The sequence below is a fragment of the Festucalex cinctus genome, chromosome 9, assembly GCF_051991245.1.
Source record: "Festucalex cinctus isolate MCC-2025b chromosome 9, RoL_Fcin_1.0, whole genome shotgun sequence".
Classification (NCBI taxonomy): Eukaryota; Metazoa; Chordata; class Actinopteri; order Syngnathiformes; family Syngnathidae; genus Festucalex; species Festucalex cinctus.
Genome location: NC_135419.1, coordinates 7,203,843 through 7,267,826, shown reverse-complemented (window position 1 = coordinate 7,267,826; position 63,984 = coordinate 7,203,843). Strand labels below are relative to the sequence as shown.

Sequence of the window (63,984 nt, the reverse complement as noted above, 5' to 3'; positions counted from 1 at the left end):
ATGCATGTGTTGTTTGATAGCAAAAGGCTGGCAGATTTTCGCAGGTACTTATTTATTTGGTAGCCAAAATAACCAACTGAGAGAGCACAGCAGTCTGAGTACACGTCACTGAGTCCATGACAACAATTGTAGTAAAAAGGTCAAGGAAGAAGACGTGACCTATTGACATAGCAAATTGGAGAGACGCCACCATGTGGCATGGTACCGTACTACTATAATATGGACTTTTGCAAACAGCTCAGGGAAGTTTTGTTGTGTACTGAAATTAAAATAGGCAGGTTGTGACGGGAAAGGCATCCGGTGGAATAAAATTAGAATTATTTTGAACTACAGCTTTACTCATGACCTAGTTTAGTTTATAGTTTAGTTATTTCTTGGTAGCTTTAATTCATCAGTATGGGTAGCTTTTACTCCTTGTTAAATCAAAATATCGACCCTACCCGGTGGTTCTAATCCTCAACCCAATTTTGCGGTAGATAGGCTATATGCTGTGTTAGTTATTTCACCGAATTTAAGTTACTGTTTTTGCACAGTGGAAACAGGGACAAGATCTGAGATGGACGACTTTTCCGCAGGCGTTGTTATGGAGAATTTGGCATTTATCGACCAGGCTACTGCATTATTACACCACGCACCGTTGATAATCCCATATGCTGGGGCCGTCATAAATCCTGTAAGTGAGTGGAAATGTTCAAATTTTGTGGTTTCATCAGACTGTGATGTTGTCTCTCTCTCTCTCCCTCTCTCTCTGTGTATTTGATTTGACACTTGAGTGCTAATGACACAAAGCCAGGCCTACTCTTCTTCCATGACGCTTCAGACATGAGCGTGGACACAGAAGGGGCCGACCCTGAAAGCCCTGGCGGCCTGTTTCATATTCATTTGCACCTGTTCTGTCACAACAGAAGGGTGAGCAGGCACTCTGCAAGGACACTCACACTTTCCACACAGATATGCATATTGCAGCAAAAAAAATAAAATAAATAAAAACAAAAAAATGCTGATTGTTACAGAATTGAAAGCTGTGATCATTGAGACGAAAAACGTTTTCGACTACAAAAACCCCCCAAACCATTTTCATTTAGTGGCTCACATGAAGTCCACATGCAAATATAAAGCGTAATTACAAAAGGGCAGATTATTATTTTTTTCCTTGATACAATGTGCTTTTCACATGGGAAATTTAATCACAGCCCAAAGCTTTGTTTACACATGTGACGGGTGCAGCAGTAATTGCGGTTTATTACACACATTCCCTGCATGGCTGCAGGCTTGCTACTATCCTCATCATCAGCATCTACTATCCACAAGGCTAATCTAAAAATACATTGAAGAAGCTGGGGGGGGGGGAAGGCTAAACATTAATGAAAATACCCTCAAGTTATCAGTGTTACCAGTATTAGCGAGGACTATTAGCAGGATGAAATCATCTTAATCAGCAGATGTGATCGGGTTGCGAGATGCAAAGACGTTTTCATCGTCCGGCTGGAAGGTATTAAATTCAGTGGCATGTCACATGTCACTTAATGTCACTTTATTTGACAGTGGCGACACTATTGGAACTACACTGACACATAATGGAAGGTGCGCCTAGTGATTTTGTATTAAAAATACCCATACTCCCAATTAGCAAATTTTAAAAATTCCTAGTAGTATCGTGAAATTTAGCATTATTATCTTTTGCATTGGATCTCATGACACTGTGCAGATGCACCTAATTTTGTGGCCAGTGCATGTGTGGCAAATTACGGTAGCTATGAGATTGAGCTCATTAGCCATAAGCGACTAGTATGGAATTTTGATGAAGAAAAGTTTAATTGTGATTCTACAGAGATGTGCAGGCGCCATTAAAAGCCCTAACGAATTAGTGGTTAAAAAAAAATACAAAATACAAATTCAATGACCACGTTCACATAGATTCTCTCTCTCTCTCTCTCTCTCTCTCTCTCTCTCTCTCTCTCTCTCTCTCTCTCTCTCTCTCTCTCTCTCTCTGTTGCTTTTTATGTTTTCCCCATTATCTCCCTTGCGCTTCCCTCTACGCCCATCATTCCCTCTCTTTCTGATTCCTAATCCACTTAATCCATGACCAAAAAAAAATATTCAGGGGGGGAGGACAACTCATCCATGAAGCACACTCCAAGCTTTAAATTGGAGATAAACAAAATAAAGATGAACAAGAACGCTCCAATTATTCTTCTGACTTTAATAACATTGAAGAAAAAAAGAAACAAGTTAACAGAAGGTCCACGGTCCCAAATGCATTCCTTGGAAGTCAGCAAAGATTATGTGTGTGTACTTGCCCACACTACAAACAAACGCTGAGGGAAAATGTGATGCACATTGCACAGCACTGTACTCTATTATGCAAATTTTTTCTCCAATTTAAAACAGTTCGTAGGTGTAAGTTTTCCAAGTTGCTAATGACTTGTTTGACTTTTACAGTTCTCTCTTTTCAGCATTGACTTTTTGGCCGCTGTTTCCATGTCATCCTCTGCAAAGCTCTCCATTTCTGCCATGTTTACAGGGGGGTTCCAAAATGGCTGACCCCATTCTAAATGCCCATATCTCAGAACCTACTTGATGGATCTTAATGAAACTAAATACACCTTATGTTGAAGGTCATAAGTTTTATTGGTTAAATTTACAAAGAAAAGTACAAATATTTGTTGGTTCTATGACAGATTTTCATAAATATTCAACACCAAGTGGCAGGTTATATTTTGGAATTACAGCCCAAGTGCTTTTTAGGATGTTCAGAACTTCCTTTCCTATGTTTTGTGTAAGCTCGATGTTACACACAAAAACTTGAAACGTTTCTACACAAGTTGTGAACATTTGAGGTCATTCCAACGAAAATTGTCAAAATTATTGGCCTATGAAATGGGGTCAAACATTTTGGAACACCCTGTATATCCATGCATGTAAAAATGCTATCGCAAAAGTAGTTGCATTACTACAGTTACAGTTCATAAAATATTAATTTTGTGTTTGCTGTGTATGCCGTTTAAAGTTACTCTTTGTCAGACAAAAACTAATTATTGTTTTATAGTCTCTTGGAGAATACACACACAATGAGCAGCGCACAGAATCCATTCATCGAAATCAGATCAAATGTGTATTGCCTAAGATTCACATCAGTTGCTTTTTCTACACATCATCCCTACGATATCTATGATTCCTACATCCCACTCTGCAGGCGTGACCAATCAACCCACACTTAATTCCGACTGATTGCAAATTGATTTGCCATGCCTGGAAAGTGAGGCGCAGGTATGACCTAATAAAAAGTGGGCTGTTGTGTTATGCTGCTCGTGCAAGATCAATTCAGTAATGCGCTCCAAGACAGTAAGACGAGTTTGAGATTAATTGTCTGACAAGGAGTGAATTTACAGCAGATGGCCAAGACCTCGGATGGAAAATTAGTGTAGAAACCAAATCAAATCAAATCTTATCATCTATAACTAACTCTAATCTGTACAACCAACACAACTCAGTGCAGCTCTGCTTATCATTTGTCTTTGATCAGAACCATCTATATTGGCAAAGTATGTAAAAAACATCAGAATTTTTTTCTACGGTAGTATGAGCTACACTAGTATTGCAGCAACAATCAACTATGCCAATTTATGTAATGCAAGAGTACTATTAGTGCTGCAGTACCATAATAGCACCTGTGCAAATGACAAGATAAAGCGACCAATACAGTATTACAGTTTTACAATGACATATGTGCAGGTGATGCAGATAATCGTTGCATCATATTGTGTTGGCCGCACCAGAGAACCAGAGAATGTCCTTTATATTCTGACTTCTATGTCTAAAACAAAAATTAAATGTACCAAACACAGAATCCCTTCCTTTTATTTTCTCTATATTTGTGTTCAGTTCTTCCATGGAGAAAAACAAAAATCAGCAAGCTTTTAAGATTTTTCCTTCGCCAGTGTAGCAGCCACCCGCGGCGGCGCACCTCACACATGCTACAATTAGTCACTTGATTATCTCACCACAACACCAAATGCTATGCAGACCATTAAAAATAGCGCCACTGTAAAACTAACTGATTAGGAGCTGTCATGCAGGCCTACCCCCTCCCACACACACACACACACACACACATATGATTAGGACCACCACAGAACATGAAATGGAGGCACATTTATAATTATACCTGCACAAGTCATTATGCAGCCAATCAAGAATAGTTGCTACTAAATAGTCTGTAATCTGAATAGAATAACATGAAAGGACAATTAACTTTACAATTAATTAACAATGTCTTTTTATTCATGTTGAGTTAAAAATATGACTAATGACTTATCTAATATAGTGTATTTAGCTGTATAACATTTCACTCATGTCACACAACTGAAGAAAATAGTGAGGTTGTTTCTGCTACCTCAGGGATAGATTTAAGTTTGTGTTGCTCAAAAGGAAAGTTAAAAGAATCGAATGTCATCACTAGGTGACAAAATTAATGGCAATGCAGAGTTTTGGTGTGTGTGTGTGTGTTTTTTTTATTATTATTATTTTTTAGTTTACTGTAGCAAACTATTATTATTATTATTATTATTATTATTATTATTATTATTATTATTATTATTATTATTATTCATTTATTTATTTTTTACACTTTTGTAAATGGCAAACTAAATAATTTCCTAAATTAAGGGGCATGCAGAATGCTAACTGATTCCGAAGTATTTTTCAGTGTTCATCCTTGATCCACTACAGCTAACAATGAATGGCCTTGGCAGATGGAATTGTCTCAAAATGACAACGAAAAGAATTCGCTCCTGCTATGGTTTTCCTTTTCTTCTTCTATTAATCTTCATTTGCATTGTTCCGCAGTCTCTATGCCCTGTGGTACCACGTCGCCTCTCACAGGTCAGCCTTGGGACTACGACAGAAATCTGGTTTTGGGGAGGAGATGGAGAGGTATCCTTGAGGAGAATCACGATTGCCATTTGTAATTTAGTTAAGTGTGTGGTGTGCTGTGTTGGTCATTTTGACTTCACCACACACTCTGGGAGTAAACACATTCGTGTCATTTCTTTTCCTCATCATGTGGGGCTCTCTGTTATGAATGAGCATGATGATGAATACTGAAACTAAAGCAGAGTGCCACATAGGAGCGAACACGCAAAGCAGCGCGGCAACATGATCATAACAAACACAAACGGAAAACTCTGCCAACACAACGTTGACGCAGAAAATACATAGATAATAAGGAAGAATAATTAAAGTGGATGGGCAGACCCACAACAGGAGCTAGACATGAGAATAAATATACGACAAGGAAAGAATGATAAATGAAAGCACAACACAAAAACAGTAACAGAGGAAAGCAGCCACACAGGAGCTAACTTTTCACAACAAAATACCAAAACTAAGATAGCACAAAGAAAGCAACATCTAAATTACACACGTTTTGAGGAAAGTACAAAACTAACTGAAACTGAGAAGAGAGGAAATGATGGTACATGAGCTTATTGCTCTGTAACAAGGTGTAAAATAGCAAATCTCACAACAGTAAAAAAAAAAAAAAGGATATCCACTTCTATGCCATTTCTGTGACTCTTCCAGTCTCTTATCTCTGTTTTAACCTTCCGATGCCAATCTATCAAACACTAAGCTCTTGGCTTAGGCCACTTCTCTCTGAGAACATCCTGTTGAAACCATCTCAGGGGCGTCCATTTTGCCTCTTGCTGTCGACTGAAAAAGTCATCACAGTTGCTCAGGGCTCAGGTAACGTATGACCAATCACGACTTGGCTGTTTTCTGAGTTCAGTCATGTGACATTTTCCAGCTGAGCCGTAATTTGTCATTACCTGAGCCCGGAGCAACTGTGATGACATTTTTTGGTCGACAGCAAGTGACAAAATGGCTGCCCCCTTTATGGTGCTGAGGGGTTGGTTCCCTTTAAAGCTTCGCAAAGGTGCGGTACTGTTGCTCAGTTATTAAGTGTTGTCTTGGTCTCATGATGTCAAAATGGGAACTGTGGACTAAAAACTAATTCTAACTGAACCAGGAACTTCATTGGCATATTTAGGATCAAACACACCTATTGCATATTTTGCTATTCAGTTCCTTGTTAGAGAACAAGTGGTGCAAATGAGCCTAAATACCTACTCATTAAAAGCATCAATATGTTGATGGTGAGGAAACAAACAGCAATTGATAGGGGACGGGATAATCACCAATCAAATAGATGCACTAATGTAAGCTAAAATCAATTGATGGTGTGCATAGCCTACTAATTGCCCACAAGATTTAGTACACAATCTAATAAGAATCAATACAAGTACAAAGTACAAATACAAAATCCAGTGTTACCATTTCAACAATTGTGTATACGAAATAGGTACGGCCCAACTTCCCTTGACTCAAATGAAGCTCCATTAACCACCTTCTGCAGCCACAACCTCACTTAGTACTTATGCCGTACTGTACATAAAATGAAGCCCTATGAACAAGTGGCCAATCTGACGCTTTGAAACAAAGCAATTCTACTCTGTAACTGTGTTTCTGTGTCTATTGTTAACATTTTCAGTTGTATTTTCCTTTATGGCTCCCATATGATTTACGTTATTTCTAACATAATTGCAATTCTAATCGAAATTGCTATTTAAAAACAAAAGCAGACAGGAAGGCAGACTCCTGCATTTTGTTGTTTGCTACCCTATAATGTATTTCTTCCACATAAAACACCACTGTTATAGACCTAAATAAATGTTACAAAAGCTCAACAGAAAACAGTCACTGAGTGAGTAAAGGAGGATGAAGAAAGACACAGAAGCAACACAAAACAGAACAAAGCGGCGAGCGAGGCAAAGTGAATCTGAAGATGAATGGTGTTATAAGCAGCCCATAAAAGGCAAAGTATGTTGTAGCAACATAAATAAAGTGAAGCACATTGTTGCTGTACATTACGAGCAGCAGCTCTCCTATTGCAATAAACACAACTTCCTTTTGGTTTCCCAATCATTGTACATGCAGGCACTCAGAAAAGGTGGGTAGTGTTTGATAATACAAATTTTTTTTCCAGTAGTTTGCGTCATCAGTCACTATTATTGGCACTGTGGTACTATTACAGAATAATTCCAGCCCATCCCAAACACTGGGCGAGAGGTGAGGTACACCCTGGACAGGTCGCCAGCTAATCTCAAGACACATATAGGCAAACAAACGTTTGCGCTAACATTGACACCAATGGAAAATTCAGAGTCTTCAATTCACTTACATGCTTTTGGAATGTGGGAGGAAATCAGAGTACCTACCAGGAGAAAACCCACACAAAAATGAGGGGAACATTCAAACAACACACAAGAGGGCTTGAGCCAGGATTCGGATTCCACACAGAACTTCTCAATTGTGTGGCAGACGAGTTATCTGTTACCTTCAGATATCAAACTAAGCAAGAAAAAACATTGACAGAGGCTAGCAACTTTAGCTAGCCAGCCACACGTACATTTTTTGCACATGCACTGAGCTCAGTCAGGGAAGTACAGAGCCCCTAAAGTGATATGTGAAAAAAATAAATAAAAATAAATGTTTCTCGTCCGGACAAGAAACATATTTTATTTTATTTTATTTCTCCCATGTCACTTTAGGGGCTCCGTAGGGAAGTGCTTCAGTGATGACTGATATATTTTTTTTATTATGCAAATGATATTGTAGAAACATGATCAATATGCACTTTTCAATTAAAAAAAAATAATGTGTACTAATAAACACCCGTGCAAATTGATAATGGAAAAGATTATAAGATCAATTCTAACTTTGTCAAGTGTTATTTGAAACAAAACTGTGACCATGCCATACCAAAGTACTTACACAATTCTGACATTGTTCAATAAGCTGTGCAGTGTTGTATTCAATGTTGTTCCTCATATGTGTAGGAATTATATCTTCACATTTGTGAAAGTATTGGCAGAAGTCCTCTTATTCTGTACTACATATCCTGTGTGTACGTGAGTGGCCGTAAACATCTCGGCACTCGTCACACGCCTTGAGGACGGAGGAGGTTGCCTGGAGGGCATTGTGTGTCAGTCAGTGCCCACATCCATCTCGAAGGTATGCGTTCATTCCAGCAAAATTGGTAGAACACTTGACAGCTCTTTTATTTTTCGTCCGACAGCACCCTGGCAGAACCTTCTTAACCAACTTCATCGATGATGGGCCTGCTCCACAAATGAGATTTTGACATTTCACCAATCATTTCAACTCATAGAATAGTCTCACTGTTATATATTGTGTTATCATTTTTGTAATACTGTACGTACATGCTCTGACTGCTTACAACGACATCAAATAAATACAAAAATAAAGGGCACACTTTGACTTTGAATGTAAGTCAGTAAAAGCTATATGAGAATTTCATTTTGTTCTGATAGGGTTTAGTCTCCGGGGTGTTTTTCTCTAATGAGACTCTGTGATGAGAAACTGATGGCTTAAAGGAGTGATTGATGCGCTTATTAAATATACGGAAACATGTTGCTCGACTGTTTTAATGGCACTTTTGAAGTGCTGACAAGGATGCCAAGAATAGTCGGGTGAATATCAACAATCAGAGACACACTCATTATTGTAACTGACAATAAGCCACAAAACCAGTGGTATCATCTACTACACAAAGAGACATTGCCAATTAGAGGCAGTTAAATAGAAAATGTTCTATTGCCCATTAAAGGGGCATCAGCTCAGGCCTGTAATGCATTTGAGGACCCACTAACAAGCAGCGAAAAAAGTTGCTGCAAGTGAAGACTTGGCAAAAACATCTCCAGGGAGGAGAAACACTCATTTTACAATGGCCTCCAGACTTCAAGCACTCATTTACTGCAACTATTTTCATCCAATTTTGTCAAAATATGCTCCTCTTTACAATCATATGACTATTTTTTCCTGAGTCCCACGTCACTCGGCAGGCTTAGAAAGCCACACACATTCAAAGTCATAGATACAGCTGTGCAGAACAATGAGGTGGTGACCCCAAGTTGATTTATATATATATATATATATATATATATATATATATATATATATATATATATATATATATATATATATATATATATATATATATATATATATATATATATATATATATATATTTATATATCTATATGTTGACCCTGTTGATATATACAGCAGCAGCTTCCCCTTCCGAGGCAGGCTGAGGACAACAGAGGAAGCCTCCAAATCCTTGGAATCCTCGTCTCGTCGGAGGCAGGACCGGAGTTCACGTTCTTTGAGATAGAAGGCAGATGGAGTTGTTGAGATGAACGGAGAAGAGAAAGAGAGTGAGGATAAAGAGTCGAGAGAGGCGGTGGAGGGAGGCCTAGTTGAGGGTGGGAGGGGGTGGGGGGTAGCAAAGATCTCGCCTTGGGCCTCTGGGACAAATTACACCAGTGAGGAGGATGTCAGTTAGACTGTATTGTTTGAACACACACACATGCACACGCACACAGCTTGAGCTAATAAAGTGAACTGCTGCTGTGACGGAATCAAACACACATCCACATTGACAGAGTGTGTTATTAAGTAAGGCCCTTAAGGCTGACACTCGTATCCAAAGTCTGACAAGAGAACGCAGACGGAATCAGATAATAGAATATCCTATCAACTTCCAAGCGCACAGCATTCTTGGACCGATTGCGTTGAAGAGCCAGTCATTCCTTTTGTTTTTGTTTGTTGTGTGCTTAATTACAGCAATTTGTGTGCACAATTAAAAGATAGTGCTGTGCTTTTTTTCTTTTCTTTTTTTAGGTCTGTACAGCACCAATCTTCAGTTAACTAGTAAAGCACGGAAAATAAACACAAGTCCAGGATGGTAATGATTCAAATCGAGTGTCCATTCATTTATTCAACTTAACAGCTTTAGCTTCTGACATTGATGCAATGATGTTTGATAAGCTGTCAACGTGGGGTTATTATCAAGCAACACATTGCTAAATAAACTGACAAGTGTCATTTGGTGGCTTGGTGATGAAATGCATCAGAGTGGTAATGCAATGGGAAGTGTGTGTTTGTGGTCGATACAGTATGTTTAAATTAGCCGGTGGTGGCGTTACTTGCAATTATGAATAATATATAGCTATATTTTATACATCTACAACTATGATCAGCAGGTAACATTGTTTATTGCTTTAACAGGGTAGGGTACCCCCTTGAGATGCATCATCTCATTTTCGAGGGGGGTCCTTGCAGGTTTACAGGCATTGCATGATTAAGCACGCCACTTTTCTTGACTTTTACTTAGAACATGAAAAAGAGAAAATTTATCTCCCCTTCAAATGGCATCAAACAAATGACAAGGCTGGTGCAATGAATTCAAGATGAAGGAAGTGACTAACCAAGCAGTTTAGAGCTAATACTATTTATTTCAAGGAACAAAAAAAATACAATGTACTGTAAGATTTAATTTCAATATATATTAAAAAATACAGTATTTTAGGTCAATATCTTCCTAGTTATGGCAATGAATGGCTATGTAAAATCAAAGCCTGAATGTAAATAACTTTTGTTTTGAAACTCTCTACACACCACCTTTTGCATATAGCCTCTTCATCAGCTCACTTATTAATATATGATGAATGTAATGTATAATAACAAAACACTCTACAGTGCATGGAACATTAAATGTAGAGCAAGACTACAGTAGTTCTAACACAGTGGTTCTTAACCTTGTTGAAGGTACTGAACCCTACCAGATTCCTATGATAAAATGTGATCAACAACCAAATTCATGCCAAGTCATTAGCTATGCTGCTACCACGACTGAGCGTCATAGTTTAACAATGGCAGGCCTCTTAATGAATATCAGACTATACCCCCCATCTCTCCAATAACAAACATCTGCTGGGCCTGACGCAATCAGGGAAGGAAAAAAAAAAAGTTTTGCAGCCCCATGTGATCCTCATAAGCATCTTCAGCCTTTAAAAACAATAAACATAAACAACAGAAGGACAAATTAAGTCACACATGGCTTATTGGTTACCAAGATGTAATATTCACATGTTTAATGGCTCCGGCAAATATTGTGGGAGCAGTTGGAATTTTAAAATTAAGTCCTAAAATATAATAAATGTCATGTGTACAGCTGAGGCTTTATCGATTCCAAAATATTCTTTTTAGCGGTTCGGCTGTTTACTTCACTTCTTTAATATAAATGAGCAACTGCTTACATATACAAAACGTGCCTTGAGATAATATTTGCCGTGTAACATTTGGCACTATAGAAATGGAATTTTACATGCGGGCAGCACAGTGGTCGTGTGGTTAGCACAACAAAAAGGTCTCGTGTTCATTTTTTGTTGCTTCTGAGTGGAGTTTGCTTGTTATCCGTGTGCTTGGATGGGTTCCTTCCCACAATTCAAAAACATAAACTCGTAGCATGGACCCTCGGAACTAACACTTTAATTTTCAAAAGCTGGGATTTTTTGGGGGGTTGAAACTGTTTATTATTATTTTTTTTATTTTTATTTTTTTATTTATTTATTTTTTTAATATATAAGGCATTTGCTTTTGTATAATTACCTTGATCAACGATGGTGAAAATTAACAATTAATCTATTAATTCTTCTTGGGTTTTATTTTAATGGGATGATCTCATTCCGAATGTTCCCGTTTCCGCACCAGTTGTTATAATGCTGCCACGGTTGAAGTCTGCACGGATGTAATTTAACCTCTCATAAGATTCAGTGTTGTGTTTGGCAGCCATCTTAGTTTTGATCTTAGATTTTGTCTTTTGGATGAAAATGCTGTAGTCTCATTTTAGTAGTTATAAGCAACAAAAATTCAAAAAAGTTTTAATCTAATTTTAGTAAAAATAAAATAAAATAGTATTAGTAATGACAAGTAGATCATTAAGTTTCAAGTTTAACTCTACACTTTTATTTGTTTCATTATTTAAGGTGAGACCTCTGAAACAGATCAATTCAAATTATTGTCAGATGGCGGAAACCATTCAAAAGTGCAATGGAATCGAAGGTCAATCAATCGAAGGATAGCACAGATTGTGTTCCGAGGGTCTGCTGAACATAGCCTACAGTAGTTTCCTTAGATGCAGTTTTAGCATTGGCCGATCCGACTCAATCTATTAGACCGAGTTAAAAATGTATTGTTGCATACACTTAGTGGCACATGAGGTAAAAGGCTGCATGGAGTGACAACAAGATCTGATTTATGAACAATGTAAAGCGGGGTACACACATACCGATAAGCGGGCCAAATTGTAGCATTTTTTTCCTCTCTTTCAAAGTCATCCAAGTCCAAATTTTTAAGGACTATCCGGAGAGATTACTTTTTGGTGTGGTGGTCTGCAAATAGGCCTCTTTGTAAATATGCGTGACTTCACTTTACTAGAGAAGCTAACAATTAGCTGAGCTTCTACTCTTCTTTTTTGACTTTCCATCAGTTTGCATGTCCTCTATGGCACCATACTGCCTCTCACAGGTCAGTCTCGGTATTACAAAAAAAAAGAAGCTTTTGTGTCATGTGGAGTACACCACACCGTGTAAGAACAGTAAGAACCTACTTGCCATTTTTTCCCCCAAAAATTGGTTAAGATATTTAAAGTTGGCTTGTGTGTACCCTGCTTATTTTAACCTTAGCTTTATTATTATTATTTTTTAGCCACTTCACGTTAAGCTGTGTGTTGAAACAGCACATTGTGTTTGAAGCGGAAGGTCGTCTTTCTCATTGAAATGTTTTCAACTGAGCAAATCAATCAAATATATTTCCTAGATAATCAGTTTTCCCCTAGTTGTACAATAGGGAAGAGGATGAATTAATTAGACTGCCTGGTGTATAAAGGGCTGTGTAGTCTCTTGACACGCCTGCCATGAGAAAACAAGCCTGTGCAGCGTGAATAAAGATTTCTTTCCTCTTCTTCTTTCTCCGGTTTTCCATCTTCTCCCGGTTGGACTTGCGCTCACATCCCTTGGCAGTGCACGCTTCTTCTTCATCTTGTCTCATCATTTGCTTCTATTCATCTACCAACCAGGCTTCAGCTGAGTTTGCTTGGCCCTGAAAGTGCAAACATTTTCTTTTACTTTTTTTCCTGAAGACAGGAAATGTTCCTAAAACTCAAATTTGTTTTCTCAATGCTTTGCTTGCACTTTTGTCCTCCCGTCTTTCATAAACATCCTGCTTCCCGTCCTCCACTTGTTTTTCTCCGTCTCTCTTTTTTACACAATCAGGACCCAGATTTTCTGACCGTCCTTCCAGTCCCGTCAGTGCCTCATGGTGTTCTTGCCAAATTTCTCGCCGAGTTGCTGAATAAGCAGAGACAGCTCCCCGGCAGCCTCCGACTTCTCCTCCAGCAGCTCATAACGGAGGCTGGAAATGTCTTGCTTGATTTCCTTCAGCTCACCTGTGCAAACATGACGATTGCAACATGTGAGAACAGGAAAACTGTGGGGAAAAAAAATGTACATGCAGTATTTGCACATACACAACATTTTGGCAGCATGATCTATATGGTAAATATATCTTTTAACTCTGTCAATTATTTTTGTCTGACCAATTGAATAACTAAACAATAATTTTGTACCGTATTTTCCGCACTATAAGGCGCAACTAAAAACCTTCAATTTTTTCAAAAGCTGACCCTGCGCCTTATAATCCAGTGCGCCTTATATATGGATCACTATTGAGCCGCAACAGTTCTCGCTGTCAAGACGCTATCGGTGACCCTGCACGATCGGTGACGCGCATGCGCAGAAGATCCCGCCATCTTGGATCACTAGCTAATATTAATACTTTACCTCAGAGAAAAAAAAACAAAAAACAGCTGTTTATTCATTTTGGGAGTGAATGGAGTTGTCAGAAAGCTGGTTTGTAATCTATTAATAAAGTTTGACTGACCTATCTGAGTGTTTTGTTGACATTCCCTTTAGCGCAGCACCATCTAATGGATGCATAACGTAACCCCAGCCTCTACTGTAGCGCCTTAAATATGGAAAAAGTTTTAAAATGTTATTCATTGAAGGTGCGCCTTATAGTGCGGAAAATACGGTAATTGCCCCATCAAATAGTGTGAAAATCACAGCTTGAAAGTTTTTTTTTCTCCCTTTTTTCTCAGTGGTTAAAACTATTAAGACGTGTTGGTAACTCTATGAAAACATGTCAAGGGCAAACTATTAGAAACAGTAATAAAATGTAGATGCAATACAATAGTAATCAACGGATTATTAAATATCTAACAGTTTTAATCAAAACTGCATACAGCCGTTGGTTGTACTGGTAAGGTGTGCAGGGAGACCCAATTAAGTGGGTGCTGAGTAAACATATTTATTTATGATTCTTTGCCACGAGGTATTATGCGTGTTCTTTTGCATCAAATATTAAGTTGAAAGGTTCGTTAAATAGTACATCCAGTTCAGGACCTGCTCAACATAAGAAAATAAAGACAAAAAGCGTCTGTTACCTTCGTTGACTTCATCACTCTCTCTATCCACTTGGGCCTTGAGCACATAACGCTTAATGAGTCGCTTCATGATCTTCTGCAGGGGAAATAGCGAGGACAACAAAATGAGAAGGTGGCGAGGTGATACGGCAACACTTGTATATCTAGACAGCAAACAAGTACCTCATTAAACTTTTAACATGCGCACAACAAGCTCCGGTACAAATAGAGGTGTTGACTATTGATCTCCGAGCCGCCCGCAGCAAGCCTTCGCTGCTTAATATTTAATCCCCGTTTTTTGGCGACTGTATCGTAAACTGCTGGACTTGAAAATAACTTGAGTGGGCCAGCGAGTGGAATTTGTCTTTTTCACATATCTCAGGATGGAGATGATGTGGAGACAAACGAGGAGAGGATCTGCTCCCTCTTGAGTGCTCATTTGCCAAGTGCCAGCATTGTGTCCACCTCAGTGAGCTCATTTGGGTCATTTCATCCTCATTATCTTGCTCGCTTTCTTTCTTGCCACTTCACCTCTCACGTCTTATTCACAGTTCTGGTCTGTCACTGCCTTTCATTATAGCCTCTTAAAATGCTTTATTTCCACTCATGTTAGTATCTCTTTCCCACCGCCACATCTATTCTTTTGTTCCCTGCTCTCCCTTGTTTGCATTTTATTCTTTTCTCTATTACACATTTTCACTGATTGATGACTGATTCAGTTTTTATACATCTGGATTCCTTTTTTTTTTTTTTTTGGATGAGTAGGCAATCTTCCAAGAATGATCCTATTATTCTTTGGTGAAAATTCATACAATATACATATAACATGTTGGAATTGGACACTTTTATTTGGGAAAGAGGCGGGGCACAACCTGGACTGGTTACCAACAAATCTCAGGGCACATACATTATAAAGCAATAATGCTATTAAAAAAAAAAAAAAAAAAAAAAAAAAAAAAAAAAGTCTACATACGCTCTGTTCATTTTTTTTTCTCCCACCAATAATGTGACTTCTCAACTGTAGAACTCAATTGAAATAACAAGAAAACAAGTGAAATAATGTGGTTGCATAAGTGCACACACCCTCATGTAAAAGGATGAAGGCTGTGTTCAGAATTAACCCAAAACATTCACATTAAAATTTACACTTGGAAAAAACATTCACATTAAAATTTACACTTGGAGGTAAATTTTACTTAAAATATATATTTTTTTAGTGTGAACGAGAGAATTTGCCTATCATCCATCCATCCAAAAAAAAAAAAACTATTAACGATTTTTCACTCAGAAATTGTAAGTAAATATATTTTTACTAAATTTTACTAGTTTATATACACTATTAAAAAAAAACAAAAATGTACACAAGGGTTGAGGAACAAACTCATGACCTAAAGCTTGGGAGATTGCCACTCTACCACCTAAGCTATGCCACTCCTACTTTTTTACTTTTTAATATTACTCTATTTAAAGTGGGCACAAATAGACTCACTACAGAGTAAAATTTACTCTATAGAATTTACTGTTTAATGGCTGGTATATGGTTAAATCTGTCAAATATCCTCATATATGAGTTTCCAGTTTATTGTGCTGATGTAGGCTCCTACAACATTTTCTACTTTTTTTGCTCAATCCATTAAACTCACCTCATATCTGGTTGGATGCTTTCTGGAATTTCTAGACAAATTCTGGAACTCCTCTCCCGGAGGCGGGTAAGACCTGAAATGTTCACCCTGGTGCAGGTGCAAACAATAGCGGAATATTAACATTAAAGAAAAGGTGTGACCTTCCATAATAGGATCACATGAAATTGCCTTGACCGAAATGAAGCTCTATTAACCATCTTCTATTTGAGCCGGGACCTTACACCTTTGAACAAATTTGTCATTTTAACACTGCAGCACTAAAAGTAGCTGTGGTCACACTACATTGAGCTGATATCCTACTCAATAAGCGGTGAGTTGTTCTGAACTTCTAAATTGCTCTTCACGTCACAGCGGACTGTGATTACATTTTATGCAGTACTGACAGCTCTATAAATGCGACTAATCAAGATGGTGGGATTTAGTTGGACCGGTCCCTATTGATGATCAAGGTACTACAAAATACATCCCATCACTGATGTATTCACATATAAAAATGTCGTGTGTATTAGCACTGTATATGATCTTGGGTATTTTACAATCATTTGATTTCCTTTCAAGGGTAATTTAGCAGCACATCTGTTCTATTTGACATAATTGGATAAAGTTCCATTTGAGGAAGTCCAAATGTGTGAGAGGAAAAAAAATTGGAGAACCGCAGTGTGAGCAGATGTATTGATTGCTTGCTGCACCTGCTTGACTTTGGTCTTAAAGTGTCTGTACTGCAGAGAATTGGAGAGCCCGGCGAGGCAGCAGGGTGGAACACATCTTGTCTCGATCCAAAAGCTGACAATGCCTTCAAGCACACAAGGGGCAGGTCTAACAACCTCGCTAATAGCTTAGCCGAGGCGCTGGGCTGACACGTTTGCGTCGACAAATCAAAAGGAGGAAACGCGGCAGACACAACCAATTGATTCTGTGTTCAACGGTCTGTTATGTTAAATCAGTGGGATTTTATTACAGTGGCTCCTCCCTGCCAGTGAGAAATGTGGCAGATGAATAAAAGTGAATGTGTCGTAACACATCAACCCTACAGACCTGTTGGGTGGAGGCATTGTTTCATCAATTTGCATTAGTTCCTGTTGCTAGAGGCCCAATCATTCCGTCCATATATTCTGTTCTGCATGCACTCGGTGTAGAAGTGGGCGGTAAATGCAACAAACATTTGATTCAGACTTTGACATTTGAGAAAATTAGAGTGGCATTCAACAAATGTTTTAGAAAACTTGCATTTGCTGAGCTATTGTAGCGCCAGCCGGATGTTTGTATTCTGTGATGTTTCTGTGCTAAGCCTGTCATAAATTGTTGTATAGTCATCGAGAAGATATTTTGCATCTTTGATGAACCTTGAGTTTGAAACAAACAACGGAATTGAATTGATTGTGTTTCTCTTAACATTAATTTGCATTTCCAACTGATTATAATTATACTAAAGTTACAAATGGATGTGTGTTTTATGTATATAAACAAAGGCAATTGCTGCAGCTGAGCTAAACCCATAACCATCTCGTGTTATTGCTATTGGATATCTTCTGACAACGATGAGTGAATGCAATAGCCTAAACAAAGCACCAGACAGGAAATAAAAAGGTAATTACTTCATGGCCACAATTAATCCATTAAAAACGTTTGATGAAATATTTTTTGTATTTAATTCCCATCAATGCACTTATTGTGTTCTACAGTGATAGTTACCTTGCCCTGAGAGTTGAGCATACCAAGCTCCAACTCGTTGCTGTGCTGATGTTTGCCCACCTTGCAGATTCCTAACAGGCCTGACTTGATACGCAGGACCAAATAGTAGAAGGACTTCGGGCTGGGGACCAGGTTAAAGGGGGCGGGCAAAGTGCGGCCCTCGTCGAAGTACGAGAGCCACAGCTTGGCACGAGCGAACTTCCATTCCACGTCGGCGTCCTCCTGCGGAAACAAAGTGTTAGAAATGACAGTTGGGTTAAAGGTGAAGGCTAAAAAAAAATGTTGCTGTTCCAGAAAGAGGTTCTGAATGTAACCAAGGGTACCAAGGCATGTTAAACAGGTTCAAAGTTGCTTGTGATTAACAAGGCACTGAGATTTCAAAGACCTTTCAACACCCACCCAATTTCTATTTTCTCTCCATTACCCCATCCATTTTCTGCTGTGTTTGCAATCGAGCACTACAACCCTGGTGACCCTCTCCGCAGCAGGGCACTTCTTTTATTTCCAATAGATTATCCCAGGTCTACTCTTCGGTCTCGTTCCACTTGAACATGAACAGAAGTCATTCCAAAGGAAGAACCTTATAAATCTAATCAGGTGCTTGAAGCTGCTCATGCAAATAAGCAGAGGCTCCATTCTAATGAGTTGTCATCAAACGACATCTGCCAGTGTTGGACACGCTATCTCATAAAACTAAAATCTGTCTAGACAAGGTTATTTTAGTTAAGGAAAACGAATGAAAAGACAAACTAAAATGCAAAAAAACAATTTAGTTAATGAAATAAAATAAAAACAAAAATGCTTATTAAAGAAAGAAAACTATCTGAATCTACATTTTATGTTTACAAAACGACTTATAATTATAGCGAAAATGTCCTTTGTTTTAGTCTTTGGTAATTAATTTAATGCATGAGCCTTTGGGGATGATTTTAACCGGAATAAGGATGAAAGTGTCATCTAGCAGCAGCCAATAGAAAAGCACCTTCAGATGACGTCGTTCCTAGGTGACAATTCACACTTGACTTTTGGCTCCAATGGCTCGACTCGCCTGATTTTTCATTTAACTCAGCCGAAATGCAACGCTTGGTAAGAAATGCATTACTTTTTTCATTTTATCATGGTGTTTATTACATATTGCGCACAATAATACAAAAATCAAAACGAAAACTAATACTAATACTGAAACTAACTAAAACTAAAATAAAGCGTTTGTTAGATAACTAAAACTACCCGGTAACAAAAACAGAACCACCTTGAAAACTAATTAAAACTGACTAAATTTAGAAAAACAAAACTCAAAACGAAATAAAAAAACAAACTATAATGAAAATTCCAAAACTATAATAACCCTGGTTTCAAAGACTCAGGTAAAAAGTGAAATTGTAAAGAAGCTTCTCAGAGTTAAAAGGTAAAAAAAAAGTTACTGTCAACAATAATAAAGGGCAGTAGGAACTCATCTGTAAGAGCTTCGGCTTTGGAAATAGAGGGTCAAGGTTGGAGTCCCGTAGCGCATAAAGGTAATTGCAAACAGTTTCTGTAGTCACCGTTTGCACGTCTCATCCTTGGGACATTTTCTCCTTACACACCTGCATGTGTGTGGTCTGTTTCTCTGTGTGGTGTGCAACAAAAATATACAGCAGTCCCTTGACAGATAAAATAATGAAAGGTTTTATTAAAATCAACAACAACAAAACGAATTTTCTTTGGATAAAGTTACAGGGCTGCAAATTAATGTACATTGACATTAGTAGATGGCTCACGTCACAAATGTGATGACAAATTATCTGACTATTAGCGCTATGCTATCACTCCCCCTGAATTGCTGTATACATAACATAACTATGCATTTCAAACCCATACTAACACACTTAGACAAAAGCTGGTTCAGCCGAAAGACAAAATCCAGAGAAGCAAACTCAGCAATGTTGTTTACTCAGTGCAGTTACTAAGAAGCGCAATGACTTCTACACTGGAGAGACAAGCGCATGCTGGGACAACATCGGCAAGCAGCTTCAGCAGTTCTTTTACGGCTCAAAAAAAAGAAAAAAAAAAGAAAAGAAGAGACAACCCTGTGAGAACGATGGATTGGGAGGAGTGATGGTTTGAAAGAGGTGTAAGTGAAAAGAAAGTCCATGTCAAGTCATTTCTAAATCGTAATTAATCGTAGTACGACCTCAAGAGTTAACTCACGATTTATCAGTATTCATGTTCTAAATGCACAAATAAAATGTACAATAAAATATTTTTTCTAAGTTTTCATACTCTTGTTCACATAAACGTGGAAATAAATGTTAAGCTTGTAGAAATATGGCTTTATCATTGATATAGTAATTTCATTATAATTCATCAAATTTAACTAAAATTAAAAAGATATAAAAAAAAAAAAAAAACTAGTGTGATATTGATTTGCTGAGGTCATTTTTCTGCCACTAGATGGCACAATTGCATTTGTAAGACAGTGACAGCTCAGTGCATTTTTCTTTGCATTTTTAAGAGCTATCTAACCTTTAACATAAAGTAAATTGTGAAATTCTGCACATTTTTAAAATTGTAAAATACAACTTGACACCAGTCTCCACAAATATATGCAATATTATTACATTTATTACTGCTAAATTTTGACATGGATGTGTCTGCTGTGTTGTCATTAATCACCTTAAAAATATTAATGACTTTAAAGAAACTTTAAACTTTAATTTTGACACCCCTAAATTTTAAACCTTGGTGGAACCCAAACATTAGCACCAAAAGAACCCATTGAGGAGAAGGATGTGTTCCATTCCGGCACTGACATCATCTTGGCTCTGTTACTAATTGTGCCGGCGGAATATATAAAACAGTCTAAACTCAAACTCAACTCACATGAATCTTAACATTTACCTCGATCTCCTGGTACGAGCTGTTTATCATGGCAATCAGCATGTTGAGTAGGACAACCACCATGGTGACGTTGTAGACCCCGTACAGCACGTAACCAATGTTCTCGATGAACTTATGGTCATACTTCAGCACCACCGAGATCACTTCTGACAGCCCGAAAATGGACCAGAAAAGAGTCTTGAAACTCTCCTCCACTCTGTCAACATAGAAATGGAAGTGGTAAGAAAAAGGGGGATGTGACACATAGAAAACAAGCAACATTTACTTTTAGTTGTGTTTTTCCCCCCAAGCGAAAAACTTTATTTGTCGTTAAAGAAAGGTTATTCTCAACAACAACAAACCCGCTTGGGTGGATAGTAGAGTTATTCATCTAATTGAATTTCTCCTCTCACACATCTTTTCTCACACTAATGGCCGATGAGAAGCACCGAGGATACTTGGGATTCAACACTGAACCTCATTTATCCATGCAAGACTTGGACGGCTACAGTTTAAAGTTCTCCATCATCTTGTGCCAAAATTTTATTCAATCAATGTATTGAAAACTCCCACTCTCCCGCGGGTGTTTTAGATTCTTCGTAATCAATCTGAGATGAGCAGTCCTGAAGGGGCTAACCTTTGAAAACATAAAAATCTAGCCTCGACATCATAAACAATGTTCAAGTGATAAATGAGGCACGACGCGTAATGGAGTTGTGGTACGAAAGAAATAAACCAACTTACAGGATGTTAGGATCAATATAACTGTTATTATGGTCAATTTTCAAGGTATTGCCCCTCACTGACATTGACCTTATGTGCGTCTGTTGGTCCAAAAGGGCAAAAAAGGAGATGCAGTAATTGTGACATTCACATTCAGCTAGGTTGTCTTTATATGTTTTGGCGAGTACTGTATGAACTGGAAAACAAGAGAGGGTTGCTCGGTAGGGAAGAGGGCGCTGTCTTGGTTGGATAGCTGCAGGCAGGTAGCGGTAAAGGCCGGAGGATCTGTCAGCTCCTCCGTAAGGCTCTGTGGGTGCCTTCCAAATCGACTCGGTTCGAAGAGGCAGTTTTAATGGCACACAGAGAGCCAGATGAAGGCATTTGATGGGGTGGGTTGTGGGGGGGGGGGTCTCTTCAAGTTGGACAGAAGCAAGACACACTTTTCTTTTCCACTGCATTCTTACAAAGACCCTCTGCTGACTACTTCAACTTTCGGGGAGGAAGTAAATCAAACTTGTTACACTTCCATGCACTCATCATTTTTTTTCCTGCAATATACTGAGAGATCATCAGAGATAAGTTCATAGAGCATAACAAAAAAAATAAATCCCCAAATTGCATTGGTTGGCGTACGATAGATGGATGCCATTATCAAAAACAAAAGTTTTTATGCTTTTTGAAACTATTTTTAGGTTGCCAGTGTACACAGGATCATACTGAGTGGCTCACTGGGGAAAAACAAAACAAAAAACCCTACCACCTAAAATTTAAATTTCTTTAGGAAAACAAAAAAACAGCTAATGTCATGCCACTGGGTTTCCACTCAGTTAAAAAAAAAAAATAATTCACAAGTTACATGGTCCAGACGAAGTTGAACCATGCAGATACTCTGCAGCCCATGGGAAGGCTGTAGAAATGAAACAGATTTTGGCAAGAAAACGTATTGTTGGAAATAACATCTAATATTCTCATGTTCATAGATTAATAAATGTTTTAAAAATCTCTGTCAAAACTGTACCTTTTGTAAGACTAAGGCACTCAAAATAATGGCATATAGGCTCCACCTCACCTTTCCTCTCAAGATGACTGCACGTAATCATCTCCAGCATAATATGCTGAAGTGACATCAGGTACTTCACTCCCTGTCAACAACAGCACTTCTTGTCTCCTCGTATTTTTTATCTATGCGCTGCTGCTGTGATGTTTTTTGTAAACCTCCAAAAAGCTTCCTCACCATTCCTATCACAGCCAGCCAACAGGCTGTTATGAGGACAGCTGAGCAAGGTGCTTTTGCTGGACTTTGCCTTGAAAGCCTGTTATTTTGAGCCTTTCACGTTTCAAATAACGTCTCATCTCTTATCTATACTCTCTCCTTCCAAGGCGCAATTCTCCCTCACTTTGAAATGTGACACATTGAAACACAAAGGGTAATTGCTGGGTCCTGATGATATGCTATCCCAATTATGCTTTTAATAAAATTACTCTCCGTCCCATTCGTATTAAACCCATTTCAGATTTGGTGTTCCTGTCATATAAACACAAAGGATTGCAGCATGGAAGTAATGTTGATGAGCTATGCCCCAGGCGATATTCATGTGTCAGAAAAGTCAACAATTTCAGGGACAAATGTACTGTGTGGTGGGTAATTATAATAACATGCACCCACTGCAAACTACTTATTCAGCTGAACAGACTGTTAAAGAAAATCAAGGTCTCCAAGACAGACCTCACTATGTACACTGATATACTATGACGGATTAAGCTTTGCAATTTTTTTTCATGTACTAACTACACAACACACCAAAGGCCAATTTACAGTCTTTGTTTGATATGCCACTGTCATGAGATTCAGTATGAGTCAAGGTATTAGTGTTTGTCGTCTGGAGTATCTCCACAATCATGTCATATGGCAGTGTTTTTATATTATTATTGCCAACATTGCCATACTGTACTGAGCAACCTTGAGATACCAGTTTAAATGCCTTCCATAACCACGCATGTAGTAATTGATAACTTATTCTAGAACAATTAGTACTTCTAAAAACAAATTTTGCCACTTGCTGTCCACTTAAGATGACATCACCAGTGCTGAGGAAACATGTAACGACCAATCATATGGACCAAAACTGCCAAAATTCGAAATAAATAAATACATGTCTAAAAGTGAAAATAAAAATGAATATAAAAAAATTATAATTCGAAAATTCCATCCATCCATCCATTTTCTTGACCGCTTATTCCTCACAAGGGTCGCGGGGTAATTCGAAAATTATATCTAAAAAAAATAAATATAAATGGAAATTATTCGAATTTCGAAAATAATTTAGAATTTTGGCAGTTTTGGTCCTCCATATAATCATGGCTCACCAAACCCAGAAAACAGGTGAGCCGTGATTGGTTGTTACCAATACAAGATTGTACTTTAGAATGTAAAGAATGAAATAGATTGTCCATTATTATTTGGTAGTTTAGACTATTCACTATACTGCCCCCCCCCCCCCCCCCCCCCCCCCATTATGTAAATATGGATTGCAGATTATCTCTTAAAATCATCAACAAATTATCAACAAGAGTTGTTGCCTTCTGAAGGCACAATCGGCAGGACGGTCAAGATTGCGGCATTCAACGCTCTTTATGACTTGTCATCAAAACCAAAATCAGAATGAGTTGAAATATTTCCTGTTTTCTTGCCACCTCCGTGGTCAAACGGTGTCAACAAATAACATGTCCCCTCCCAGTGGCTTGACAGTCAAACTACACACAAAATAAACACAAAAATGCGTGTGAGTATTAAGCCAGCAGAAGGCAAAGTTATCTGGTTGTTTTAAGTACACAAAGTGTAAGTATTTTGCCTGCCAGTAAACTTCAAGTGGGCGTGCCATTGAATAGCTTAAAGCCTCTTCTCAGTCTGTCAAGCTGCCACAGTCTCACAATCTCAATCTGTCACTCATATCTCAAGGCACCGCTGCATTCCTCTTTTCGCCTTTGCCATCACTGGTACCCTCCTGTTTTTTCAAATTAAGGTGATGCGTTTCAAGTTACAACGTACTGTATGAGGAGCCTCAGAACACGACTGCCTCGCACAGTTCACATCGTAAGGAGATCTTATGCTAAATCGCTCAATGTGCAAGCAAGGCTGAGTGACCAACTGTCATTCTTTGTCCCAGTTGGATGCGAAGTAATTTGAGATTCAGTGTGCTTTATATGGGACCGCAATACGATATGCCGCTGAAGGACAGGACACAAGTGACTGGATTATGGTAACTAAGGCATTGAGGTGTCAAGTCGGGGTGTGCGTGTGCGTGTGTGTGACTGTGACGTGCCCCATTATACAACCTATTGGGAAATGCCACTCTTAATAATAGATAATAGCACACCATCCATCTCTCTCGCCAGATGCCCACTTCCCCTGTTGCTTTACTGATGCTTGGATAATGCCGTCATGATAACACACACGCACACGCATTCACACGCAAACCATGTTGAACGTGTGTGGCAGAGATCAGAGTGCTAATGTCCTGCAGAGACGTGCTTGCGTGTGTGTGTGTGTCACCTTCGCTCTGCGGGGAGCTGTTCCATCCTAATGACAAGACAGGCCCAAATCAACCTGATCCCCCTCAAAGACATGTTTCTTGTACCGCTTGATCTTTGCCGCCATTGTCTTCGCTCTCCGTTTGCGCTTTCGTTCATTTGCTCGCTCTAGCAATCGCTACTTCATTATAAATCCATTGCTATTGCTTTTATATCTGTCATTCGATCACACACCCCCCCGCCCCTTTTGCTTCCCGGCAGTTTTCAGCCATTACTACACCCTTCATCTGTTCCTTTGAATTATAAAGATTTTCTTTATCTCCTCGACACACACAAAACTCACATGATCCTACACTTTTTATGATATACACTACGGAGACATTCTCACACAGATCAGAATTAATGTAAAAGCAGACTTTGCAAAGGGATTCTCCATCACTGCTCTTTAATTTCGGTCCTTTCGCAAATAATACGGAACATGTCTTTCTTGATAGCGACTTGACCAGCACTTCTATTCATGCTGACAGACAGATATAGATTAGTTAAACATTCATTTGAAATTAACTGTCCTCTTCTGGTGCTAAAATCACTGTCACCATGATGATAGCAGGGCTGGGAGCCATACATATGTTGCTTTTAAGGAAATTAGGGAACCTGTTATCGAAGCGTGTTTATATATTTATATGCGAGGCAATGATTTTTGTGTGCTTTTGTTTTGTTTTGTAATTTCATAAGCGACTAAACAAATGTGTTGTTGTGATTTTTGCTATTAGCGTGCGTGAAATCATCCCTCTTGTTGATTAGCTAGCAAATGGGCTGCATTCATACGGAGCTTTTCTCCTCCCACTGGGGCGCTTTTAAAACAAATAGTGAAACCTGCTAAATGCTAGAAGGATAAATACTGCGCTGTTCACATATACATGCTGATGACACCGCCTCCAGAACAGCTTCACTCTTTTATTCATGGCACCTGGGAAAGTTTGTGGAGGAACGAAGACTTTTCCAATTACGAGGCAGCCACTCGGCCACCTGAGCCATAGCTGCTGCAAATTAGTTTTTGAGTGATGCGTTAACATAGTTTACAGTGACGTTTCTCCAGCAACAGTATGTTGGCTTTCTTTATTCAGTGATTGTTAAACCAAAGATGGTTCCAGTGGGATTAATTAAAGATGATTTCAGACAAATTCCAAATATCTGACATATGCTCATGAAACATGGTTGGGAGCAGGTCATATCAAGACACATACTCGACTCAAATGATTCAATATGATATGCCCTGCTTGGCCACATTGGCTGCCGATGATTATGCTGCATTGCTGAGTAGTCGACTTGTGACTTTTATGATTGTACGTCGTGATTTATTTATTATTGAAATCCCTTCATACTAACTATGTCGAGCAGAAAAGGAAAGTGGTCCGTACCAATTTGTGAAATATTAATTCACATGTATTACTGCACGTTATGGTGTTCCGCAAGGTTAAATTCTGGGGCCTCTGTTATTTTCAGTGTATCTGCTGTCCCTGGGTTCCATCTTAAGAAAACAGTGGTGGTTGTTTATAAAGTGATCTCTAAATATAGAATTGAGTTGAGTGAAGGGAGTCCCCATCCTAACTGTGTGATTTAGAATGCCAAGTTGACCAATTCTAGTCCAACAGTACAACATGCTATCTCATAAAAGGAACACTTCCTGAAGATGCATAAAGATGGGCAATACAAGAACGAAACGCTTACTGAATTTAAAGTGAAGAGAGTCAGATTTGATAAAAAGGCTACTCTATCTGCTCATTTTGTTCGCCACTAAACACTACAATTTAAAAAAAGAAAAAAGAAAACAAAAGGTGATTCCATACCAGGGTTCCTACAGCTTAAGCCAAGTTATACATAAGCCTTTTAAGACTTTATAATTCAGTTTTAAATTAAATTTAAGGCCAATTTCCCAATTTTATCCAAAGTTTCTACAGCCCATAAATTAAGTGCATTTGTTCTCAAGAGACCCGATTAAAACCCCATCATTGTTTTGTTGGTTTAACTATTGTGACTGACGAGAGTCATTCAGTATTTTTTTTATTTTTTAAAGCAATTGGTTTTCAAATTTGAGACTATTAATAATTATAATATCCTATTTATTATGTGTTAATGTTTTTTAAGACTTTAGAAATATTGATTTAGGACATTTTATTGCCCATTGAGGCCCTGTTTAAGGATCTGCAGCAACCCAGTAACTAGTGTATTCTTTGAAGTTGTCAGACAGTTGTTGTTTTTATTTTATTTATTTTATTTTTTTTTATGATAAGTATGACAATAGAACAATGAACCCAGTTCAGGGTATCCCCAGCCCTCATCACTTGCCAATAGCATCCGTTACGTTTTGGCATGATCCACATCCGTAATTCATAATTGTGTGCAGTCTGCGGAGGTGTAGAAATTCTTCCGTGGTATGACAGCACATTAAACTTCAAGCCTGTTTCTAATATTTTGGCTATTCAGCTACGTGAGGGTGGTTCTGTTGAGTGTGGTTCGGCATGTTAATAGAAAAGCCATGAAAAATTCATAAGGAACCAGGATGTTTTTGTTGCATTTTCTCATCATGTTTTTTTTTTTTTTTTTTTTTTTTAACGGTCTAGTTTGTCTTAGTCACAACAGTCTCTCTCTCTCTCTCTCTCTCTCTCTCTCTCCCTCTCTCCCTCTCCCTCTCTCTCTCTTTACTTTCAGGCTGGTGGAAGCTGATCTCGACTCCCCTCCGAGCTAATAAAATCTCGTCTCATGCTCCCCCTCTCAGCTATCATCTTATCCTCTCGGTCTCTCGCCAGGATCACCATCACGCTCCAACCCTGCCACCCTCACCACCGTCAAGCTAGACCTTCTGTCACGCTTCCTTTATTTTATCTTCTTTATGGTGTCGCCCTCTGTTACTTGTAGCATTGACTTTAAATTCTGGCCAACATGCTCACGCCTACATTTCTTTTAAGGTCTTTTATGTCGGCTTTACCCTGCACTTCTGTAAGCCGGTAACACTTTCTTACAATTTCTTGTGTGCCTGTCACAGTTCAGTCTGTCATTCACAGACAAATGAAACCAAGAGGACACAACATACTCCAGTCAAGATCATAAAGCAAGTATCTGTCCTGATGTCCAAGCAGCTATGGGCAGTAAAATGCATGCAAAGCCAATGTGTGCGTGTCAACGCTTCTGTTTGTTGCACAGTCAGCTTGACCTTCTCTCATCTTCCGTCATCCTCCCTTGCTCATTTTCCCCTCCTTTGTCTTTGCATCCTGGCAGCTTTCCCACATTTTTTGCCTGAATAAACTGCAGAGCCCCAAACGCCCTTCGCTCTGCATCTGCATACCTCCCTGTGGTTCCCTTTCCATCCTCTATTCCCTCCATCTCCTATTGTCTGCTTCCTCTTTTCCTGCACAGCAGACTTGATCCCCTTTTGTTTGTGGCACTGCAATCTCCCTCTGATTGCAATTGATTTATTTTCCTTCATTTTGCCTCTTTCATTCTGGCATTTTTATCAATAATAATTTTGCCTTTTGAGCATCTTTAGACTTTTCTTTCTTCGATCCATTTTACTGCTCTGTGCAGTGCTGTTACACATGATTGACTAAAACAGAGATACTCAAAGTGTGGTGCGTGGGCTTACAATAAGAATCATTGAATTAAAGGTTCATAATGTGTATAATGTTAAGTGTAATATTAATGTATTTTGCGGCTTCACCTTTTTGTTTCCATTTCAATAGAGTACACTTGTTGAGAGAGAGAGAGTTAAGTATTTCAGTTGTATGTAACTTTTAAGTACAACACATTTGCATTTAATCCTTTAGAAATATTTATTTAGGTGCAATTTTCTTTTAGTAACTTTTAGCTATGTCGAACACATTTGACGGGAATAATTTCAGCACAATTTTTAATTTAGCTATTTGGCATATTTAGGTCAATTTTCAAACTTTCCATAATGTCACAGAGGCTTACAATCATATTAAATAATAAATAATAAAAAAGCGGTATTTAATAAATATTTTTTTACGCTCGACACCACTTTTTTTTTTTTTTTTTTTTATTATTTTATTTTATTTTTTTAGGCTTAAACCAGTATGGATACAGAACCAATACCATCTGTATTTATAAAAAAAACAAAAAAACAATAAAAGTTAATTTTTAAAGAACAAACTAAATATCCAAATATAGCATTTTTTCCTTAAAATTGCATGAAATTAAAGGCAGTTTTCTATTCTTCTGACTTCTAATTTCAAGTTCCTGAAGGCAAAATGGCCACAGTTAGGGCATCCGGTATTGGCATCGGTCACCATCACGAGTATCTATCTTGAATTAAGGCTGTGCATCGGCCAAATACAGCTACCTGGTATCGGTACTCTCCCATCCCTACTTTTTATGAATAAAACCTCTTCCTCATTTTTAATGAACACTCGAGGCTCCTAAATTATTGCATTTTAATGTTCGTCATTATGGCGCTACTTGAACAGCCAAGTAATTTCTGAGGTCTTACTTGGTGTAAAAAGGTTTGACAACAACTGGACTGGAACATGGAGACGTGTACGTCTACCCGCCTCAGCACGACTGGCCAAATCTGTATCCTGACAACTGTGCGTGTACGTGTGTGTGTGTTATTTAAACTGCACAACCATATTGTTTGAACACCTGTTAACTGATGCAGAACACAGGCATTATGTACGTGTGTATCTTTGTGTATTTGCACATATGGGGATACTCACACTGACCACAATAATAGGTACAGCAGCTCACTCTAACTTAGGAGTGGGCTAGCTCCTGACCATATGTGGCCCATAGGAGCATTTGATCCGGCTCGCCTTGCTATTCTAAAAACAAACGTATCCTCAGAGGAACTGTTATGAAAACCTGCCAAACAATTAAACAACAACTTATAATGTATCACAAAGATACCTCATCATTTGGATGGTGTTAGGAGAAAAATAATTTTCCTGATAGAAGAAAGGTATAATGAGATCTGACAATAGCTGTATCAAAAATCCTGACTTTACTATAATTATAGTCATTGTAACATAATCATGGTTATTTGGTTGTAACAAGAGCTCTGCTATTTTTTTTTTCAATTGTTCAAACGTTTTGGTCTCTTTTTTTGTCATTCAGTGTTCATTGTATGTCGTTTGAACCTGCTGTGGAATGCTTTTAGTGTTCTTGGTCGTGACATTCATTGAAGGAGAGAATCAGCACTTGATTTGCGCCGTCATGCAGCAAATGAGAGCAGATAATGTCAGCACACTAAATATTTTTCACATTAAATGGTAAATGGTAAGTGGAGTGAACTTATATAGCACTTTCTACACCATATTGTGCTCAATGTGTTTTAAAACAAAAATTTTATGTTATAATTGAACATTATTATATTTTTAAAAGTCAGACATTTTGATATTGATTTTCTATTGGATCTTATTCGATGTACATGTGTACCTTAATGTTACAAAAAAACACAAAAAAACAGTATAAGTGAGTCCACAATGGGCTTTAGCCAAAGTGAGAATGTGTGTGTGAAAGAAAAGGATACTAATGCCACACTTTTCCATCTAACCTCCTCGCCTTAAATCTCCCAGCCCAAATGGCCCCTCCTGGGGTATCATTAACAACTCCACCTGGCTCTCTCCTCATCTTCCTGCTTCAGAGCATCAAACATATGTGCCTTGGTAGACAGCTTAAGTTTCACACGTACACTATGCAAACGTGATGTCAAGATTTAGACAGAAAGCTGCTGACATTTTTGTATTAGTAACAACCTTAATGCACTGGGGCAGCATGATGGATAGAGGTTCGAACATATGACATAGTCAGGAGATCTCAGTTCTAATTAATGTTGGGACATCTCACCATTAAAACAATTTTGTAGGTTACAGTGGTGCCTTGAGATACAAGTTTAATTTGTCATGTGATCACCATGGTAACTCAAAAGACTTGTATCTCAAATCATTTTTTTTTTCATATTAAAATGAATGGAAATTAATCCGTCATAGTCATTAATCCGTTTCAGCCCCCCAAACAAAAAAAAAAAAAAAAAAAATGTAAATTAAAATTATTTTAATGAGGAAAAAATAGTACTCTAACATACTATAAATAATTTGACAAAACTTGTCACACTAAATCAATTAAATTCTGCTACTTCTGATGTGGTCAGAAAGACGGACAGAGACAGATGGATCTACTTGTACTGTCTAATAAGGTGTTATCAAAAATCCCACTTGAGTTCTAGGCAGTCCTTGTTTTTTTTTGCAGCAGCCACTCACTAAAATTGCATTGGTCCCTGTCCCGCCTACAACTCAAGAGTGATACATTATAACATCTTAACAGCTTTCTAAGCTCATCAGTACAACGCTAATATTATTCTACGCAGAGGATATGACACTGCATATGCTGTTATATTGTCTGCCGAGATTTTTATTTTTATTTTTTTAACCATTTTTTTGTCGAACCACCGCAACATATATGCTGATTAGTGTTAGCATGAAGCTAGCAGGGCTTTTTTATTTATTTTTTATTTTTTATTATTATTATTATTTTTTTTTTATTTTAGGCCGTTGTTGGTTGGTAAACAATGTGTCATTTTCTTTGTTTTAAGTGCAGTTTGAAAGTAAACTTCAACTGAGAGTGGCATGAAACAGCTTCTTTTTTTTTTTTTGATGAATTGCTCACTGATTGTCAAACGTCTGCATATTGTAAAGTGTGCTGAGTTGAAAATGCTTAACTCAAGTTGGTTCAATCCTATCGCAAGTCCTCCCTGTAACTGAATTCTCTAAAAATGTCTATTAAGGATGCAAACATGAGTTTGAATAGTTGTTTGATTGACAGGCCACAAGTCAAGGTGTGTACGCTGTCGCTTGCTTGAATTCATTTTACGGTAACCTGTGACTGTACGGACAAGCGCCTGCACAGGAAATGAAAATGGACGAAAAGATGGAGGAGGGCTATACACACATTCACTCCTCTGGGAAGACTTTCTTTAAGATGTTGGAGAGTGTCTGTGGGAATTTGTGTCCATTCATCCAGAGCATTTGCGAGACCAGATGTGGAACCTGAGTGAGGGTTTGGTTCACAATCTGTTCTAGGTCGTCCCAAATGTGCTTGTGTCAGGGTGCACTGGGCCCTACAGTCATGCAGGGGCAGACAATTACCTTGCCTAAGCTGCTTTAACAAAACTACAAGCATGATATACGGTATTGGCAGGCATTAACAAATGAGATTTTATCAGGTAATAAATAGATTTGTCCCAATACTTTGTCCAATTAGAGTGCGAGTGTGGAAAGAGGTGCTTTGCTGTGGTTTACCACGGCATAAAATAATAAACATATATTAAATGGTGCATTATTGTTTTTTAATAAGGCATAACACTTGCAACAATTCTTGTGCTGAATCTCATTACACTGCGTAAGTGTGGGTCAGCTCAGGGCATTCCTCAGCTGCAGGCTGAGACCAAAAGCCAGACTGACCCCTGGTGGCGTATGTAACAACCGCATCATGTTTCTTGTATTTTATTTTTTATTTTTTTGCTCCATACACCTTCCACAGAGCAATGAAAGCAGTCGAAGGTGAATCTGAGAAAATTGCAGCTCATTGGGGATTTTTAACATTTATTTTGCAATTTTAAATTTATGTCAACTGGTTAAAACCAGGCTCTTAGTACAAAATCCACTTGATTGGTATTTGACTAATGAGGGCTCTTTTTTATTCCCAAAGGAGAGACAGCTATTTAAAAAAAACCAAAAAAAAAACAGCACTGGAATACTTCCCACCCATCTGTCTGCTTTCCTTTAGGGTGACTCTCTCTATTACTGCCAGTGTCTGTCTGCCCATCTCATAGCCTGGATCTTTGGCTCTGAGTGAGCAGCCAAGCAGAACTTACCACCTCGAAGACGCCTGAGCAGCAGCTCGGCAGAGGAGCTGCTCTATATGCACAGCACAGGCACGGAAAAGTGGAGTCCTTTGCTCTGCAGGTCCAAACCTACACCTTGTATCTCTATTAGGAGGTTGTTGTGAATGCTTAAGATACACGAGTAGGAAACAAATGTTAAGTGCGACAAAGGAAACAGATGCTAATTGCTGACAGCAATTTGGCGAACATTATCAGACAGAATGAACTGTCAAAATTACCCATCTCAGACCGGACTGATGCACATGTTCCCGTTTTCCTCATTTGTCCTCAACAGCAAAACCGAGTAATTTATGCAAATTACAAACAGTCCTATCAGATTGAGTCCAAATTGTGCCATTTCATCTGCTAAAAAAAATGAGACCAAAAAAAAAAAAAAAAAAAACAATTTGAAAGAGTGGAACATAAGACTAAACGTGATGGATTATTTAAAAAATGCATTTAAAGTTGTGAGCTGTGTTTTCTTTCTTTCTTAAGTAACTCTGTACTTTTGCCTTTTTACTTTTCAGTTAAAGAGAGAGTAATACACACATATACAGTGTACACACACAGAAAAATACACTGCAATTATATACTGCATATATAACCAATCATTGACATTTATTTTAATATTTTTTGTGTGTGTTTGATTGACATAGTTGTGTAGAACAAGTAAACAATTTTAAAGAGTTCACATAAAAATCAAGTGCCCTATTTTATTTTTATTGGAGCTGAGGAAGTAAAATCAGTGTTGTAACAACATAACATTTAACTAATCCTCCCAATTTCAGGGAGATATGCAACATCAGCGCTAGAAGCTCGTTAATTTTGAAATCCCTCCAAGTGCGACCTAATACCCTAAACCACCAATAAAGCTATTTAGACTTTGCCATCTCATTTTGCCCTCATACTTAAGTAACAATTCTACATACTGCAGATAGCTATATCCTATAATACTGCACATTACTTATCATTTTTTTTCTGTAAAACTGAAAAGGTGGATCTAAATTGACCAGTCTTGGGCATTATAAATTGGCACCTTGACTTATGAGTGACCCAATTTACACGCTTTGGAGATACGAGCCGTTGCTTGGCCGATTTTGTCTTGAGTTACGAGCTACCACCTGGTGGCAATACACCTCACAACAAGCAGCAGTTTGACAAATGGTGAACAATTCTTTAAAAGGTAAAGTTAACTTTAAAACTAAACATAAAATGGCGAGAAAGTCATGTTGTGTATTTTACCAAATTACATTTACATACATGTCTCAAGAAAGTTGGCTAGCATAATGCTAACACACAATGCAAAACATAAGAGAAGGGCTAATCAGGCTATATTTCAAAACAATCTTTTAAGTGGTAGTAACAATAGAATGATACTCACAGGTATATATATTCTTCAAAAACAACTAAGATTATTGGAATTTAGTTGCACTGTTTTGTTGAGTGTTTCAACATTATATCTAAATGGTGTCACTACAAAATTACGCAGCACTGAAAGCTGTCGTGGGCCAGAGCAATGGAAGCCCATAAGTGAGTTAAAAAAGAAAAAAAAGAAGGAAGAATGCACCAAACACCCAATGTAACGAGTACGACATGGCAAAAAAAAGGCAGGGCTACACATACAATTAAACTTTGTTTTCAAGTAGGGGGCCACAAAATATGTTCCTGTGGACCACAAATAGCCCCTGGGCCACAAGTTTGAGACCACTGGTACTATTCCTTACATTTTTTTAAACAATATTATAAATGTATGCTTTTATATAGTCTAATACTATAGAGTGATATTTTTTCCAATTAATAAACACATTTAAAATTAAATATGTGTATTTATTTTTTTTTGTAACAGATTAGGCGGCACGGTAGTCGAGTGGTTAGCACGTCCGCTTCCCAGTTCTGAGGTCTCCGGTTCGAGTCCAGGCTCGGACCTTCCTGGGTGGAGTTTGCATGTTCTCCCCGTGCCCGCGTGGGTCTTCTCCGGGTACTCCGGTCTCCTCCCACATTCCAAAGACATGTATGGCAGGTTAATTGGGCGCTCCGAATTGTCCCTAGGTGTGCGTGTGCGTGTGAGTGTGGATGGTTGTTCGTCTCTGTGTGCCCTGTGATTGGTTGGCAACCAGTCCAGGGTGTCCCCCGCCTACTGCCCAGAGCCAGCTGAGATAGGCGCCAGCACCCCCCGCGACCCTTGTGAGGAATAAGCGGTCAAGAAAATGGATGGATGGATGGATGTAACAGATTAACTCATTCACTCCCAGGACATTTTCGCTATTTTACTGGATTTTGACTGATTTTGCAAGACCCATAGAATATTGTGTCCTATTGTTATAAAAACATGGAATCTACCAAAAGGAAGATTAGAGCCTCTTCTTTCATCAGGGAAAAAAAGTATATTTCTATCTTTTTCCAATTTGCATCAATTAGCATTAAAATATGGTTAAGTTTCATCATTATTTACAAATTTGTTTAAAACTACCGGGAAAAAAGAGCTTTTTGATCTCTTATACTCTGCTGCCATCAACTGGCCGTTTTTGTAATAACTACCATTGCTTCAAGCATTCTCTTCAGTTCAGAGGCTGCATCAAAGCCAAAACGTATAAATACATCTTTGGGCGCATGGTAATATTTAAAATAGAACGTATTTATACGTTTTTGGGAGTAAATGAGTTAATGGCATTTCACTTAATTTCAATTTCAATTGAGAAAGATAATTGAAAATGTTTTGAGTTACAAGACTGGTCTTAAATAGTCATAGCTGAATAAAATAATACACAATAAAACAGGTGTAACTCACGTGGTGAAGGCTGGATTGTACTTGGCTCCCAGGTAGTAAGAATACAGGTTGAACATGCCAATCATAAAGGCCACAAACACCATGATGAAAATGACCATGAACTTGAAGATGTCCTTGACTGTGCGTCCCAGCGAGATCTGCAGCGGGCCGAAGCTCTCGTTGGCTGGGAGGATGTAGGCGATGCGCGAGAAGCTCAGCACAACCGCGATGGCGTACAGGCCCTCAGAGATGATTTGGGGGTCTGACGGGCGCCACTTGTTCCTTGCTGGAGAAGGTGGGGTGGGTAGGGGGGCAATGTCAGAAAAGATTATCAACAATAATATAAGAAATATAACTTCATTAATCGTGCAAGTGTTTCCTAATAAAGTGTTATAATAACATGGGTTATAATTTTTTTATACGTGAAAAACAAACATTTTGTGACGCAAGATGTTGAGCAAAGAAAAAAAGACTAGCATTACTGAGATGAAGCAGAGCGATGGGTGGAACTGACAAGCGATGGATGTGAGATCTGTGGAGAACAAAGAGTGGGGATAAAGAGATACAAGTGTCTGGGGAGAATCAAGAGCAGACACACAAGCAGGAAAGAATAATGGGCTGTAGGCAAAAAGTAAATAAAGCAACTCAAAACAACAGCAGGGACACCTTAGGAGGAAAGATGGAAAGACTACTTGTGGGAATAGTTATGGTGTCCCTGAGAAGACATATGGAAGGCAGTTAAAAGGTGATGATCACTGACAATGAGGAAGGTCATAAATTATCTTGTGGTTCCTCCTGTATGCTGCGTTAATGTGTTGTGACAGAGTCAAGCCACTAGATGACAGCACTGATGAAGATTCTCTTCCAAGACACAAGCAGTGTAGTAGCTTGCAGCAGATTTCTATGCAGTATATAGAAAGTAGTATGGTCGTGAGGAATGTCATCATTTTAGTTTAACGGAAAAACAAACTGCGTGTTTCTAAAAAATGGCACATTATTTATATTTTAAATCTGGAACTCCCATTATCTCATATTTATAGCAATGAATTGACTCCATTAAGTGACTGCAACACAACAATGACTCAAATTCATACATGCTTGAATCCAGGTATTGACAAAAGTTGTCCTATTGAATATTTTGTAAAGAAAGTATAATCTGCTTTCTATTAATATCAGAGATTTGAGTTGTAATTATGAGGAGTCGACTTATCTATAGTCACTACACATAGGTCCGGACGGACACTAGTTAAAAAGGGACTATGCGTTGTACTTTCTTTTGTGGGTGATGGAAATTAATGAGGCATATTGGACAACCAGAAAGGGGGCTTTTTTTCATTTTTTTTGCACGGCAGTCTGAATCTAATAAACACAAATCAGTACAGCAATTGTTTCGGTGACTGTCTGCCCGAACCCGATACAGTGGCGAGGTCCAATACATCAGCGACGGTGTCACAGCAGCAAGCCCGGGTGGACAGTGGCTTAAAAAGTTGTTGTAGGCTACTGATTTGTGTTGTTGTTACTACTATACCAGACTTGTTTACATTTTCTATGAATGTTGTTTTTGTTTCATTCAATACTCATTCATGGGTGTAAATTTACATTCATAGAAAAAATGCACTGACATCAACTCCCTGATATCACTTTACCAGAATGATATATAACTTTGAGGCAGGTGCAGTAGGAGTCATCTTATCCATGTGGAGATACAGGGTATCCCAAAAGTTACTATACACTGCGCAAATGTAAGGCCACCAGCATTTGACAGTTCAGGCTTCACAGTTTTTGCACACCCTTTCCTATGGCTTGCTAATGATATAGGAGCAGGATTGTGAAGTTGCTGCCTGGCTGGAGCTTTTTCTGTCCCTGATTGCAGTTCAGGGCCAATTTGAGAAGCTTCATGAGCTGCTCCAACGCAAAGTACAATTTATACTATCCATGCCAAGTTTCAAGAAACAGGATCTGTTCTTGAAAACTATACTGCAATTTTCACCAGTGATAAAAACACCAAAATCTTGGAGCAGGCTTTCATGCAAAGCCAAGGAAATTCTATCCGGAGGCCTGCACCAGAGCTCAACAAAAACTCGATTCACCTTCTTCAGACGCTTCAGAGAGTGATAAAGCTTAACACGTACGGGCCTCAGGTTGTTGTGCGTCATAATCTTCCGCTTGAAGCCTTTGACCAACCTGAAGTCGCTACAGGTAAAGCTTTATCACTCTGAAACATCCGCTGAATCGAGCTTTTGTTGGTGCAATGAAACCCTCAGTTGCGTCAAAGTCCGGTCCGCGAGGGCCAGAGTCCTGCATGTTTTAGAGGTTTCCACGTTCAACACAGCTGATTCATATTTAAGATCATCGGCAAGCTCTTCAGGAGTCTGGTAATCATCCTGATCATTGAATCAGGTGTGTTGGAGTAGAGAAACCTCAAAAACATGCAGGACTTCGGCCCTCGAAAGCACATGTACTCTAGGTTCTCTTTCTTCCATGATTTTGAGCAAACGCCTGGTAGAAAAGTTTGATGTTTGAATGCGAAATTTGCCATGTCTTTAATTAGGGCTGTCAAAATTAGTGTCTTAATTTAAAGTTCCTTTAACGGCACTAATGTTTTTTAACGCGTGATTAATGACTGCCCCTTACTTGGAAAGCCTGTGCTGGGGGAATTCCACTCGCAACGCAGCAGCCACTTCCATGTCAAAATTTAGCAGTAATACATTTAATAATAATGCATACATTTGTAGAGACTGGGGTCAAGTTGTATTTTACAATTTTAAAAATGTGTAGAATTTCACAAGTTACTTCATGTTAAAGATGAGATAGCTCTTAATATGAAAAGAAAAATGTGCTGAGCTGTCACTGTCTTACGAATGCAATTATGCCATCTGGTGGCAGAAAAATGACAAATCAATATCACACTTGTTTTTATTGTTAACAAAATGAAATTACTGTATTAATGACTAAAAGATGCAGCAACATTTCTATTTGTTTAACATTTTTTCCACTTTTATGTTATCAAGAGTGTGAATTTTTTTTATTGTACATTTACAACATATAATTGCGATTAATCGTAAATGAACTATTGAAGTCATGAGATTAATTACGATGACAAATTTCAATCGACTGACACGCCTACTTTTAATAAAAAAAAAAAAAATTATAATAATAAAACATTCAAAAACTATAGGCACCGGCGTTCAAAAACTCAAAGTAACATTTAATACATTTCCCTTTGAAAAGCAATAACAGCAAACAGCTCACCAAATGTAAAGTAGGCCACGTCGTCAGGCAGCGAGGCGTTGCTGAGATCTTCATCTGGCACATGCATGTCCACGTACTGCTGGGCTTTGGACGCCTTGAGGAAAGCCATGAATCGTGCCGTGAATGACGCCACAAAGATGGAGAGCATCCCAAAGTCCAGAACGTTCCACAGGTGCATGATGTACTCTCTGGGCCCATCGCTCCAGATCTCCTTGCACTCGGACCAAATCATACCTGATGATGCCAAAACACGCATGCACACGCATGCAAATATTCACAAAAAGCACACACTTGAACATAAACAGATGCTAAAAATTTAAGTTCATCATTTATAAACAACCCCAGATTTCACCACTTGAGAGTCATGCATGGTCTCATTAAAAAAACAAGTCTGTCGCCTTTGGAGCCAAAGCGAAGAGAAAATTGCTCATTTGCAGTGCAAGCATCAGTGTAATCTCTGCAACAATGACTGGGATTTGAAAGCAAGCTGCTGGAATCATAAATAGGCCTGTTCTACCCACACCAGTGACCATTTATTGCACTCACACACAAGCATAAAGCGGGTCAGTCGAGAGTAATGTTCAGAGATGGTCTGAATTTCAATATAATTATATACAGTATGGAATAAACGCCAGCAGGTTTGCGAAACAGCTGAGGTCTGATTGAAACGGCATTTATTTATCTATCCATCTTGCGTTTCCTTATGTTGGTCACATCCATTTCTTCTTTCATGTGTTCTCATTACAATGCAATGTGTTGTTGTAACATTTGCTCTGCTGAGGTTGTATTTCCATCCCCTTTTTGCTAGGACTCTGCTTTGGCCAGTTTCTATTTGAGCTTTAGGAAATAAAACACAACTGGTGCATTCATTTTGATATCAAATCTGTGAAGGCACTATGCTGGCTTATCATCATGGTGCAGAAACTTTAGAATACAGATTCAATTAGGCTGTAAAAAGTCTGATCAGTTTCTCCTGCTCGCATTATCATAGAGCACAGATAGCAATTTGAAGCTAATTGGAAATGCAAATCTTTCTTTTTATTACTTCTACCATGATTTAATGGGTGTGGATTTGTTTGAGGGCATTTTTCTGTCAACAGCTTTCGATATATTGTGACAACCTAGATGTCTTTATGGCGAGAGGGATGTTCCCATTTAAGTTTATTCACAATGCAGACATAATATAAAAACATAATAGGTAAGATAAATGACGTCTTTGCAAAAATCAGTCTTTCAAAATGTCGAGGTAAACACCTGAACAGCCTCAATGAGGACTCTTGTCTTGCCTTGTCTGATTTCAAAATAAATATGGTAACTAAATATGCCATAATGAAAACTTGTCCCAACTCACCCAACACCCATTTCATGATCAACATCTCTGTCCAGGAAAATTGCGTGGTCTTGACTCTGAACACCTGCCGCGGGTGGTCCGTAATGGTCTCGTTGGGCAGATTTTTGACACCCTCGAAGCGGTCTGAGGCGTTGACAACCAGTAGACCCAGGAAGATGGTGAAGGAGACCGCATGAGCCACAAATTTCATGAATGGGCTTCGCAGGATCTGACCCAGCTGGAAAGCAAGCAGGAAACAATATTCAATATACTGTCACATTGAAACTCATGTTAAGTGGGAGTCAGGACACACCTGTCACCATTGAAAGTGTGATGATTACAGCATATGTGGAATTGTTTATAAAGTTATTCCACCTGTTTAAAAAAAAAAAAAAAAAAAAAAAAAAAAACAGCTACTAGCACCATGTTTCCCTTTAGTGAGGATCAATATTGAGTGTACCAAACCTTTAGGAATTATGGTGAAAAAGTTCAACCTAAGCTTTAATCGGACCATAACAAAATCTCCAAAAGGTGTAAAAATTTTATGCAAGCATGTGATTTCAGTTGTTTATGTTCACTTCCCCTCTGGAAAAGAGTATTTTATAAGCCACTATATTTTTTCATTTGAGTTGTGCAGGTTTGATGGTAGAAAAGTTTAGAAATGATTTGTCTTCGTCTCATTTTCTTATATCATAAAAACCTGACATTTGAACGGGGGGTCTAGACTTTTTATATCCTTGTAACATGAATAGTAAAAATGTTTTTTTTTTTCCCAAAATGGTATATCTACAGTATTTCATAAGTATTTCAAAGAGCAAGTGTTATCAAACAATAAAAAATATGACTATATAATGAATGAACAATCATTTTCTTTTTTACATAATCAGCAGTTTTTGTTTTTCAAATTTGTATTTTGCATAGCAGCAAACTATATTTTCTTGTCTAGAAAAAATTTCATGATGCAATTTCAAACACAAATTAAAATTTTAGCTTAAACTTTTCTGAGTGGGTTGTATGGTCTTTCAGCAAAGCTAAATTAATTAAAACAAAGAAAGAAAGAAAATCTACAGTAATGTAATTTTGAGAACATTTGCTCATGTCAAAAGTCAAACTCACAACTCAGTACCATATTGTAAAAACAAACATATCATACTGCCAATATCCGCAATACGTTATCCTATATTAATACCTTTAAGCATATAGGACACTATTCCCGACTGAAGTACGCAGTAACGTGATTTATTTCCGGTTTCCGGTTGTGATTAGTTTTATGGACAATTTCAAATGTCCGTGCATTTCTGATATTTCCGCAATAAAACGTTTCCTTTACACGATGGAAACTAACGGCGTGCTTTTGCCTGTGACTAGCATACAAGCCAGGTAGATTGTTATAGTAGTAAAACAACGTTTCATCACATTTTGAAATCAAAACAATCCTCACAAATTACAATGATCCAATGACGGGAGAGCATCCTTTCACCGAAAAAGACCGCCATTTTGACTTGGGACATAAGCTTGGAAATTGTACAAATTTCTCTTCAGAGTTCAAACACTTATTTCCTGCTATTTTTCCATTTCTAAGTTGTACATGCTCCACTTTAATTCGGTTTCAGACAGACATCTGTGAAAAGTGCACTCCATCTTTGATGTATTTCATTCCAGTGTTGCAACAATTACTTATCACTTTCAAATTAGCTTAGCATTTATCATTGCTTGTCTTCTTGTGGTTACTCCTCGTCATCTCTTCGTAAGAACGATACTTTGTCATAAGTGTAACTTATTCACCGCCATATAAGCAAAGACTGACTAAACAAACTCACTTAGGAGCGACTCCGCATGTTTAGCAACACCAGCTAGCTAGCCAATCAAAGCTCATTAAGCTAGCTGGTTCAGTGTAAGTAGCCTCAACCTCCAAATACCTGCGCATAGGTAACGTGAACACGTGCGACCAGACCAGCAATGTTTTTGGGACTGTCTCAATGGCTCAGTTACTGGAAAAACAAACATCTGTGGCTCTTAGTTTTCAGTGTGTTAGTGACGCATAGCACAATGCTCATTTTAACTGCAATGCGAATGTGCATAATAATAATAATAATTTGGAACATTACTAACAAAAATCATGGTTGTTTTGACCAATAATATCCACATTATTATAAGGGCAGATATAATTGTTGATGTAAAAAGAAAAAGACTATTTACGAAAGTTAACAAAAGTGGCATTTGCTTAAGAATTTTGAATTCAGAATAGACCGAGAAAAGAAAATGCAAGTGGATTCTGCACGTGGCTACAAAAATGCTACAGGGTGTCAATCGAGTGAAAATATGCCATACACATTACATGCACACAATTTCAGCACCACTTTTCAAACCTGCTGAGTTCAATATGATCTTTCCACGGGAGACCACTACCGTCTGCAGGCACTGCAGCATATAAGATCCCACTGTGATTCCAATGCCATGCACGCAAGCACACACACAAACACACGCGCGCACACACGCAAAGTCGAAAAAGGTGAAGCCCGATTCTGCGAAAACATCCTGGAAACGTTCCCCTGTCACTTGGACATGCTTCTACTTCAGCTTCTGTGATGATACGGTTGATTCAGTTCAGCTCTCTGCTTAAATGAGATGCTTGTTCCAGATTGGGCTGTGTGAGACCTGCAAACCCCATCAGTTTTTTTTTTTTTGTTTTTTTTTCAAGTTAATTTGTCTTCCCCCCCCCAAACCTGGAGGAAGTGAGCACATTTCAACCAAATAAAATGTTCTCTTTGTTTGTGAAAGTAGAGTCTCACCAGGGTTGTGCACATATTCTGAAATCTGCACACGCTCTGATTCTGCAACCCATCCATGCCTGCTACAACATATGTGCAGAGATGAGTGTTCACTGACAATAGTAACACAACAGAGTAACAGATGCTCTAAAATTCTTTTAAATAGTGTTTATAACAAAAGAAAACATCAATTTTAATTGGTGAGCTACAAAGACTCAGTCCAGGAATGTGAAAACCTCCCAATCCCATAGCCCCTTTATTTATTTATTTTTATTTATTTATTTATTTCATTTTTACACAAATATATGAATCATACTTGGCTGTAATTAGTGCTTTCAGTGAAAGTCTGCCAAACCATCAACTACTAATCGATTACAAGTGTGCCAGGTGGGTATTGGTGCATGGATTTTTCCTTGTGGAGATCTGGGCTTTAATCTCCCACGAGACGAGTGTGTAAAGTACAAACATGTTTCAAATAAGGACAGCAATTCAGGGCAAGAGCCCAATACAACATCTCTAGACACAATTAACTCATTCACTGCCAGTCCAGGAAAAAAATAATCTTTGACGTCTAAAATCGTCTATGGCAGTGAATGTGTTAAAAAGCTTACATTAGCAAAAGTGGGAGGTCAAGAAAATGGTTCCAGTATTCATCATGTTCGTAATGCTAACACACAAGATCAGGATTCCCTACAATTCTTTCAGCTAAACATTTAAAACTAAGACTTGCACTCTTCTGAACAGACTTTCAACAGGATCACCTACACAAATATGTATTCGCTGTGCAAAGATACATTTTTTTACATGCATTCTCAGCATTACTCATTTGCAAGCGTAGACACTTTTTTTCACCTTGTCGACAGAATTAATCAGTCACATATTTGAGGCACTTAAGGGGTCCTTGACAGGCTTTGCCGAATCCTACTGCGCACATAAGTACACACATGCAGGGACGTGGCTAAAACCTTAATGATAATGGAGAGGATTAAAAGATTATTAATCAAGGGAATCTGGAGCTTTGCATAACAGCTCAATCATCTCTGGGGTATATGTCACATTACAGCATGTCACTTTAGATTCTAATCAACCTAATGCAGATACCAAACCAGAGGAATAGACTAAACTCTCTATTGTTCACTTATTGTTTAGTAATTATAACTGTAGGAAAACAACAGTGCAGAAAAAAAAATGTACATGTGAGTGTTCATCATACCTTGCTACATGGCATGATCCAGTAGGCAACAGCCAAGAATGGCAGACCAACGGTGACGCCCAGCACGGTCCAGCATTTAACCCCAACGGACTGCTGCCTGAGACCAGGAAGGTTCTCATACCAAATGGTCAGTAACTGCTGTTGACAGTTCGGATGGGCGACAAACTGGGGGAAGAGGGCGGCACGGAAATAAGGTAAATTAAATGTAGAAAAATATAGCACAAATCATTTTGAGGAAAAAGGGGAGAACGTGATAAAAAAAGAAAGAAAGTGTCTAATCAAAGCACTGTTCTTACTCTTCTTTGTGTGACAAGATATTAAGAGGCAATAATTAACTAAATTACTGCTATTGATGGCTATAGACATCAAAAATCCATTTTTACTGGACTGGCATTAAACAAGTTAACCATTCTTCTCCTGAGTTAGGGCTTCCTGTCCACTGTAATGGTCAAAACATTGACGCTTATTTTATAGTTCTGGACTTTGAAATAAAGTAGACTCAGACTAGAAATAAAGTAGACTCTATTTTAGGCTTGTTTTCTTAATGTTTTGGGGGTATATTTTAGAACCCAGACAATTAGGTCAAAACTTATGTGCATCTGCTGCCGCCAGGGATATACTGCTTGAATTAGATAGGCTAATATATACACATTAGTATTTTTTTTTCCTATTTAAGCCTAATTTTTGCAGCGTGGCTGAAACTGCAATGGATCGTAACTCTTACGTGCTCTTATTCTCTTTATAGCGCTTTCTCTGGTATTAAGACATCAAAAGAGAGATTGCCTTCGAGGATATCTTTTTTTTTTTTTTTTTGTTATTCACTTCCACGCTAACAGAAATTGCAATTATGATAAGCAACAGAAGGTAGCAAGAGACATTGATAGGAGAAACTCACGTGTTTCATCAAAAAGATATATCAATTTAAAACAGGAAAAAATACCCAGTGAATCTGAATTGTAATCAAAAATGCTTTATTGATTTTAGATGGTGATGTCATTTGAGTGGCATGTAAAAAAAAAAAAAAAAAAAGCAAGGTGTTGCAACTTTGTCCTTGTCATCCATAACTTCAGTTGTGAGAACTATAGTTTTGGCCCAAATGAGCTGCAGTAATCAGTAATGAAACAAATATGTTTTGAGTGCTACAGTAAATTGATCAACTGCCACAAAATTAATCAAACACTCAATCAAACTTCCAGGAGCCCTTCATCCATTAATTTGCCTCGTCACTTTCATGGAGCGTGAATCTGCATTAATTTAGATCTGCCGAAACACCAAAAGACACAGACACACTGGCCACTCAGCACATTGATTTATACGCATTGAACCAAAACAACTCCCATCCCTGAAACCAGCAACATGCACCACACACCGTCATGCACCACCTGGTTTCCATGGCAATAAGCCCCCTCCCTCTCTGATTGTCTCCTGTGCAATTATCTCCCTGACTATTGGTCATGCTTGCTTGTAGCAAAGCAAGAGAAGCATAAACAGTCGGGCTGATGCATGCATGTGACACAGACAAGTGCACATATAGAAAAATTTGCCAGAGCAGAGAAGATGGAAGGTCAAACGCTGGAATTAAGACGTGACTGTGAGAAAGAAACTGGGAGGAATTGGTGATTGCTTTGACATTTAGTCTAGCACAGCGTCCAGTTTTGTATCTGCAAAACTCCTGAGACCTCTTACATGATAAACGATTCCTGCCCATGCAAGGAAAGGTGAAGTCTTCAAGCAGCTACCTAGCAGTGACCAACAGGTGGTCCGGAATGAATGTGGCAGCAGCCTAAAAGGTCATGTCACTCAGCTGCTCATTGACCTCTTATGGTTGCCACCAAAACTAATTTGGAAGTACAGTAACTTCTGGCTCTCAACACCTTTTGAATTACACTCAGTACATACAGGCTAACTCACATGCACATGCCAATACATCCCAAAAGCAAACAATAACTGGTGGTTGACTGATATTAAAGTTCCATCTGAAGAAAAAAAATAATATGATTTTACCACCACCATGCTTGCTGTTTAACTCATTTACTCCCAATAACGTATAAATACGTTATTTTAATGTTCTAAGTCTCCCAAAGACGTATTTACACGTTTTTTTTGTTTTTTTTTATGCTAGCGCGTACAGAAGGCTTTGATGCAGCCTCTCAACTGCAAAGAACGGTTGCAGAAATGGTGGTTATTACACAAACGGCCAGCAGGTGGCAGCAGAGCAAAGGAGATCAACCAGGGCTATCTAGAAAAAAAGCTCAATGACTTACATTTTTAAATAGATTTGTGAAAACTGATGAAACTTAGCTCTCTTCTAATGCTAATTGCTGCAAAACGGAAACAGATAGAAACATACATTTTTTTCCTGATGAAAGAAGAGACTTTAATGTTTCTTTTGATAGGTTCCATGCTTTTATATCAATAGAACACAATATTCTGTGGGCCTTGCAAAATCAGTCAAAATCCAGGAAAACAGCCGGGAGCGAACGGGACTGCTTCTGTGAAAATGGCTGGGAGTGAATGAGTTAAGATGAGTTGGAACATGATTGGTTAATTTTAATCACTTTATATATATATATATATATATATATATATATATATATATATATATATATATATATATATATCCGCTGTCTCTACGTGCACATTGCATGTAAATAATACAGGTGGCTCATTGACAAATCGACAAACAAGTCTGTGCCCACTTCTCCCGGGGAATTAGGCCTAAATCCAGACATCCCTGGCTTTATCCCTTGAGCAGCAGACAGAATTCAGTCAGAAACCTCAAGTAGGAACATCTGGGGGGTAGGGGGGGGGGGGGTGCTTTATTTGACAGGCTATGTAAAAGACACGATAGAAAAGTGTTTTCAATATTTTGGTTCCCATATTTATGACAGGGGTGAAATATTAATGGGCATCCCTCAGTGTGTAATTAAAGTAATATCTCTCCAACTGACCATTATTATCTTCGTGAAGGCATCATTTTTAATAAAGCTCCCATTCATAAATCTCACAAGAGTTTGTCATAAAGTAGCAGGAAGGCATTTATGCACTAGATGGAGGACTATATTCCCTGTTCCCTTTGATATTGCAACTTGGCTCTTGTACACCGGTTTTATAGTTTCATAATCCATCTGGAGCAAAAACACAAATAGTCTGTATAGTAACGTAATAGGAAGTATTCAAGCTGTTTACCTTCTTCACTTCATACTTGATAGCCAGTTGAACACGACTGAGGCAGGGTCGGTTGTAAGGACTCGGCGGGCACAGGTCAACATCGCCGTTCACAATGGCTTCCACTTCTTCCGTGTTTCGGCAGAGGTCCAACACTCCCACTACAAAGTCTTTACACTGCATGGACAGCTTACGGTAGTCATTCTGAAGTGTGGACAGAAGATAGTAAAGTAAAAGGGTCAGACAACAAAGTTCATATGCTGTAACTATATTGCTAAAGACTTGTGCCTTCAATGTTGTTCAAGAATCCGAGATCCACTCGCTAGCTTTGAATTAAACTTTAATATTCAGTACGTATTTTTTATGCTGCACTCTATCACAAAGTTTCACGGAAATTGGTTTAGGAATATTGACTAAACTGATTCTAATCAGCCACGTTATGAGCGGCACAGCCATCAAACGAATGAAAACGATTGCCTTGTCTTCGTCTTTATCTTTAAGATATCCGAAGAGCTTCTCTGTCAGATCTGAATGAAAATGATAGACAGGGTTATATTGTAAATTGATTTTTGAATTTAATTCAATCACTCTCTCTTATGAAATTGGGCTTGACCTTGAGGAAATAACCCTATGAATGTTTTCATAAGGTTGTTTACCAGCCACGGAAGTCCCTTGTTTTGTTATGAATGAAAAAAGTAAATAACAGTGCAAATAAGAAAACAAGCAATACAACAAATAATCAGTACAAAAGTCATAAAAAGAGATGAACTACAACTGAAACTGAAAAAATGCATAATAATAAGAATATTTGATCAATTGTAATGCTCATTTTAGTCAATTCCTGATGTCATTCATGTGAAAAAAAAAACAAGTATACTCAAAACACCATTCATTTAATAATTCCAAATTTGTATGTAGACAAAATATTTATGTGTTGTTTGGTGATGACATTCTGATGGGGGTAAATTGTAACTTTTGAATGCAGAACACAATTATTTTTTTAATATAATCATAACTGGAAAAATACAACACCAGTCTGTAAACAAAAACGACCATGAATGTAAACATTTGTATAATGACCTGAACCATACAGATTAAAATAGATTCTGTAAATTTTACTATAAAGTGAGTCTATTTCTTACTCCCTGAGGTCTAAATGACACATATAGCATGATTGTGTAACTATAAATATCAAAAGCAATACTTGAGGGTAAAATCATGTACTGCATATCAATGATGTTTGCATTGTAAGACCCACATCAGGTTATTACACGCATATATGAAATTACACTCACGGCTCGGGGTCTGTGGTTGTTGCCGTGGGGGTGGGGATTGAGATAAAAGCATTGGAATGGTGCTGTAAGAATGAAAATGGAGCCAGTTGTGTGAAGTCGAAGGAAATCGGTTACAGCTGAGTGACTCAAATATAAAGTGAAGTAATGAAGATGCGGGAAGATGGGTGGAAAAAAAAAAAAAAGTATTATTTCTGTTCTTTTTCTAAAAAAGGCTAAGGCCTCATCTCAACTTCATTCTTCTGCATCTTGTCACAGAGAAACCCCTCAAGTTGAACAAATTCAGTTTCAGATGCTGTCCAACCTGAAATTTTTGCCAGGTAATGGTTCCGGTTATGGTTCCTTTTGCGCATTCAGCATCACATAAAAACAAGACATTTTCAGCTATGTGTTCCGTTCTTTTTCTTTTATTCTTCTTTATGTCGTCTTAACTATATTGAACGATAAGCACCTCGGACACAGGTGCTCTTTCATCACTAGCTTCATTTCATTTCTAGCAATTTTCCTTTTTATGCCATCACAAGGGGCCTTCTGTGGTAGCATCACACAATAGTCTCACGAGACACGTTAAGGTCTTGTGATATGCCATGCACAATAGCAGTTCAATGACATTTTTTTTTCTGTATATTTTCGCTGAACTAGAGCTATTTCACAGTCATGCTTAAGTACCAAAACTTAAAACCTCAATTAGTAAGAACATACATAAGTGGAAATAAATGCCTTTTATAAATTTGACACACCACAGAGAAGTGTTGTTAACAGCACTGCCAAATTTCAATGATTAAAAAGTTGCCAAGTGTAAAATATTTAAATAAAGAAAATATCCACACACTCACTTTATTATTGCCCATTTCCTGTCCACTTTTTCATAAAAATCGCACCATGTTTTTGTGGTTCAACCAATGAAAATAATACTGTACGGTATCTTGTAAGTGGAGCCTCAAAACCAGATACAGAAACACAGTTTTCCTTGATTTGCGTCAGGCACAATGAGTTCCCAACTAATTTTTTGGTTACTTAAGTCACTTTCAGTCACCTCACTGAGTGTATGGTGGGCGTAAGTAACTCACAATTACATTGGTGAATAACTCGTTTTTATTGTAGTGGCCTCACCCGCCAAAAAACTTGGTGAAAATAGGGCTGGGCGATAAATGGCAATAGACACATGATCAATATCAATAGAAAATTCCATAAAATGTTGGAAAGAAAAAAAAAACAATCTGGAAGAAAACCATGGCACAAAGCATTAAAGGCAATGGAGGCTTTAGGGTCCTCATCTTTCTTTCAGTAGTGTGCCTATCAGTGTTTATAAAGGCGGCAGTATACGGGAAGAGACCACCCTCAGCCGCTCGACCTATCACGGCCCAGCTAAGTTCATCAAATGCCAGTACCTCATCAAACTGGCTCGTCACTTTTCATGAGTGGCGAGGCTTCAGCCACTAGTTGCTGAAATTCCTTTGGCTCGGGGCGCACCGACAGGCCTTTACGTCTGTCTCTCCCTTTGTTGGTCATTGTTTTTCATTTTTCTTGTGCCAGAGTTGTGCCAGTTTCTGTTGCTCTGTATTTCTGCATGTGCAGTGACAATAAAGATCCATTCATTCATTCATTCATTCATTCATTCATTCATCAAACATTCGGATCAGAGTTCCACAATATGGAGATGTCGCATATAACAGTATATCAAAATGCACATAAGTTTGATATTTATTTTTTTAAATGCCGGCTTGATATTTCTACTGTTTTAAAATGAGTGGACTTGGTATAACATGTTTGCTTCATGTTGCGGCTGTTCTGACAACCTCAAGTTTATTCTGGTTTCTATGTTTACAAAATACATATCATGTTTTGAAATAATTTGAAGAGATACTGATTGTAATTGTTGACAAAATATATAAATATAGTTGTTGGGTTGACCTCTTATTAAAGGGAAAATCAACCTTAAACATTTCTTGTCGATATTATTACATGTCTAAATGTAAATGGCATTCTGATTCATATTACATCTGTGGAATATGAATTATTAAGCAAAATCTAGCCGTTTTTATACATCTCAGGGGGGCGGCCATTTTGCCACTTGCTGTCGACTGAGGATGAGATCTGATCTGTGATGTCATTTTCACTCGACAGCAAGTGGCAAAATGGCTGCTTTCTGATATTGGTAAAAACTGTTGGATTTTGCTGCTTTACTCATATTCCACTATTTGTCAAGATTATTTTTTTTTTTTTTTTTGACGTCCCATTTAAAGGTTAAATATTCAATTTTCAAATCAAAGACTTTTTTTTTTGTACGGATGTTTATTTTGAATAAAAAAAAACTGGGAAAAAAAAAGTAAAATGCAGTAAATATCAACATCGACTGATATGAAATACTTCTATCGTGATACCCTTTTCAGCTATAACACCCATCCGTACGTGAAAAACAGTTTGCTATATATTTCACAACTGAAAACTGAAAATTACATAGTTATCAGTTTTTGCACAAGTTTTCAGCTATTATCTTCAAATATTAGTTATGAATTGAGCAGCAAATCTCCAAATCCACGTTACATGGTCTTTGAGCTGAATAACATCACCTTCATTTGCCCCTCATACTCACTCTTGTAATGATTGAGAGGTTGAGAGACTGCATCTGTCCATGGGGTCTTATGAGAAATTGATGCGCTGCCTTGAAAAGTGTGTTGTTTAGAGATAAATATTCTGCTGCCAGGGAAGTCCTGATACATGTTTTCATAAACTGCTCTCATCCCTGTGATGTGACAGCTTGGGTATGTGTGTTTTGATGGCACTTGTCTTTGTGCACACAGGATTAAACCCTCCCTTACGTGTGGGCAAATGTCGCATAAAACATCATAACTCTGTGCTTTTAATCAACATGTTGACACTGAGGACGAGTCTGAATCATATGATTAATAACAACCATGTCAAAAGCCAGAAAAGGACACAATCTGTGAGTGATGAAATGAAGTGTCAGACGCTGGGAAATTATTTGTTTCCCTTGGTAAAGGTTGTTTGTTTGTTATATCAGTCAGAACACTTCCCCCATGTATTGAGTGAGCGCAGCGTGCATGACTCCACGTTAACCTGTTCTCATCATTTGATGCTGCTCATATTTGCAATCCTGGTTAGCTCCTCAACTCCTAAACTGCACGCTTGGTCCAACATTGGACCCTTCAACACCTGCCCACCCTTCAGAGCCATACTAATGGGCCCCTTCACCCACATATTAGGATATTGTACCATCGCGAGATGACGACAGAGAAAAGATTTGGAGAAAAAGAACGAGCCATGGAAGACAAGCTGGTGATAATGAAATGGTAATGAGACAGATGAGCGCCAACACAACTCTGTTCCCTCAGGTGCGCCCTTCTCATTAACTTGTCTGGAGACAGGGAGCACACAGAGTGGAGGGGCTGGATGACAAACAAGATTGGGCAGAGCGATGGAAGAGTGGATGAATGAGGTGAGGGACAAATTAAAAGAGAAAAAGCACATGCGCAGATAAGGGACGAGACGATTCATCAGCGAAATTGAAATTGTTATCAGATCGTTGTTATCTGATGTGATCATTTAGACTGTAAATACAATGGTGAGTGTAATCAACTGGAACTACGCAATGTGAACAAACGTATTGGGAGTCTTGGCTATTACATCCACTGGAGGTGAAAATGGGAAAATACGTGTTGGCCTCCTCTTTACTGTTATGATAGCTTTCGCTCATCTGGGAATTCCTTTATGGCTCTTGAATTGTGCATTGTGCACAGAGTCATTCTGAAACAGAAATTCAGCAGACTTTAGAGCAGGGATGGGGCAACTTATATGATGGAGGCGGCAACATTTCACATCAGTGCTACTGGGGGACCACATAGAGGGACTTCCTAAGTAGTACATAAAATGCAGTTTGAAATATTGAAATATAGACAATATATGTGCCACCTTGCAAATAGCAAGGGGTTAAACAACAAACATTCTAAAAAAAAAGCCTAAAAAAAACAAAAAAAACGATAAACCACTTTTTTCATGGAAAGAGGGGCTTGTCTATGTATAATAATCATAATAATAATAATAATAATAATAATAATAATAATAATAATAATAATAATAATAATAATCTAAAAATTAATTAATTACCGGTACTTGAAAAACATTGGGGGGAAAAAAAAATCTGCACATAGTTGAATTTGCAGGTGATGAACTGAACATAAGTTGGGGTCCACTGTAGTATAGGAAATGTTGAGATTCTTGAAAAAAAAAAATCCTTTTTCTTTTCTTCTTCCTTTTTTGTTTTATTTTATTTTTTTAAATTTACCATTCAGAGTGTGAGCCACGGGCCACCAGCTTCCCATCACTGCAATGAAGAATGGAATTGGACAGGGATATTCGATACCATTTGTTTCCCAGACAGATACCAGTACGAGTACTCAACGCTTAAGTAGTCACCGATACCGATACCACTAGTGGCCCTCATTTTGATACAAAATTCCCCCCAGAAAAATATTTTAAAAATATATATCTATCACAAAATTGCATGAAATTAATGGCGATTATCTATTCTTCTGATTTCTAATTTCTAACGGCCACAAGAGAGCGCCATCGCGAGTTCTGATACCTTGAAATAAAGCTGGGTATCGGCTCGATACCGATACCTGGCATACTCGCCCATCCCCAAAATTGGACAAGAAGTCTTGCCCAACCTCATAGACAAATTACGTCTCCCAGCATCTGTGTAAAAACTCAAACCTAAGCTCATGTTATTCTTCAAAAAAAAAAGAAAAATGGAGAGTAAAGAATGACATAAAATGCTGAACAATAGTTAATGACTTACCACAAATAGGAAAAACTAAAATAAGCTAGGTATAGCAAACTAAAAGTGCCTTTAGCAAACTAAAAGTGCCATTTAGAGTTAGGCCGAAAACAACCATATTATCAGCTAAAGTTAGCAGACACTGTGTAAACTATGAACATCTATCTGGCATTTGTTCATCTGATTTTATTTTGAATATAAGATGGCTGCACTGACCAACAAAATGAAATGAAATGGCCATACCTTGAACTCTGTCTCAATGTTGGCCAGTCTGGCCAGTTCATTGCTGAGCTCGAGGGCGGTCAACACCGGATCTTCGCTGCTGAGTGACAGATAAGCTGCACTGGCCAGGCCCTTGTACGCATTCATCCTCGAACGTGAATGGCTGAACGAGTCTTTTTTCTGTTTTTCCACACACTCTATGCACTTGCAGAAATAGTCGTGAGGCCTCTCGATGCGAGCCCCTTTGGTCAAGAGAATATGGACTATCTCGTACTCTTGACAGTGAGCGGCCAGGATGATGGGCGTGACGTCATGCGAGAAACGTGTTCCATCCTCATCGTAAGCGTAGAAGTCGTCATCGCGCATCTCCTGCTCCAGCGGACTCAAAGCCAGGCGGACACCCCCGCCGAAGGCAGCGTGGCCGAGGATGGCTTCCACGATGCGAACGTAACCTTTGGAAATAGCCAGAAGGAGGCCGTCTCCGATCCGAGCCAAGCCATCCTTCTTCAGTAGCAGCTCGGTCACCTCAAGATGCTCATTTCCTACCGCCAGCTGCAATGCATTCTGGCCCATGTAGTCCACACAATTAAAGTTGAGGGTTTTGGAGTCTTCCAGCATTTTCCGCACGACGGGAATATTTCCATACTCAGCAGCATCTAGAAAACGCTCCTCTTCTGCAGTGAGAGCCGAACCACGCTCATTGAACATGTAGGCTGGGCCGCGGACTGCCTGGCGACGCCCCTTCTCCCTCAGCGTGGTGTGCCGGCGGTGCATAGCCTCCACCCTGTAGAAATAGGAGGAAATGCTGAGGAACAATTACGGTGATACGGCTAATAATAGCAAGGTGATAAAGCAAGGAAGCAAGACGAAAAGGCAGCATCATTAAATGCACCACACTTGATGCTTTAAAAGGGTACAAAGTAATTACCAACTCCTAAATTGATGTGCTTTGTTGGCAGGGATTGGTCAAACTTAATTAACAGTGTTTAACATGGATCTTTCCCCCGGCACACAAGAAAGCATCCACAATGCATGGGCTTGTTGAACCACAACCGGGGTGAAAGCTCATCAAAAGGTCATTTCAGGTCAATGGCTATTAGGGAGAGATGAAGCCATCATCTTAATTGTCTCTGGCATCCATCCATTTAATACCACAGAGCCTGGTCAGGGTCATGAGTGAGCTGAAGCCTATTACAACGGAATTTTGGGCAAAAGGTGGACTACTCCTTGAAATGGTCGCCAGTCAGTTGCAACTCATTTAGACCTTCGATTCATACAATATTGGTGCCGATATTCAGTATTTTTGATGAATATTAGCATAGGCCTTTTTGAAGAATCATATGGGTGATAACCCTTCTGTTATGCTGCGGGTCAAATTATTTAGATAGCACCGTATCTGTATGTAATGTTCCAGTTTTCTAAGCATGCTATTGACCAATAGGACTTGAATAGTTGCAATATAAATATTAGGGAAGCGGAAATTGCATGAATGCTGTGTATATTGATGGAAGATGGGGGTGGGATTTAATAAGTTTTCTTCTTCCCACTCTTTTTTTTTTTTGAGTTGCACATGTTGAGCTTTCTTTATTGCCACTGATGTTTTTTTTTCTTGCCTTGCCATGATTATTTACTGATTGTTTGTTATAATGTATTACGATGATTTAAAAAAACAACAACAAAACAAAACAAAACACGTTAGGAAAATCTAGGGTGGAGGTTGGGAACTTAGGTTGAACTTCAATTTCCGTTATTTTAAAAACATAAAAAAAAAAAAAAGGCATTGTGTTATGTGATTTTTTATTTTTTTTATGATTAAACATTGGAACAGGTCACATTGACCCATGAACATTGTTAATAAACAAACAACAGGAGGGCTATGACATGCTAATGACTCTGGGAGGTCCCTGAACGTTGTTAGAATTTTTTTTTTTTTTTACACCAATGTTTTCCTTTTTAGTGAAAAAGAATTCATGAATGAATCGGATCCAGATATCTGTCATCAAAACATAAGCCTGCCTCTAATACAAAACGATGCTTTCGTTACCACCACCACCAAATGCAACTGGATGTTTTTAATTAAATAATTATTTTTTTTTTTCGTTGTGTAGGACAGACTAAACTAAGTTTATTTTCAGCTTTTCCATCAACAGTTATCCCTTTTTGCACACAAAGAAAGTCCATTTAGTGAGGGGAAAATCAATATCGAAAAAGTTCTTTATATGCTGCAGCCAATCATGTTGACCTAGATAGTCACAAAAAGTCTTGTAGTTCCATGAGAGGCTTAAAAAGAATATGCGGCCAGGGATGAAACTTTCATTTTTCAAGTTGATATATGGTCCAACTTACAAATCGTCACCAGAATGTGAGCGCAGCAACTGTACACAGGGAGAGAAATGAAAAATGTTCAAAGCATCATGGTACAAAAGTGCCATGACGTTCCCGCTTTGAAATAACTGTAAAATGGGGGGTAGTAACCTGCTACAAGCAAGTAATGAACTCCAGAGTATGATAGAAAGGGATACTAGGTACAGGCGGGGAAACCTTGTTATTTTTATTATTATTAGTATTATTATTATTTTTTTTTATCACACTGTCGGGTTGGTTTTGGTGCATCTAGCATATTTCTATAATGGTCACTTTCTTTCATTCACCTGTTCATTTTCTGCTTTTATTGAAGGAGGTGAAGGTGAGCAAATGTCAGAAAGAAAAAAAAATGCTTTCTCATTTTCATTATGGACACTGCAACACCAGGTGGAGCATGTTGTTTGTTTTGCTTCTTTCGGATTTTCAAACAATGTGCAAGTTTGTAGATGATGTGCTTAATGTGTCCAAAATTCCACATCTGGAATGGCACTTTGACTTATTTCCATCTCTCTCAAACAGAAATACATAAATATATGAATATGACCTTATTAGAACATTACCACAACTAGTAAAGCAGTGAAATAATTTTATGCTACAGCATACACAACATACAGTTGCACTCAAGAATAAGAATAGAGAGGATTTCTCACTCCTTGCCTTCCCTTATTTTAGTTTTCATCCTTTCATTTCTTTTTCCCCATCTAGGTGACTGTGATTCAAATTGGAATTTGAATTACAAAGACTCACTCAGACATTTGTGACAGTTGTGTGTGTGTGTGTGCGCTGCAAAACAGATTAAAATAATGTGTTTACAGAGATTGTGCTTTCTTGCCACAGTGTGATCAGCAGTTTTGAGCAAACTGCTGATATATTGTGAATGACATCTTCAAGACCTCTGCGAGGTTTTCAGCTCTATTGCTACATGACATTATAATTCGTACCTTTCAAGGGGAAGTCAAGTCATTAAACATGTCTTGACAATAATGTGACCTCACCAGTCTAAGCATGAGATTCTGGTTAATATTTACATTTGTGGAATATGAGTTATGAATCAAAATCCTGCCGTTTTTGTCCATCTCTGGAGGGTGATTTTGCCACTTGCTGTCGACTGAAGATGACATCATAGTTGCTCATGGCTCAGGCAAAGAGCAATCACTACTCACCTTTCCTGAAGCTGAGCTGTGATTGGTTACCTGAGACATGAGCAATTGTGATGCAATTTTCACAAGTGGCAAAATGGCCGTCTTCTGATACTGATAAAAACGGCTGGATTTTGCTGCGTAACTCATATTGTTTGCTTGAGATATTACAGCTATGAATGTTACTCCTCAAAGAAGACTATCAATTCCACTTGGAAATATTAACAGTCATCATCAGTGCATACTGATGCAACCTCATCCATCATATCAGTTAATTTTTACTTTCCCTCTCGAAAATATTTTTACTTTTGAAATTTTGTGGTACCGATTATATCACAATAATGGTGAAATTTTGAAATAAATTAATAAAACCTGACATTTGAACAGGGGTGCGTAGACTTTTTATATCCTCTGTATGTATCGCAGCGATAAAAATTTAGGTATAAAGAGGAGGAAGGAATGAATAAAAATCTGCAACTTAGTGCTTGGGGTCATCTAGTTATACATGGGCTCGGCTCCATTTAATAAAGGAGAAAGGTCAGGCAATTTCAATCAAATCATTTCTAACATAAAATGGCATGGCTCTGAACATATCGTCTTTTTTTCTTTCTTTCTCCTTTACTATACACCAGATGACAATCAAGTCATTTCTACTCCATTAAAGCAAATGAAAAGATTAACCAATTTGCATTAAACTTTAGGAAAAAAAAAGACAGAAGTGCAATCAGGTTTGAAATCATATTTTTGAGGATAGACCGTTTGAAAGAGGTGCGAAGCACACTTGCATACAGAAACGGCTCATTTTAAGGATCAAAGCTATGTTGCCCATCATGTTTCACCCGTAATGAGAAACAGGCATGTTGATCACACAGCCTACTCATTTTGAGCATGCCCAGCTCCTTTCAAGGCGAACACGGGTGTATCAAAGCTGCAGACAGGACACGATCAAAGAGTCCGCAGTGTGACCTGCCACTCACAATATCTGATTGTCCTCCCTGAACCGCCTGGGCAGCATTAAAGAAAGAGTCACCATTCATTTTCCCATTTGTCTCAGCATGTGGATGGCACTGCACTGAGCCTATTGTTGATTTTCACAGTGAATGGGTTAAGCATATATAGGAGAATAGACACAATTCCTGCCAAGGCTCAGTTTGAGCATTCATGCTGTGGAATCAGTCAAGTGGTTGTGTGAGTAAACGCAAGGATTGGACAAAATAACAAAAGCTAAAGACACAAATTCAATTGAACCCCAGCATGCATGCATTCTGCATTCTGTACACAACGTTGAATGCACCTCATGACATGTTCATGCTAGGTAAGAGGAGGAAAGCTCATAGAATGTAGCACAATATCTGAAAGAGAAAACCCAGCATATAAAAAGCTCGCGCTGTTCAAATAAGGGTCAATCAGTGCAGCAGTTTGGATAAGTACTTTTGATTCAAGAAGCGCCACTCTATTGATGAAATTACTGCTGTACAGAACCATCAATGGAGCAGTGCATATTTTTATTGCTTTACTTCTACCTCTTAAAGCTCCTCTTGGAAGTGCTTATTAAATTGTGACAACTTTTAAACAGAAGAATAACATACACGCAATTGACGGTCAAGTTTGTTGTTGTCATATCATGACTGGTTTGCCATGTATTGTACGTTTTGCATATATATAATTTCCAGAGCAGATGATAGATAATATTCGGAAAATGTTGATCAGTGTAGTTGGAGGCGGAACAATTGTGTATATCGCACTTGATCATATTGAGGGTTGTTTCTAATGTTTTTCCCCCTCGCTAAATAATGCTATACAAATACTAGAAATACCTTTCCGTATATGATTACGTATTTTATTTACTTTTTTTTTATAGCTAAGTTTGTTTGTGACCAGTTAGGATCGTACCTAACACAGTATAGCATGTACTCTTGAACAAAAAGTCAAACATTATAGCATTGAATTGATTGGGAAATTTGTTCTCGAAAGTAGACTACAGTTCTTGAAAGTAGAATACAGTGGACACCCCCACTATTTGCTGGGGATAGGGACCAAGCCCACCTGCAAATACCGAAAAGCTGCACGTAACTGACGCAATAATTGCTTATTGTAATAGCTTAAACGCTAAATATACAGCAAATTATGAACAGAAAACTTGTAAGAGGCTTATAGCATTTCAAAAGCTCACGTACGTACTGAAGAGGGTGTTTTGCCATGAAAATAAAACAAAATAAATAATTGCACAAAAAAATTATAGTAATAAAAATTCTGTCTTAAAAAGACACGTAAGTGGAGGTTCTCCATGAATATATTTGATAGGTTCATTATAAAAAATAAATACATTTGCGATTGCCAAACCGGGGTCATGTGTGGTGCAATGTATTATAAACAAATTATTATTCACATAAAGTTTAATGTTATGCATTTAATTGTAATTATTGTTATTCAGGTACTTGTGATTAGGTTTGAGCAAGAAATTTTACGACGACTAAAATTTTCTCATAAAAAGTGCACCGTTGATGGTTCAGCTGGATGAATCATATTATTTGGTAGTTCATCAAATGTTTTGTACAAACACTAACAAGAAATATTAATTGTCCATTTGAAAAAATATATTGGTGCATGGCTAAATTGTTATCCAATTCTGGCATGAGCTCAATTTGTAGGCTACCTACAGGAATTGTCCACTAAGTGTAGCCTAACTGTTTAGTCTTTTGTTGGTTCATTGAATTTACAAACACAAAAAAGAACAAATAAAAAGTGAATTAGAAAAACTCACGATTGTCGGGAGTCGGAGTTCAGCTCGTTTTTCATGTGCTCAATGGCGTGGTGGTTCCCACAGTCCGGGGGCTCCGGGACTCGTTGGGCTCTCTGTCCGCGGTGCTGAAGGTTCCCGTCGTTCCCGGGGCCGCTTCCTTTCCAGGGGGGCAGCGGCTCGTCGTAGGGTTCGCACACCACGTCCAGGTGCGCGTACCCGCGCGGAGAGTCCCCGGTGCGGTTGCGGAACTTTGGCGGCGTGAGGTGAGGGGAGTCCTCGGGGTCTCGGTTCTCCGGGGACGAGTGTAGGCAGTCAGGTGAGGCCAGGTAAGGCGGATCCGTGTCCTCCAGGAGCGGAGAAGCCGAGGAGAAGAGGTCCAGGGGCCGCCGACAGGAAGGTGATCCTCGGGGGAGACACAAAGGAGAAGAGGGAGACTCGGAACGACGCGCTTTCTCTCCGCCATCGCTTTCTTCCCCGTCGTCAGACATTGGCAGAGTTGTGGACATGGAAATACTTTTTTTCCCCCTCCCCCCCGCCAAAGAAAGGAAAAAGAAAGGTCGTAGTTCATGTGACAGATCGCGCAGGCTGGATTAAAGTTTCATCCGGACAAGTTTCATCCACGCTGCCTGGAGTAGAGCTCTCTTACGTGAACGCGCACGCCCGCTACAGCAAGAGCGCGCTCCAGGCGCCAGTCCATGCTAAAATGGAAGACACTAATCAAAAGTGACATCTGCAGCCATTAATTTATTGCGGTCTGGGGTAGGAGGAGTACAAAAAATAAATAAATAAATAAAATAGCGATTCAATATAATTTTCAATACGAGTTCTCTGATGTGTTATGTAGCTAAAATAAATAAATAAATAAATAAATAAATACATAATAATAATAATAATAATAATAATAATAATAATAATAATAGTAATGTCCGAGAAGCCATAGCCAAAAGTAGACTAGATTTTAGACAAGCTAAAAACAGGTCTAAGTTTTGGTGCTGTTTTTTGAAAGCGATTTTGGTGGATGTGGATGGCAGCTGAAATTCAGAAACTCCCGAATGCAATACTGATCAATGCCGTGATAGGCATGAGGTGTGGCTCTATTTTTGTCTATACGGCACACGTCTGCTTTTGCGCTTGAACGTGTCATTTGTGTGTTACATGCAACATTTTGTTTTATGGATTGTGTAAAACATTAGAAAAAAAAAAAAAAGTGTGAGGTGAATGAAACAGTACTCTGCCTCCATCTAGGGGGCGTATGAGAGTAAACGAAATTTAGGCACAAACATTTAGTGTGGAGTTCATTCATTCCAAATGACAGCCAAACACGGGAGCCACTCTGTTTGGCTCATTAGTTTGTAAATCTGATTCTGTCAGTGCCTCACAGCAGCCGTGAACCTGCATCCATGTCACTAATATACAGTTATATACACACACACACACACACATATATACAAAATGTGTGTTTGTGGCTTAGACAAACGAGGCCTCAGTTAGTATGACTTCAATGACCCACCAAGTAAACACTTATCCAGCTGTCCACATTGACACATCTTGCCTCTGAATGTCGAAGAAGAGATGTGGCACAGTCCCGCAGTGATGATGCCCTGAAGCAGCGAATACATTACGTACTACACTTTGTTGATAAAACTGTTGGATAGTTCCCGCTAGTAGGCCACTGCGGCTGTGACTTCTGATGAGAGCAAATAATCATATTTCATATTTTTCCTACACCCTTTGCTCCACCAACACAGCTGGTGTTTATCACAACAAAACAAAAGCATCCACAGTCCACATGAAAAAAAAAAAGCACTACTTGTGAGATATCGCAAGTATAAGCAAACACATACAGTACAAGGTGCCTTTGCATTAGGAAAAGCTTTCTATCTCATATGTAAATAACTGTTTATATGAGATATGATATGATGCATGGGGGAATGCTAACACTAAAGGAGAAACCAAGTTTCACACTCAGCACGCACGCAGGCAAAGGCTGGTCCAAAATGTCTTTGGCTTAATGATAAGCAATGTAATGTGAAAGTATGGATGCTTAAATCTTGAAAATTGCTAAAGTCAATCTCATGCCCTAATGGCCTCTAACATTGATGAAGACGACAAAGACAATTTGGTGGTTAACTATGTGTTTAATTTTAACCTGCATTGCACACCCTTGTTTGAGACTGCCGCGACAACAATTTAGTAGGATTTGTACAGCAACTTATTTGATCAACAGTAGAGGTGATCAAACTTTTTTTTTTTACACCAAGCACTACCTTAAAAACAAATGCTCTAAGTATAGCCATCTTGTAGTGGTAGGTTTAAGTGTTTTTATTACATAACTGAGGAGGTTTTGGTCCAAAGAGTAGATTTAATATTGCAAGCCTCTGTGTCATTATTCACCATTATCCAGGTTGAGTAAAAACAAATTGCTTAAATAAAATAAATGAAATAACAACCGTGCCTAAATTATGATCCAATGAAAAGTTATTGTACATAAAAGTGAAATAAAATTTGCACCTAAATCAGTTCTTCTCAAATAAGGGAGCAAGGATGGTGCAATGCCAGTGTGGCCATGTGTGACTCCAGGGACCTTTATTTTATTATTTATTATTATTGGGGAAAAACAAAAATAATAATACGGTATTAGGATATATGCAGGTTGTTATATATACAGATAGATGAACTTAATGAGAGAGAAAGAGAAGGAGAGGATAAATGCATCTGAGGCGTCTGGTGGGGCGCTCCCCTAATTGGCCCTAATGCAAGTTGTGTAATCCCTTTACTGTGAGGACGGCAGGGACGTAACTCTACGACTACAGTTGAGACATTAGAGAGTCGTTAAGAGAATGATATTGTTACAAGGCTCATGAAATTGGCATCGTGTTGCTTGCGTCTGATCTGTATCGCTCCTTGAGTTGCTTCACTCATTTCCCGGATGTTTTAGAAGGTAGGCGTGTTTTCCTGTTCCTGTTCCCTTTTTTCTAGTTGCGTTTTGGCAATTTTTTTAGTATTTGAGGGTGAAGAATGTTTGCCTGGATACACATTTAATATATTAGTAATGCTTCCAGATGTTATCGTTCTGTATTCTCAATTTATCATTGCAGTGAATACACAAAAAGTAAATGCAGGGCTGATAACAATGTTGCCTGTATACTGACTGGATGTATATTTGTGAAGGAGATAGAAAAATATTTGACTTCTCAAAGACATAAATTTTCCTCAAATGTTTCCATTGATGGGAGGCTGTTCAAACTTGGACTAATTTGGAAGACTGGGGTTCAATATACCAGTTTTCAAATGAGTCATATTTCCAAGCACAGTGTTAAACAACATACAATTTTGATGACATAACACAAATAAAGGTTTAGTTCACCTTAATACAACAAATCCTGAAGTGTTTTTATACAATTATATGGTGTTCACACAATAATAACACAAATCAAGTGTTGTTTATTAAACCCAATAGGTGCAATAAAATGTTTTGCTCCACCACTGAATATAAAATATGCATGTATTGGCTTTCTGTTTGTATATTCTCTCTGCTGATGGAAATGGGATGAGAGGTGATGTTAACTGAGTAAATGTAACAATTGAGCAAGAGGGATACATCAGCATTGGCACATACTGTACTCATGGGGGACATCTGCCCACAATGCATCATTGATCAAGTGACCAGTAAAATTATCATGAGGTCGATGGAGGGTGTGAGTGATTTGCTTTTGTGCCATTCATCCTCTGCCGCATGACACTGATTGGCCTGCTGAAGTCAATAGAATGGAAAGCCAGGTGGCTGTGTGGCCTTCCCTTTTCTTCCCAGAACACTTGGCGGCACATTCCGGATGGGCTCAGACATTTCAACCAGCAAGGCCTGGTGATTAGGGTCAACTAATGTAATTACAGTTTTCCCATGAATCAGTCCATTAATCCTTCCATTTTGTTTCATGTGCTGATGGCCCAATCAACTGTAAACAAATGCAAATTGGATCTACTTCCCCAAACGCCCATTTATAAAAATGTAGGGTAATAAGAAGTTGAAAAGCAGTGTGTTGAATATGTTGAATGGCTAAAAAAAGAAGAAGCTTGGAATGAATCAAGACAACATTCTTACTGTAATGTAGCAGACCGTTCATAAGTGTAATCATTCAGCGGCATACACAATGCTTGAAAAATTTATCA

At 38.4% G+C, this 63,984-nt stretch overlaps 1 protein-coding gene across 2 annotated transcripts; it reads right to left on the bottom strand.

Annotated features, from left to right (window-relative positions):
• Positions 1 to 9,942: 9,942 nt before the first annotated feature.
• Positions 9,943 to 60,445, bottom strand: trpc7b (transient receptor potential cation channel, subfamily C, member 7b). 2 transcript variants are annotated; one of them, XM_077532640.1, is made up of 12 exons: positions 59,836 to 60,445; positions 53,590 to 54,352; positions 47,275 to 47,457; positions 44,086 to 44,250; positions 40,123 to 40,339; positions 38,772 to 39,005; positions 35,541 to 35,805; positions 20,623 to 20,818; positions 17,743 to 17,964; positions 16,051 to 16,137; positions 14,429 to 14,504; positions 9,943 to 13,372 (listed from the first exon to the last, which is right to left on the bottom strand). In XM_077532640.1, exons 1-12 carry the CDS (start codon positions 60,318 to 60,320, stop codon positions 13,233 to 13,235), a joined length of 3,033 nt encoding a protein of 1,010 aa, XP_077388766.1. In that variant the 5' UTR covers positions 60,321 to 60,445; the 3' UTR covers positions 9,943 to 13,232. The 2 variants fall into 2 exon arrangements, with proteins under 2 accessions (XP_077388766.1, XP_077388767.1); XM_077532641.1 differs by having other exon boundaries at positions 17,803 to 17,964.
• Positions 60,446 to 63,984: the final 3,539 nt, after the last annotated feature.

Bases quoted from the DNA above. Each gene is read 5' to 3' on its own strand.
- trpc7b (XM_077532640.1), bottom strand. From the start codon at position 60,320: ATGTCCACAACTCTGCCAATGTCTGACGACGGGGAAGAAAGCGATGGC. The intron at 16,138-17,742 runs GTAACTATCACT...CACCTGCACCAG, and splicing joins TGCTCAACTCTCAGGGCAAG to GGTGAACATTTCAGGTCTTA. The intron at 14,505-16,050 runs GTGAGTTTAATG...TTTCCCCTGCAG, and splicing joins AGCATCCAACCAGATATGAG to AAGATCATGAAGCGACTCAT.